The 72,089-nt window shown below is 36.0% G+C and overlaps 1 protein-coding gene across 6 annotated transcripts; it reads right to left on the reverse strand.

Moving 5' to 3' along the window:
• Positions 1-17,163: 17,163 nt before the first annotated feature.
• Positions 17,164-57,712, reverse strand: LOC147386445 (influenza virus NS1A-binding protein). 6 transcript variants are annotated; one of them, XM_086424340.1, is made up of 18 exons: positions 57,561-57,712; positions 57,256-57,356; positions 56,081-56,476; positions 42,628-42,675; positions 40,865-40,945; positions 40,627-40,704; positions 40,477-40,506; positions 40,300-40,354; positions 29,252-29,448; positions 28,073-28,254; positions 27,116-27,955; positions 26,130-26,207; positions 24,834-25,179; positions 24,545-24,744; positions 20,919-20,995; positions 19,579-19,680; positions 17,559-17,745; positions 17,164-17,469 (listed from the first exon to the last, which is right to left on the reverse strand). In XM_086424340.1, exons 9-18 carry the CDS (start codon positions 29,445-29,447, stop codon positions 17,380-17,382), a joined length of 2,298 nt encoding a protein of 765 aa, XP_086280466.1. In that variant the 5' UTR covers position 29,448; positions 40,300-40,354; positions 40,477-40,506; positions 40,627-40,704; positions 40,865-40,945; positions 42,628-42,675; positions 56,081-56,476; positions 57,256-57,356; positions 57,561-57,712; the 3' UTR covers positions 17,164-17,379. The 6 variants fall into 6 exon arrangements, with proteins under 6 accessions (XP_086280466.1, XP_086280467.1, XP_086280468.1 ...); XM_086424341.1 differs by lacking the exons at positions 40,477-40,506; positions 40,627-40,704; XM_086424342.1 differs by lacking the exons at positions 40,300-40,354; positions 40,477-40,506; positions 40,627-40,704; positions 40,865-40,945.
• Between the last annotated feature and the right edge of the window lie 14,377 nt (positions 57,713-72,089).

A 72,089-nucleotide genomic window follows, 5' to 3' on the forward strand; every position in this document is an offset into this window, starting at 1 on the left:
ATAATAATTAAAAAAATAATAATTTTTTGGGGTTTTATTCAAGGTTCGAAATATGGATGGAACTCTCCCAAAATTTCAAAATTAAAATTTTGAAGATGAAAAATAATCCATTTTTCCTCAAAAAAATAAAATTAAAAATTTTTCGTCCTCTACAAGTCTGTGGAATTGAATCATTATTTATTTAGAGAGTTATAATTGTCACCAATTCTTTGATGATTTATATAAGAGTTGATGTGGCATTAGTAAGAGTTGTTGTGGCGATAGTAACTCTTTTTATTTATTTGCTTGTTTGATTTTTAAAGGGACAAGATAACTTAATGACTTTAAGATTTAAAATCTGGCTAAATTTGTGAGGTTAGTCTGACTAAAACAATTTCTCCCATCCTATTCCCACCTTGGATGACAGATGACATGGCACTCCATTCGAGACATCAATTTCCAATTGGTCAAAGTTGAGAACAATTGAAACCTAACATATCAAGCTAACTTCTTAACCATCGGTGTCTTCATACTTTGACTAATTAAAATGATCAACGAATCATGAGAATCACATTACCTGATTCTGGAGTTAGTGCATGCTACCAAGTCCAAGGATGATCATGAGAATCACATTATCTGGATTCTGGAGTTGGTGCATGCTACCAAGGAACTAAAATCACCATGCTTGATTTTTGATGTGATGTCAAAGACTACAATGCCTTTCAATCTTGATTGAGAGAGAGAGAGAGAGACATGTTGTGACTTGTGAGCGTGGAGTGCGGATCCTATGCACCCCAAGTTGGAGGATTGAAGCCCTCCTCCCACCCCTCAATACACGTAATGTAAATTTTAATCCAATGAAATTTTTAAAGAGTGCCAATTTTTTAACTCAACATATGACTGGATAAATCAAAAACTCACCGACGTGGAACATGCAAAAATTGTAGATTTTTTTTCCCTCGTTAATTGAGTTTTTGTGTTACCCTATCAGTTTGAGTTCCAAATTCATTACACATTTTTTTTAGCAAGCGGAAATTGCTCGGAATTATTATCTGACTCTGAAAGTTTTCACTTGATCTGTACTCAGTTGATGTGGCAAGGGCACAAGATCCTTGATCTTTTCCTTGTGTATCCCAAAGAAAAATATTTTATGATTTTGTGCCCTTCCCACGTTAGCCGCATATAGGCTAAGTGAAAAAAATTTAGTAACAAAATCACGACCATTCTTGGATTATGGCTTACATGGTGTATATTGGGGCATGGGAGGAGTTAAGAGGTGAGTATTGGGGTGTGGGAGGAGGGTTTCAATCCTCCACTCTGGGGAGTGCAATTTTGGAGAGCTGCGTCTTGGAGACCCAAGAACACCCTCCCCCCTTGGCCACCCATCTTATTGGATCACGTTGCACCCTCTTTTTCTCTCTTTCCTTCCCTCGCACATTTATTTTTTTATTTCCAAAAATACCCTCTCACATTTGGTATTTTTTCCATTGAAATCAGTGTTCATGAGTTTTTTTTTTTTTAAATAATTTCCATAATAAAATAATGAAAAACACTTAAATTACTAACGTAATATGGTCCTTGAGCTCGAAAGGATTACCAGATTCACAATCCAACACCACAACCCTTAGATATAATGGAAAAAATCCTATTAAAGATATAGTAATTTTTTGGGCAGGCGTGATCCAATCTTTTGAAAATGGATGGCAATCAAACGTCCACCCAACTCCATAATTTAAAATTAAAATTCAACGGTATAGAATTTTTTCCTCTTCAACCCTGTAGCATCGGATCATTAGTAGGATTTGAAATCTTAATAAGTTGATAAGATTAATTGTACTCTAATAAGAATATACAAAACAAATCTATGCAAATTATTAATATATATATTGAAAAAAACAGTTTTTAATGTTGATTTTTAATTTTTTATTTGGAAGTTCGTTGAGTGTATATTTTAAATGGGTCCCGTTCGGCACCCTAAGTTTTACCACACACTTTAACAAATGCGTTTTGTCCTACATGGGTTAGAAGTTTCGGAATGGGCTGATTTTTGGTGAGGATGATATCTATGGTGAGGAGATCATCCTCACCAAAAATCAACTCATTCCAAAACTTCTAACCTCATCAAAAATGATTTACAAAAAATGGACGGTCCACGATTTTTCAACTTGTAAACATGGGGCTAAACATTTCGGAATGGGATGATATTTGGGGAGGATGATCTTCTAATCATAGAGACCATCCTCACCAAAAATCAGCCCATTCCAAAACTTCTAACCCATGTAGGACAAAAAACGTTTGTTAAAGTGTGGTAAAACTTAGGGTGCTGAACATTTCCCATTTTAAATACCTTGAATCAAGCCTAAAAATATATATATATATTTTTTTAATATGAGTTTTTTCATGAAATTTAGTGCAGTACTGGTGGTTGATTGCCAATGTGTTAATACACATGTTGGGTCCATCACCTTGTGGCATCCAAAAACATGATCCAATGCCAAGGTTGTAGACAAAGAAATTCCAAGAACTTTGAAAAAAAAATATTTTAGAAAAAGATTATTTTTAATCGTTAAATTTTAATTTTAAATTCGGGTGTCTTTATTAGTCCCATCCATTTCAAAACCTCGGATCAAGTCCAAAAACTATATTATTATTATTTTTAATCTGAGTTTTTACAATGAAACCCGAAGGACTGTGTTGTTGGATTGACAATGTAGTGATATATTTTGACTGAACGACCCTTGTAAGATGTGAAATCTTCTAAAGTTAGTGAGGCTAGTTTGACTCTTTACAAACGTGTAAGAGAGGGTCTAACTCACACAGCCATGAGACACGAAGAGGGAAGGTTCTTTTTTTAAAACAAAAAAAAACAAACGTGCGAGGGAAGGAAAGAGAGAGAGAGAAAGAGTGTGCAACATTGTCAAATAGAATTGTGGGGTTTTTGTAGGTCTCCAAAGCACGAGTCTCTAAATGAGATTGGATGGTGGGGAATATTATTTCTGTAGATGCACGAAATGGCTCTACACTTTCCCTCTCTTTAAGCTCGGGGGACCTGCAAAACAGCCCACTCCGACGATCAAGTTAGCCAAATTGATCAGTGTAGTGTGTTTAGAGAAGGAGCATTCGAACCTCTTTTACTCGAAGTTTTCTTCCTTATATAGGCGTTTATCTGGTTCGATTTCTGTGCCATCCTTTGAAGTGACCTTGGGCAGTTAACCCACTCCCTGACATGTCAGCTGCAGGAGTTGTTGCAACTGCCCCATCACTTCTGAGAAAGTCAGAGTTGGCCTGACATGACGTGGGTTGTTAGGGCTGGCTGTCTATTGCTGGCACGCCTGTCAGGCTTGTCATACCGATCTAAGAGGCAGTTGCCCGGACCGCTTCACTGGCTGATGGCCTAGCTCCGAGCTTCGAATACAAGCATTCGTCGGGGTTAATAAACCGAGCCACAACCTCAAAATCATTAATCTTGGTCCCTGATCGAGCCACGTGTCCGTGCTCAAGAATTTTCCCCCACAATACCCCCTCCCGAGGGCTCGAGCATAATGATCGGGTACTCGGGAATACTAATAATTAATTAGGAAACCGACACGTGGGTGTCTGTCATTGGGTCTCAGCTAAGATTAATGATATCTTTATGGCGAATCGTTACTTAGCTTTCTCACTTTTCGAGGGCGGCGGTCGGTTGGGCTATTATCGCAGTTCGCGCCTTGTCTGTTGGTTTAAACGGCGCAATTATTACAGAGTACACGTGGCGCCCGGTTAATGGCTCGATCCATGTGCGGATTTCGAACGGTCATATCGGATCTTCCAGCAATTAATGTCTCATCATTATGGCTTAAGAGGCCCCAGCCGTTGATTTCGATCGCGCATCTCTAGGCTTCTCAGGCCTATAAATGCCCAATCCATTCCTCATTTTCATTTTCACTCTCACTTGCCTTGCCGTTACTCCGCCCAATCGTTCTCTCGCAGCCCTTCAGCCTTTTCGTACGTTTCTGATAGTGCCTCCGCTGCGCCATCGCTGTGCCATTCCGCCAATCGCTGTCCAGGGACCAGGAGTTACTAACCTTCCTCTCAGAAAGACGCAGCGTAGAGGTAACCCGGTCAAGGTCCCTCCTCTCTCCTCTGCCCCTTCACCTTCTCTCTTCTAAATGGCCAAGGGGAAAACCTATTCCCCTGCTCGCCCTCCACTGGACACCGTCCGGGATACTTTCGGTATCCCTAGCGGCGTGAGTCTGTCCTATGTGGACGAGACTTCTGTCCAGCGCGAATGCCCCCCAGATACCTTGGTGGTATACTGGGGGCAGTTGAAGGCTGGCCTCCGAGTTCCCCTTAGTAGGTTAACTCGAGAGGTCCTGAACTTCTTTAGGAGGGCTCCAGGCCAGATGAGCGGGAACTTCTTCCGCCTCATCCATGCCTTCGAGCTAATGAATGAGAGGCTGGATGAAGGTCTGCAACTCGGCCTAGCGGATATTAGGGCCCAGTTTGCCCTTAAAAAATGCCCGAGTAGGCCGGGCTTCTTCTACCTTTCCAAGAGGAGAGGGAAGCCGTCCTTGATCGAGCTTCCCGACTCAGATAAGGAATGGTTTTTATTCCCCATTAAGCTGTCCGGGCAGTGGGAGAGCGCTCCCGGGGATGAGCTCCCTCCCTTGACGCACCATTCCTTCAATCCTCATGGTGAGTCTCGTTCTGTTCCCATTATCCAGCTTTTTATAATCTGTATTTATTAGGCTCCCGGAACTAACTTCTCTTCGCTATGTCCGCAGGTCCTAGCAAGGACAAGTTTCCTGGGGAATCGGTGGTGATAACGCACTTGTTATCGAACCCCGACCTTTTCAGCTACGTTGCCGAGCTTCTACCACCACCACTCCGCCCTTCGTCCATGGCTCTTCAGTCCAAGCGTCCTCCACCAGTCCTGGGATCCGATTCCGAGGATGAGGTTGCGGAAGTGGCGCCCACCCTACCTACCGAGGCCCCGAGGGTGGGTGGCTTTGCTTTCGAAGAAGAAGAAGATCACCGGCCTCTTCTCAAGAGGCTGAGGAGGGGGCCTCATCCTTCTAGGTCCCCAGCGCCAGCGCCGGTGCTGCAACTTCCTCCACCTCCCGCCGCCGATGAAGCAGGCCATCCAGCCGAGCCATCGCACACGTCCTCGGCTGGATCGGCCCGAAGAGAGAATCAGCCTCTTCCTACCCCCTGGATGGTACGTCCATCAGTCAGGGGAAGGCCGGTGTCGGATAGGGACTCGGTCTTATCCGACCCGGCCGTAGCTAGGGCTATTTTTGATGCCTCCGCGCTTCCGCGGGACGTTGAAAAAGTACGCCGCAGTTTTGTTGGTGACTCGGCAAAATTCTGCAACGAAGCGTTCCGAGCTTTGGCTATGGTAAGCCTCTTACTTTACCTTGATATTACTTTTTTGTGTTCGTACGCCTCTAACGCTCCTCTTTTTCTTCCTGTTAGGCCCAACATGCCATGGCCAAACTTGTCGAGGCTAGCGACACCTCCGCGCAAGACCTCAAATCTGCGGAGGGCCGCACAACTCAGCTCCAGGCTGAGAGGGACATGGTTGCGGCCAGCTCCCAAAAACTCCAACAAAACTTGGATAGCGCACTATCCGAGCTGGAGCAGAATAAGGATCGCCTGGCTTTGGCTGAGGGGAAGATTTCATCATTAGAGGAACTAATCAAAGCGAAGGAGGCGGAGCAAGAGAGAGCTCTTCAGGACCAGCTCAACTCCCTCCAGGCCCAGCTTGACTCCTCGGAGGAGGCCTGGGAAGCGGCCTACAACAAACTGAAGGCAAAGCTGAGGAGAACCGAGGCGGCTGCAAAAAAGCCGGAGGTGATCCCAGAGGTGGCAGTGGCCGCGGTCCCCGACCTTCCCGCCAATCATTCGACTGCTCCTGCCGAGAGTCAAGCCCCCGATGAAACCGAAGTCGCGCCCGAAGTAGATACCTAGCTTTTCTCTTGTAGTCGTTCGTTTTTTTTTGTTAGCACAATTTTGTAACAGTGTGTAATTCCGACATATATATATATATATATTTTCCGTTGACTCTTGTGCTTCCCTTCTTGCTTTCTCTTCTTTCTTTCCTTTTTCTTTTATGTTAAGGCATATTGCTTAAAAAAAAACAAACGAAATAGCTTAGTATACCTAAGTCCTTAGGTTCGATCATAAGATTTTTCCATGGATTTGATGCTAGCAAAGAACCGGGGCTCCGATTCCGAACTAGACTCCATAGTTTATCTTGGCTCCCGTATAGGAGCTAAAGCTTTTCCTTCAGACCAACTCCCCAATTGGACTTGGTCCCCGTGGTGGGACCAAGGCTTTTCCTTCAATCCAACTCCTCAGTTGGGCTCGGCTCCTATGGAGGGGCCGAGGCTTTTCCTTAGACCAACTCCCCAGTTGGGCTTGGTCCCCGTGGTGGGACCAAGGCTTTTCCTTCAAACCAACTCCTCAGTTGGGCTCGGCTCCTATGGAGGGGCCGAGACTTTTCCTTAGACCAACTCCCCAGTTGGGCTTGGTCCCCGTGGTGGGACCAAGGCTTTTCCTTCAAACCAACTCCTCAGTTGGGCTCGGCTCCTATGGAGGGACCGAGGCTTTTCCTTAGACCAACTCCCCAGTTGGGCTTGGTCCCCATGGTGGGACCAAGGCTTTTCCTTCAAACCAACTCCTCAGTTGGGCTCGGCTCCTATGGAGGGGCCGAGGCTTTTCCTTAGATAGCAGGGCTGTTGAGCAAAGATGACTTTATTGATAGTATTTCTTTAAATTGAATACATTCCATGGTGATTGAATTTCATCACCGGTCGGAGTCTCCAAGTAGTAAGCGCCGTTTTCCCCGACTTTTCGCACCATATACGGTCCTTCCCAGTTGCAGCCGAGCTTCCCACTATTAATTTCCTTGGTATTAGAAAATACTTTTCGTAACACCATATCGCCGACTCTGAATTCCCTACGATGTACCTTCCGGTCATAAGACCTCTTTAACACCTGCTGGTACCGTGCCAATCTCTCTAAGACTCTCTCCCGGGTTTCATCCAACCAATCCAAATTCCGAGCTACCATTTCGTCGTTGAATTCTGTCTCGGCCACTAGCGTCCTTGTAGTAGGAACCTGTATCTCGGTTGGAATTGCAGCTTCTGTTCCATAGGTTAGTGCGAACGGACTGAAACCTGTCGCCCTTCTTGCCGTGGTCCGGTACGCCCATAGGACGCTGTGCAACTCGTCCACCCATCTTCCCTTATGTTCTGCCAGCTTCTTCTTTAAGTTCCCGAGGATTGTCTTGTTGGATGCCTCAGCTTGGCCATTTCCTTGTGGATATCTCGGCGATGATTGCAGCGACCGGATCCCGTATTCCTTGAAGTACGACTGCACGCGATTGCCTTTGAACTGCGTTCCGTTGTCTGAGATCAGTGCATAAGGGATCCCAAAGCGCGTTATGATGTGTTCCCATGTGAACTTAATAACTTCCTCCTCCCGAATCCGCGTAAGGGGAACAGCTTCCACCCATTTAGTAAAATAATCCGTGGCTACTAGGATGAATAGCTTGCCCCCCTTTCCCCGAGGCAGAGGTCCCACAATGTCCATTCCCCATATCGAGAACGGCCAGGGTGATTTCATAGGATGGAGTTCACTGGCTGGCTGCAGATGCATGGGGGCATGTTTTTGGCATTGATCACAGGTCCTCACATACCTCTTACAGTCTTCCTGCATCCTTGGCCAGAAGTAGCCCTGAGTGATAATCTTGTTGGCGAGCGACCGTCCTCCCGAATGATTACCGCAGATTCCCTCGTGGATTTCCGCCATTATGAGCTCAGACTCTTCCTTAGAAAGGCACTTAAGAAGTGGTCCCCCGAAAGACATTCTATACAGCTCCTCCCCAACGAGAGTGTACTTTCCGACCTGCCGAAGCAATTTTTTGGCCTCCCCTCTGTCTGCTGGCAGAACCTTTGAGCGCAGATACTGAGTGAATTCTTCTATCCATCCCGACGTTCTTTCGGCCTGTGCGCACTCCCTCTCTTCATGTTCGATGCTTGCTCTAGGCAGGTATTCCACCGGTAAAGATCGTCCCTCCGTCTCTCCTAGCATTGAGGCGATGTAAGCCAACGAGTCCGCATGCCTGTTCTCATCCCTGGGTATCTGGCATATCTCCACTTGGTCGAACTTCTCAATCTCCCGTTTAACTGAGATCAGGTATTTCGCCATGCGTTCGTCCTTTGCTTCAAATTTCCCGTTGCACTGGTTTGCTATAAGTTGGGAGTCGGTACATAGCTTTACCCGGCCGATTTTCAACTCGCTTGCCATCCTCAACCCGTGGATAACTGCCTCGTACTCAGCTTCATTATTTGATGCCCCATACCCGAGTTTGATGACTTTTTCCAATCTATCATTGCTCGGTGTTACAATTACTATTCCCACCCCCGAGCCTGAGTAGTTTGACGATCCATCGACAAAAATTCTCCATCCTGCCTGCTTGTCCCATAGCTCCACTTCTTCCGTCCCTTCGTCTTCATTTTCCAACTCTTCCCAGTTCGGATCCTCAATCGGGAAATCCGCAAGGAAATCTGCCAATACCTGCCCCTTTATTGCTGTCCGGGACTCAAATTGTAAGTCGTACTCTCCGAGGATTACAGCCCACCTCGCCATCCTCCTTGACTTTTCGGATCTGTGCATCATCTCTTTCAGCGGGGTGTCCGTCACAACTCGGATGCGGTGGGAAAGGAAGTAGGGCCTGAGCTTGTGTGCCGAGTAAACGAGCGACAATCCCACCTTCTCCGTCCTGGTGTACTTAACCTCCGATACGCCCAATGTTTTGCTAACGTAATAAATAGGATATTCCCGTCCCATTTCAACTTTGAAAAGAACTGAGCTTACCGATGATGGACTGGTCGCCAGATAAATCCCCAGCTCCTCTCCTTCTTCCGGAGAGCTAAGGATCGGTGGCTGCCCCAAATACCTCTTTAGGTCGCTAAAGGCTACCTCGCACTCCGTACTCCATGCAAAATTCTTCTCCTTCTGCAATAACGCGAAGAGCGGGCGGCATCGATCGGATACCCTGGAGATAAACCTGTTCAGCGCAGCTATTCTCCCTGCCAACTTCTGCACCTGCTTTTGGTTAGCGGGGCTCGGCATTTCTACCAACGCCCGGATCTGGTCTGGATTTGCCTCGATACCTCTCCTGGTGATAATGTGCCCGAGGAATTTCCCAGAGGAAACGGCGAAGACACACTTCTTCGGATTCAACTTCATTTTGAAACTCCTCAGCCGGTCAAATGTTTGCTTAAGGTCTGCCAGATGGTCTCCCGCTCTCTTGCTTTTTACCAACAGATCGTCGATATATACCTCCACAATCTTCCCGATCAATCCTTCGAACATTTTTGTCACGAGTCTCTGGTAGGTTGCCCCGGCATTTCTCAAACCGAACGGCATAACTTTAAAACAGAACAGCCCTTGCTCGGTGATGAACGATGTTCGTTCCTGGTCTTCCTCTGCTAGGGGGATCTGGTTATACCCCGAATATCCGTCCATAAACGACATTCTCTCATGTCCAGCAGTGGCATCGACCAACCTATCAATCCGTGGAAGCGGGAAGCTATCCTTTGGGCACGCCTTATTCAGGTTCGTGAAGTCAATGCACACTCTCACCCTTCCATCCTTCTTCGGCACTGCTACTATGTTCGCTATCCATTCTGGGTACTCTACTTCCCTGATAAACCCGGCCTTCAAAAGCTTTTCGATTTCCTCATTCACCCCCTGCCTGAGGCGCGGCGACAGCCTCCGTGGCTTCTGCCTAATAGGTCGGAAGCTTTCATCAACATTTAATCTATGACACGCCACCGACGGGTCTATCCCAGGCATGTCCTCCAATGACCATGCGAATACATCCTTGTTTGCCCTTAGAAGTTGGAGTAGTGCTGCCCTCTCCTCCTGCAACATCGTGGTACCAACGCTAACTATCTGTCCTCCATCGCCCCCGAGATCCACGGCTTCGACTTCCTCAACTGTTACTCGCTGCTCGCGCAGCGGCTGCTTCTGTAATTGCTACGAAGATTCATTAACAGTTGGAGTTACCTTTCTCTTCTTCGGTGGGACGGCCTCAGGGCCTCGGTCTTGCTTCAAAGCCAGGTGAAAACACCTCTGCGCCATCTCCTGATCTCCCCTGATTTCCATTATTCCTTCCTTACCCGGGAAACGAATAACTTGATGATAGGTAGACGGGACTGCTTCCATCTCGTGTATCCATCTCCGGCCCAAGATCGCGTTATAAGCCGAGTCTGCATCTATTACCACAAATCTTGTCATTACCACTTTAGACCCTGCTGAGATCGGGAGTGTGATTTCTCCTACCGAACTGCTAGCGGCACCGTTGAACCCATAGACGAGGGTCGGCGTTGGCTCCAAACTACCTGAAACCCCCATTCTCTTAGCCGCGCTTAGGAAGAGAATGTCCACCGCGCTCCCCGAATCCACAAGTATTCTTCGGAGCTCGACGTTTCCCACTGGGAGCGCGATTACTAACGCGTCCTGATGGGGCCCTGCCGTCCCCCTTAGGTCACTCTCTGTGAATACGATTGCCCGGGGATCTGCTCCGTGGTTTGTCGTTCCAACTACCCGTACTCCCGACGCCACACTGTTAACCCCGACCATATGCTGGATCTTTTTTACTTTCTCTCGAATCTCCCGCCTAGACGGCACTTCGGCCCCTAATAATCCTGTGATGGTATGAACTATCCTGCGCTCTTCCGTCTCTCGACGCCCCCCTTTAGCTGGCCTTCTTTGCTCGGGCTTTCGCTCAGCTCTCTCGGTAGTCTCCTCTCTTCTCCTTCCTCCCGCGGAAACATAACCTTTGAGCTTCCCTGCTTCGATCATATCCTGGATGATATGGCGCAGCCTGTAGCAGTCCTCAGTAGGGTGATCCTCAGCCTCATGATACTCGCAGAATGGTTTTCCGGGTTTCCCCTTATACCCCCGTGGCGGCTGAACGAAATCGGGCTCCCCCTTATGTGCCTCAGTATCACGGATAGTTTTTCGTTGAGCGGGGTATACACCCGGCCTCTTTTCCACCACGACTGCTCGTTTGAATCTCTCCGCCTTTTCTTACTTCCTTCCACTCCGGGGTGGGTCGGTACCTTTGAAGCGTCTACCCCTCCTTCGCTGTTAGCCACTGTCTGGGTGCTTCTTCTTCTGCCCTTCACAGATTCTTCCACCAGGATGTACTTTTCCACCTTCGCATACAAATCTTCTAGACGAGTAGGATCAGACTTGATCAAGGACTCATGCAACCGTGTTCCCGGGATCACCGCAGCGATGCACGCCGCGCAGCTGTGGCCTCGTCCATGCCCTCTACGTCCAGGGCTCTCGTTCGAAAACGGGTTACGAACGACCTAATACTCTCCCCGGGCTCCTGTCGAAGGTTAAATAGAGTGTTAACTCCAACCTTCTTCCTTCGCAGGTGCACGAACTGCCCAACGAACGTTTCTTCCAGCTCGGAAAAGTTCGTGATGGACCCAGCTGGTAAGGCCTGGAACCACATCATGGCCCCGAGCCTCAAGGTTGACGGAAACAGCTTGCAGAGCAACGGATCATCGTTTTGGTACAGCACCATTTGACTTCTGTAGTGCAGTATATGGTCCATGGGATCTCGCGTCCCGTCATAAGTTTCAAACTTTGGCATGTGGAACGACCTGGGTGGTTCTGACTTCATTATCGCCTGCGAGAATGGTGTCCCTTTGAGTTCCCGAATTGCGTTCCGTACCTTTTGCGCGGGATCCTTTCCTCGCGCGAATTCCTCATCCCTCCTTTTGAGCATCTCCTCCACTTCCTTCCTCGTCATGGTTTCTTTAACTTCGGAGCTTCCCTGCTGCGTTTTTACTGCTGCTGAATCTTCAGTCCAATCTACCTCCGTTCTTGCCGTTCGAACAGGATGGTCGCTACTCTGCTCTGCCCCTGGGCCTTCCTCGGTTTCCGCACGCTCGCCTAACCTTTGCCTGAGCTCTTCATTTTCCCTTCTTATTTTCACTATCTCATCATTTTGTTTCTCCAACCCCCTGCGCATTTCCTCTCTCATCTCCGTGAGTAAGTTGTACATTGCTAGCATTGGATCCGGCGCGTTTGGGGGCGAGTCTGCTGGTAGTGGGTTTGATGGCTCCCCACGATTTTCGCCTCTAGCTCTTCCCATGTTGGTCGTTTTTCTCCTTGTAAGTTTCCCACGGACGGCGCCAAATTGTAGATGCACGAAATGGCTCTACACTTTCCTTCTCTTTAAGCTCGGGGGACCTGCAAAACAGCCCACTCCGACGATCAAGTTAGCCAAATTGATCAGTGTAGTGTGTTTAGAGAAGGAGCATTCGAACCTCTTTTACTCGAAGTTTTCTTCCTTATATAGGCGTTTATCTGGTTCGATTTCTGTGCCATCCCTTTGAGGTGACCTTGGGCAGTTAACCCACTCCCTGACATGTCAGCTGCAGGAGTTGTTGCAACTGCCCCATCACTTCTGAGAAAGTCAGAGTTGGCCTGACATGACGTGGGTTGTTAGGGCTGGCTGTCTATTGCTGGCATGCCTGTCAGGCTTGTCATACCGATCTAAGAGGCAGTTGCCCGGACCGCTTCACTGGCTGATGGCCTAGCTCCGAGCTTCGAATACAAGCATTCGTCGGGGTTAATAAACCGAGCCACAACCTCAAAATCATTAATCTTGGTCCCTGATCGAGCCACGTGTCCGTGCTCAAGAATTTTCCCCCACAGTTTCCTACGGATTGATTGATGAGAATTAGGACTTCCAAGTTATTTCATGATTAGAGTGTGAGGGAGTAATGGCTGATACGGACGATCCATATCTAGAGAAAGAGAATTGGAAGAGGGGGATTTAGGAGAAAACATGGGTATTAGTTGGGGTTGTTGGAAAATAAATAAATAAGTGGGACTGCCACGTGTTTGAGCGTAAAATGTGGATTTAAAATGGGTTTTGGATCCTATAACTGGATCGGATCTAAATTGAAGGGCATTTCAGTAATTTGACAAATTTTCAAGGGTATTTTAGTAAAAATTGAGTTTTGGAGGAGTTTTTATAGTGATTCCTAGGATTTTTCGATATTTTGAATCTTTTTTTGAAGTTGTTTCTGTCAAAAGTAATTACTTGAAGTCGATTTGAAATGCTTCAAGGTATATTTTCGTAATTTTGTGAATTTTAAGGATTTTTCATAAAATTCTTTAATTTTAGCGATTTTGGTATCATTTGACTTGAAAGCTCATTTTCACAGCAGGGGTAGCGTTTTCAAACTATTTTGAATTTTCTTTGTTTCATCTACGGGAATAGAACGGAGATGTGGGCCCCATTGGGGGTATTTTCAAAATTTTCTATTTTGGGTGTGATACCTGAGTTTTTGAATTTTACATGTCAAAATGTGATAATTTGTCAAGTTTCGTTGAAAACAGAGGTCGTTTGATGTGTGTTCACTGGCAAATTATCATTTTTTTAACCAAATTTCGATAATTTATACAAATCTTATGAATTTTTTAGGATGATCACATCATTTTCTCTAATATGACTATTTTTACCCTAAGTGACAAGTTTCTAGGTAACGGGGTGCAAATCAAGGTTTTTTGGAGTGTCTTTTGTTTGGGCAAGGTCTTAGGGGTATTTTCATAATTTTACTTATGGTGTAGTTTCTTGGGCATGTCGTTTGAGTTTTGATTTCTATGTCCCATTACATGTTAGTACGTCGAGCTTCGTGGAAAATGGTGTTCATTTGTTAAGGGCTCATTTGCAATTATCGTTTCCTTCTCTTCTCTCTCTTCCCGGATTACATATAATTTTAGTTCATTTCGGGGAATGAGGCAATTTATATTCATCTTAGAGTATACACTAATTTACAACTCATCTTCAAGCATTTGCAATAGTTTACAATTCATTTCAAAGTTCTTATTTTCTTTGGGCTGTAAGTTTATAGTATTTTTGGCTTTGGAGCTTAGAATGTTGAAACATCGTTTTCATTGGGTTAAATTGATGGAGTCGTGATGCCTTTAGACTTTCAGGGTCTGTTATTTACAGAAGCCAACTCCAGCTCCAAAAGCTATTTTCTGGAAGAAGTAGAAGTCCAGAACTTGAAAAGCCACATCCAGTAGAAACTTGTTCGTTACAAAAACAAATAAGTCAGAAATTGATGTTCGTTTAACAGTTTTTTATTGTTGAATTCTGATAAAATAATCAGAGTACCCTTAATGTTGATAATATACATAGAATGCACCAAAAATTAGCATAATACCTTAATAAATATATAATTATACTAAATATATATAAATATAATAAATTTATATTAAAAAATTATAAAAATAATTACTTTCAATTTAAATAAATTTATTTATTTATAATTCTGTCGAAATTTCGATAACATCTCCTATTAAAAATGAACATATGATAAAGAAAATACTTGCATGATACACAATCCAATATTCACATATAGATGAAGGGTGTTTTGGTAATAAAGTAGTGATGATGAATTACTTTTGATCTTGGTAGTAAACATGAAGGGTATTTTGGTATTTTCCTTTTATTTTTTAAGGTTAAGTTTGATTGAAAATTTCATTAAAGATGAAAGGTATTTTGGTAAAAATGAAGGGTATTTTTGTAATTTTTTATTTTTTAAAGTTAAGTTTGATTGAAAATTTGATTAAAGATGAAAGGTATTTTGGTAATTTTTTTTTTATTTTTTATGGTTAAGTTTGGTTGAAAATTTGATTAAAGATCAAATGTATTTTGGTAACTACACTTGAGTCATTTTACATTTTTTACTTCTCGCAAAAATCATTTAAAAAACTCCTCTTGAGCGATAAGCTATTTTTGGATTTCAATTGAAATCCACAAGAGTCAAAAAAGTCCAAACAAACATTATTTATCTGATTTTTTTGACTTAAAAATAAAAAAAACAAAAAAACTGCCTCCTAAAGCCCAAAAGAACAGGGCCTAAGCTACTAAAACCTCATTTTCTGTGAGTTGAAACAACCATTAATTGGAACATGCCTCATAACGTTTAGTTTTTTGCAAATAAAACCCACGATCCAACAAGTCCAAGTGATCCACATTAAGTATCGAGTTCATACATCCAACAAACGGCTTGACTCATCGTTAGGTCCAAAACCCATTGAAATTGGTTGAACCAATAAACAAATAGTGTTTAAACCAATTGTAGACAATCCATTTTTAAAATGGGCACAATTGACAATATCCTTCCACCCTAAACCTATAAATATCAAAATTTAAAATCATTTGAAAAAAATTCCTGAATCATAAGATAGGAGCTTTCCGAAAAGAAGAAACTCTCAAACTCTCCTCTAGAGACGAAACAAATTCTTCAAAAGAGACTTGGACTCTTATTATATAAAAAAAAAAATTAATCTTAAAAACCATTCTTAAGAAACCAAGAAATTTTTCTCAACCGATCAAGTGTGAAGCCCAAAAAAGAATCTATATCAAAATCTTACAAAAGATCAAACATAACAAAATCACCATCAAAAAAACATTTTCAATCGATCAAGTACGAAATCTAGAAAGAAGAAAGCTACACACACTATCATCGTTTTGTACTTTGACTATTAATCAGAGGGTAACACTCCATTGATCTAGTGTACTTTTATATATATATATATATATATATATATATATATATATATATATATATATATATATATATATAGGGAGCGGTTCGGCAGCCCTAAAGTTTGCCAAGTTTGGTGCCAAACATTTTTTGTAAATCACTTTTGATGGGGTTAGAAGTTACCGTAGAAATCATCCTCATAAAAAATCAACTCATTTTGAAACTTCTAACCCTAGTCTATAAGTTGAAGAATCGTGGATCGTCCAATTTTTATAAATCACTTTTGATGGGATTAGAAGTTTTGAAATAGGCTGATTTTAGTGAGGATGATCTCCTCATCATAGAGATCATCCTCACAAAAAATCAGCTCATTCTAAAGCTTCTAACCCATATTTTGAAAATGTTTGGCACAAAACTTGGCAAACTTTAGGGCTGCTGAACCGTCCCCATATATATATATATATATATAGAAATGTTCAACACCCTACACTTTATCAAACGTGTTTTGTCCTACATGGGTTAAAAATTTTGGAATGGGCTGATTTTTGGTGAAGATGATCTCTACAATTAGAAGATCGTCCTCACCAAAAATCAGCCCATTCCAAAATTTCTAGCCCCATGTTTACAAGTTGATAAATCGTGGACCGTCCATTTTTTGTAAACCATTTTTTATGGGGTTAGAAGTTTTGGAATGGACTGATTTTTGGTGAGGACGATCTCCTCACCATAGAGATCATCCTCACCAAAAATCAACCTATTCCAAAACTTCTAACTCATGTAGGACAAAACACATTTGATAAAGCGTAGGATGGTGAACGGGACCCATATATATATATATACGATCTTATTTCAAGCATGTAAAGGTAGATTATAAAATTTATTATCAAGGGGATTTTGATGGAATTGATATTGAGCAAGGCTAGGAGCGGTGGAAGACTTCTATTTCATGAACGATCGCAAGCTTTTAGAAATCATCTATGATATCTCTTGTAATTATATGAGAATATAATAGCTTTTTATTTTAATAAAGGTCTGGGGTCCCTCCAACGCCAGCTATCAATAATAATAATGAAACAAAACAAAAATACAAAAACAAAATCATTTTGATAGTTTTAATGGTGTGGATGGATTTTTCAAACTCTCATTGTAAACAAAAAATTTTATTTTTTATCAACCAATTGGTACGAAGATCAAGGATTCCTAACTTTTCTATCATGATTCTGTTTTAAGAATGATTACAATCTAAATCATGTTGTTCGAACTATTCTAAACCTAATGGCCACATCAATTTGACTTAAATATCAGCCAAACAGAAATTTGATATACCATTCAAATAACATAATTGCAGTTGATCATTCGATTTTACTACTTGATTCTCAAGAATTCTATTGCCACACCGACTTAGGCTAACACCACCCCAATTCATATGTAAATCACCAAAGAATTAGCACGCATCTTGGGGTGCCGTTAGTAAAAGTTGTAGCAATTGAAGCTCTCTTTTTGGATTGGTCTGCTGAGTGCCATACGTATAAAACGAATGTAAGATAGCAATAAACCAGACATGGAAGAATGCAAATCAAAATCAGTGGCAACAGAGAAAGTCTAACAGTGAACCTTCACTATGGATCTTATACTTGTTTTTCTCCAAAATTTCTAATGCAGACTAAGAAAACTAACAGCATTTACAGGAATCTCATGCACCTAAAAGCAGAAGAGGAAATGAAGTAGAAGACTTACAGGATTACAGATTATATAAACGGCAAAATTGGTGACCGACCATCCATGTATAATCTATATTTTCTCTGAATCCTACATGACCTTATAAAAGAGTGGCAGAGAAGAAACACCTTTTACCGATGCCTTTCAGGTTGGTTACTGACCAACCATGGCCTTCCTTGTAACACTCGACCTGTCATTTAAATATAAAAATTAAGAACTAATGGATGACATTGAGAAGAATATCAAATGTCAAAGAAAAATTGGTATGTAATCAATTACCGTGTTGGCAATGTTATTGTCTTCTTTCAGCCCGCCAATAATATAAATTGTCTTGCCAATGACCGCTGAAACAGAATAACCCCTAGACTGATTCATTTCATCACCTGCCATCCATGAGCCCATGCGAGGATCGAATACCTCTACACTTGGAACCATTTTCGTTCCATCGTAACCGCCCAATGCGTATCTGCAATGGAAAATTGTCCATCATGTAACATCCTTAGGGCATATCTGAATAGATCTAAAACAGGTACGAGAAAGTATGGTTCGTGCAGGTTTCCATCCAAGAGCCATGCATTTAATTGATTATTTTACTCCAGAAGATCAAGCATTAGCTCAAAATATTTGTTTCTTTTTTCTGTCACTAGAAAAAAATATATTTACAACAATAAAGATAAAAATGATAAATTCAAATGGAAAAACTACAGGGGCTCTTGTATTGTTTCTTTTCATTGGTCTTCTCAACCGCCTTAATGAAATGACTTTTACTGATCAAAAAAAATAAAATTGATTCTTGCTCATAATCAGATTATAGAATCCAATATATCGTTTGGTTCAGATTATCAACTTGGTTTTTTTCGCAATCAGAAACTCAGAAACATGGAGAATCAGAAACACTTCTTAGGCCATTTCTCTTGATTCTCACATATTATCCACTTACGATGATCTTGAAATACATCTTGCAATAATAATAATAATAATAATAAATTTTAATAAAAGGGGTGAGATCCCCTAAAACCCAAACTTACCGATCAAATTTTTTTGTTATTATTATTATTATTAACATTATTATTATTATAGTGTTAATAATAATAATAATAACTTAAAAATAATATCAATATAATTATAATTAACTACAACAACAACAATAATAATAATAGAGAGCTTTTATTGCCACACCAACATTTACTCCCAATACCTGTGCTAATTATTGGTGATTTGGGTACTCTTATAAAAAGTTGGTGTGCCTATAGAATCCCTATAATAATAATAATAACAATTTTGTATATAAAAATACAAAACCATCACAATTCTTTGGGTTTAATCCATCAGACACAAATTGCCTTGTCTGTCCTTATAAGCTCCCTGGGCCTCTCCACTCATTGCCAATTGATTTTGAGTTAGACCCCTAAATTTATCACAGTATCAAAGTGGACCTTGCTCTCCTCCACGTCACCTAGTTCATATCTCCATGTGCTTTGGCCTAGTCCAGCCCACATGTGCAGCGCATATTGAGTTTAGTCCCATATCGGACACTCATTGCCTTGCCTCTCTCCTTATAAGCTCCTAGGCCTCTCCACTCATTGCCAATTGGTTTTGAGTTGGACCCCCAAATTTATCATGGTATCAGAGCGGGTCTCCATGTCACCCAATTCATATCTCCACGTACTTTGGCCCAGTCCGGCCCACCTCTACGGGGGTGTGTTTAGTTTAGTCCCAAATCGGACACAAATTGCATTGTCTCTCTCCTTATAAGCTCTCGAGCCTCTCCACTCATTGCCAATTGATTTTGAGTTGGACCCCCAAATTTATCATATAATAAACTTAAAAACTAGAAGAAAATAACCAAAATGCCCTCTTTTTCAATGTCTATCAAAAACTCTTTGATTTTTCCTGTCAAAAATCCATTGTCTTCAGTCTATGGGACAAATATTTTTTTTCTTTCATTTTCAGTATTAGGTTGTGCAATTGGGTAATTTTTTCCCGCAAGATTAGCTTTTAGAAACAGCGTTAACCAAACGAGATTTTAGATTCAAGAAATCAGTTTCTACAATCTGATTTTGATAATCCCTAATCAGATCAAGAATCAGGCTCTACAATCCGAACCAAAAGTCCCCCTAAATGTCTGTTATGATGCAGCATGGCCCCAGCTGAGCAATGTGGCATATCATGTTGTATAGAGAAAACTGATTCAGGATGCCTAGCACAGGGTTCCATGTACAGGCATCAATACAGTGCCAAAAATCACACCGATGCCAACAACTCAAGCATGTTAAAAAAAAAAAAAAAGTGCACTTACATATTATGATTCAAAATTACCAAGGAGTGACATCCCCTACTTGAGTTCATGCATGGAAGCTTGGACCAGGAAGCTTCCCTGCGATCAAATCGTTCAGCTGATCTGCAATAGAAGTGAGGAGTGACTATCAAATATTTGGAAGGCGCCAAACAGGCTTTATTCATTTATTTTGTCATGGTTATTACAATAACCTAAATTACTGCATGAGAGAGATTCAAGCGGCTTGAAAACCAAATTATTTTGTTATCAGGTGCAACGTTGTTAAAAGCCTTAGATGGGGCCTAAGCGGGGCCCAGGCGAAGCTTTAGCGAGAAAAAAAAAAGGTTTTAATTTTTTTAGATATTAAAGGTCATGCAAAAAAGAGTAATAAAATAATGTAAATGTCATTACTAAAACAATACAAAGTTACCAACTACTAAGCAAACTTATAAGACAACACAACTAATATGTAAGAAAAATGAAAACAACATAACCACAATGATGAAGTACTTTGATGCCCCTCACAAATCTTGGTTGTTATAATAAGAGAAGGTTACTAGTTTTTTAATCTTAGACACGCCTCATAATTAAATACCCTTTATAACGCAATTTATACACGATTATTTTATAAAAGTATCATTTTTAACCCCAGTTTTTGAAACCCTGCTTAAAGTGGGTAAGACCTAGGCGCTTTGACAACAAAGATCAGAGTCACGCAACAGGTTAAACCTTTAAAGAATTCATGGCTAAAAGAATCCCGTTCTAAATCTCATTTCTCCCCTCCTCTCCCTCTCTCTTGTTTTTTAGAACCTACGACTTGCTTATTCCTTCTGACTTAGTCTTCTATCGGTCTTCGTTGCATAATTTTTTATCCCGTCCATCGAAGATTACTATATATATTATTTATGATGTTATTTTTCTAGGGTGATCAAAACCTTTGTTTAGATTTATAATGTAAAATAAATATTATAAAATATAAATAAGAAAAAGAAATAGTGGGCAAGCAGAACCAAAAACAGGGGATGACCAAATTATTTCAATCAACTTTCCCTTAGTTACCAAACTGCTCCTACATTTTCCCAGATGCATTCATTTCTAGGTCTTTCTTAGCCTTCAAACTTAACCATCTCATCATTCTCAACACTATTACGCTTAATGTACAAGCATGTTTCCTTGATTGCTGAACATTCATTTGTCTAAAACAGCTGTAAGAAGAATAAAAATACTTTATATATTATGCACCCTTTCATGTAATGCCCAATGCGAGGTGGTTAAAAGAAAAGTTTAAAGAAGTTTTAAACGAACTTTGACTACAAGCATAAACTATCAGGAAAAGAAAAACGGTAAAAAAGATGGCTTACTTCAAATAATCATTTCCATCAAATCCCCCGGTAACGTAAAGCACACCATTAAGCTCTACTGCAGCAGTAGCAAATCGCTGGAAAGAATAAACAAGAAACATTAGAAGGGATTCAGCATCAATCAGCACCTTAGTTTAAACAGAACATTTTTTCCCAAGGTTCCAGCCGTAACTTGAGAGGATTGAACATTCATGAGTAAAATGCACTCAAAGTCAAGGAAATAAAGAACTAAAAAAATTCTAGCTCATATGCATAAAAGAATGAAGCAATGCATTTGAATAATTTCACATTTAAGTAAATATCTAAGGAACTCCTATTTTTATAAAGCACTGTTGTTAGCTTGGATATCGGAAAAGCTTCGGGTCTCTTGATATATAAGTTTAATGTCTAACAAACTGTGTAATCAGTTTACAACATAAAGATCTACTCACACTACAAGAAATTGCAGATAGCCAGAAGCAGAAACATAATCTCATGCCCCGCCTGTAACAAATCAAAAAAATTCAAGCTCAAATCCACAAATTCTTAATTACAGACACCATCACCATTGCCAAAAATTAAATAATCTCAAATTGAAATTTGTTTCTCCTTCGATTCCACAATAATGTGAGAAAATCATCCAAAAGAATTTAATCCCATCAATTTTTTCACTATCATTTTTTTTATCAGTGCTTTATCTTAATATTATCTGCTGACGGTTATCACTCTTATTTTTTTTTTTTCAATAACCATAAATTTATGAATGAAAAAGAAATTGGAAGAGAAAGGAGTTAGGGAAAGGATCACCAGTATATAAAAAAGGATGAAACCCTCTTGTGGATCCTGGAAAAAGTTGAAAATTAAAAATGTTTTGGGCAAATGAAAATGTTCCGGGCAAAAAGACGAAACCCTTTCTTTACCTTTACAAAACATTTTCATTTGCCAAAGCTTTTGTAGAGAATATTTTAGAGACATTTGGCATCTCTTTGATCTATCAAAAATCAATGTTGGAGTTTCCAAAGGCAGGTGGTTAGGTGCTTCTAGGACAAGATGAACATTATAGTGGAGCATTCTTCCCTTTGCCTTTTGGTTGAAAAATTGAGAAAAGAACATTCGTAAAAGTTCAATATGACACATCCAAGACAACATTTTTAGGAAAGGTAAGTCCTTGAAACATAAGCTAAACTCCAAGAACTGTCCACGGTTGATACTTTCACAGTAATAAGCTAGGAGAATTACTTTGTAAGCATAATAAACTAACGTAAAAACTTTCAAGTCTTTTGGTATTCAAGCAGCTGCTTCACTAGAATCTTCAATACCTAAAAGGATTCCAAATAATTATGATAGAACTTAACAAATACATCCTAAACAAAAAATAATCCCTGACAAACCAAACTATCCCCACAAAGTTTCCGAATGAATTTCTAAAAGTACATACCTAACTGAACATTAGATTTTATTTTTTTTCATGCAATTTGCAAAAATGCACAGAACACAATAAACTAGCCTGCAATTATCAGCAATGCACCCACATTGTATACCATGGGTACAGTCAACAATGTGTAGACAGCAGACTAGCCTCCTAGCACCAAAAACCTGAATGCCTATATAGTTCCATCATTACTTGTCCTAGACTCCGTGGACTCATCCATAACTACACTAAGCCGTTCACACATACATCAGATAATATAAACAATGAAATGCAAATGATTGCTGCAGAACACAATAGTCTGACTTAATGAAGTAAACTCAATTGCAGATATCCTCAAAAACTCTCCTCACATGCTACATGCTAGAAATGTTCATAGAAATACTAATAATTGTTACCAAAAGATAAAGTCTCATATAAGTTATAACTCCTTTCTCATTCCACTCTCAATTTTAATATATGGAAAAAAGAAAATAAAATTAATGGTTAATTAGAAACAATTATCAATAAACCAGATATCCTCTAAGCCTCTCCTTATATGTAACATGTTATAAATGTTTATGGAATTACAGGTAATTGTGACCAATCACCGTCCACCTCCTTGAACTGCTAGCAGTTTGACGACACACCATTTTCTTTCCTAGTTGGGTGCCTTAAATATAAAAGCCTCATGTAACTCCTTTCTCCATCCACTCCCAATTACATTGTACCAGACATAAGAAAATATAAGTGATGGTTAGCAAGGATTAGCAATACATTTCCATTGTTTTACAAAATGGATACATTTTATCTTGCTTTGGAGGCTTCAAGCAAGAACCCGATATCCTCGGAAACTATCCTCACACGCTACATGCTACAAATATTTAAAGAAATACAAGCAATTGTTACCTATCACCAACACACTCATCTACCCAGCCTATGCAAACTTAATTTTGCTCGTTCATAGTTATCCAATGTATGGAGCCTAGACACACACACACACACACATGCAGCTGTTGACTGTCATACAATATTAGCATTCTATTAGAACCTAAGAATACTGCCTCAAAATGAAATATAGCGGAATCAGATAGGAAGAATGGAGTAAGGAACAGATAGGAGTGGTGTTTGACTCAAGTCAAAACCCCTATAACCTTTAAAAATTATGGGAGAAAACAACATTTTTCACTTTCGTTTGAGTTCTCTTATGTATGCATGTTTACAACAACAAAAACTCAATCAAGTAGAACAAAACTTGCCAAATTGTTGCATAGTAAACAAGTGTTCTTGGGTTTCAAACATTGAGAGTTACATCTGTAACTTAATCTGGGTCTCAATTAATTGGGCGTCGAGTAGCTACACTTCAGGTTCTTTCTCTAGTAACACAAAACAGTTCAATTGCAAAATTAGACCAAACAAGATAACAAATTTAGATTACATGTGTGTATCTGTGTTTCTCTATTGCATATATGGCATATGTGTGTATCTCTTTTGTGTAATAAATAGATAAATAAAATTTTCTTTAAACACAGAAAAATGCCACATCCAAATTTTAACATTAACAAATACCATTAGAGATTTGTAGGCACTACTAAAGAAATTAAAGGTTTGTCTGAAGGATCAATTTCAAGTCCATATCCTTTGAAAGGAGAAATTTGAGGCAAATACTTGAGGAAATAAGGTGTTCCAAGGGAATCACTAATACAAAATCTCTACTTTTATTCCTGCTCAACAAACCCTCCTTAAGCTTGACCTCTCAAGTAAGTGTCTTTTTCTTCCAATTATTTTAATTACTACAACTAGCAAGAAAAAAAAAATGGAGATGAGAGCGACATAACGCATCCAATTGTCAAATTAAGAAGCACTCAATGTATTTTATTACAAGAAGTCGGACTTAGTATGTTAGACAGCCCTCAATCCATAAGGGAACTAATTTTGAATCCATGAAATCGTAAACAATCATGAAACGTGCTCCATTCTATCATGCAAGTGTGAATCACGTAGATAACTATCAAACAGGATTATAATCGAATCACATAAATCTTTCCACTAATTTCAATTCAAACCAAATTATAGACTTTAAGAAGAAAATCTTATGATTTGCTATCGGGCTGATGCAAATTTATCCATCAACTGTGTATTTGGAAACTTAAGCTTTCAAAGTGCCCACACTAGGAAGTCATAGCCACATTTCTGTAAGAAAAACATAAATGTGTGACTGGAATACAAATGAAAGTACCTTTTGCAGCATTGATTGAATACGAATCCACCGTCCAAGGGCCGGGTCAAACATTTCTACATCTGAAAAGGATTCGACTCCATTGCCACCACCCATTGCAAAGATCTTGTTATCTAATGTAGCACTTGCTAAGCATCCTTTCCTCTCATTTAGTCGAGGACAAGAGATCCATTCATTACTCAACGGGTTGTAAGCTTCAACTTCATAGAAGTAAAAAATGTGTCAAAGCCTTTCAAAGAAAATAAAGAAGTTATTGAAGAGGAGCAAAGAAAAGAGTAATAACCAATACCTGTGTCATACCATGAATTGTCATTTCCACCACCGAAAACGTAGACTTTACCATGTAGTGTGACTGCTGAGGAATTTGCACGAACTGAACTCATTGGCATGAGAGATTTCATGACATCAGTAATAGGTGAATAGCATTCTAGAGTTGACAACCATGACTTGCTGTCATATCCCCCCACTATAAACAATAACTCAGCACCCAAACTGAGTTCATCAAAGGATTCATGTGGTTCTGTATCACAAAAATTGCTTGGTGGTTCATCAACACATGTCGTGGAAAGACCCAACTGAGATTCCAACAGCTTCACACGGCATTTTAATTGATGGAGTTTTGTGTCCGACTCAGCCTGAAATGATGAGCTAAATTAGTTTCAATCCATCCAAGAATGAAAAAGATGAATATAATGTATTAACATTTATAGGCATCACAATTTACAACCCTTTATCACAAACCTATCACACAAATTATCTACAAGAAGCTAAAAGCCTATTTCAAGCTCTGGTGGCAATGACAACAAAAAGAAGAAAACATAAGTGTTGGTAAGATAATAAAAACTAAAACATAATGTGCACATTTAATTTCTAAGAACAAGGATAATTAATATTATTTGAAAATCATCATGGGAAATTACCTTTTTTTTTATAGAAAAAATTACCACGCGCCAATACAAGTAACACAAATACATTGGTAAAAATTTCAAAATGACCATTTAAAAATTCAAGCACTCAAGGGCCACAATTTAGCAGCATAGGTAGTTGAAGGAAGCGAAAATTAACTAAATGTCATCAACTGCCAGCAAAGAAATTACATAGTGAAAGACTGAAAGGTACTCTGAAATTGTTGAACTGAGACCACTATCATAACAAAAGAAGTACTTTTAAGAGAAAAAAATATATAAAACAGTCATGTAAATTAATCTCTGAGCTCTCCAACACGAGGATCATTTTGTAATTCTAACCAACACATTCCAAAGCCATATATTAAAGACTGGTTTATCTTAATGCACAAGTACCAAGTATTACATATCATCACAATCTCCATGGATCAAATCATCACATCAACTTTGAAGAGGTAACATTGATACATTTGTTGAATACCTGGTTGAGTTATAGTATGTAATTTTGATAATATCTCCAGTCTCATATGTCACTACTAGTGGGGAAACCAAATAAAGAGCTACAGTTTTCAGTCCCTAATTAAAACTTAACTGATTGCCAACATCACCAAAAGATGTTTAAAACTCAGTAACATAAATGCAAAATTTGATCAAGTTTTTAGCATGTTGAGGGGAAGTACCAGCTTCTTCTCTAAGGAGCATATCTTTCGGGATTGTTCCATTGAAAATGCCTTTAGCTCTCCCACCTCTTGCTTCAACTACATAAAGAGTCAAAGACATGCCACTAATGACCACAAAAACGAACAGACAAATCATAACTAAAAGAAAATCTATATAATAAAATGAAACCGAGTTGCTACTATTATGAGACACTAACCTTTGTGTGGGACCCAATTTAACAACTTTATTGTTTTTTCTCTTTACTCCTCACGTTTATTTTCACTCCTCTAACTTTATTATTATATTTTCTCTTTTACCTCTTTTAACCTATTTTATTATTTTTCATTTTGTACCCCTTCCAACTTTATTTTTTTCACTTTTATGCCCTTAACCCTCCCATCAAGCTATAGTATTGTGGGCCCCACTTTATTTTTTTTACACTTCACCCCCATAACTTTACTATATTTTATCTTTTACCCATTTAACCCACTTTATTGTTTTCATCCTTTTAACATTAAAAAATTTCAATAATACCCCAAAACCAATTAGGCTTGACCCAAACCCACCGATTCCACGTCTTTTTTTTGTCGTGTTAAAATTGCCACCACCTACTCCCAACTTTATTTTTTTCACTTTTACCCCCTTAACCCAAGAGAGGATGCTCGTGTCGTAGGCAAGGTGAACTCTAATCTATATAATAAAACACAAAAATAGACCCCACTCCTTTGTCTCAAGAGTTATAATTCATAAACAACGTATCTCGATGGTTGTCCCTCATCCTTTGTCTTCTCTCTTTTATTGTCTTTTTTCTTCTACCCTTTTCCAAAAACACCCCTACAAATTTCTATATTGTTTTTCCTCTTCTCCTTTTCCAATAATACTCTTTCAAATTTATTGTTTTTCCTCTTTTATCCCCTAAACCACAAAGAGGATGTCCTTGCCGTAGGCACGGGTAAACTCTAGTGCAGAACTAAAGTGGGTCAAGACAACCTTCAACCTTAATTACCTGGTCAATTGTTGAATGATGATCAGATGTGTTTGTGTTGGCCTCTTCATACTTCTCTGAAGCAATAGGTTCCGTGGGAGAACACTCATCCTCGAAAGGCATGTCATTCTTCACACAAGGAAAATCAATATCTTCGTCCAAACCCTCTAGAGAAGAATTTGAATGTCCTCTGTCAAGAGCCAACTTTTTAAGCTTACAGTAAATAAGCTCCTCCTTGTTTTCTAATCTCTCTTTATCTGAGAGAGTTTCCAACGTTTGATTTTCTCCATCCAAACAAGGAGTGTTAACTAAAGGCCCGGCTTCAAAATTGAATTGATCTAAATGAGCAGAATCAGCCTCCGACGCTGATCCCATGAAACCTTGATCTTCAATTCTTGCATAAGAATCGGAGTTCACTTTGAAAGGTATGTTGCACTCAAATTCCGACACTGAACCTTTAAAACCTTGATCTTCAATTCTCGCATAAGAATCGGGGTTCACTTTGAAAGGGATGTTCCACGTGGATGCAATCTTGGCAGATCCAACTGGAAACTGGGATTCACCATTAGAATGATTAGGATGAGCCAAAACCGTTGGAACTAATGCCTGTGAAGCTGCATCTTCACATCGTGTATCGTGAATAGGAACCGCTTGAAGAGTTCTTCGGTAGGGAGCATTACGAATGAAGCCAAAAGCAGAGCTACTAGAAGGTGAAGACTCAAACAACGAAATTATTCCACCTGTCTGGGCATGGTCAAGTTCAAACCAGAAGTGGCTCGCACTGTAGTAGTTGTCATTTATAATTTTCTTGTAAGTGTCTTCCATTAATGGGTGGCATTGCATCCGGACACGGACACGGACCTAGGACAGGAAAACATCATACAATTAGAAAACATGTGTCTTCACTTCACTATGACTCGGTAAATCACAAATGTATCCTTCAAAACGGGAGAAAAAAAAGGTTAACCCAAATAATACCTGTGCAGGGTATTGGGTTTTCTCAGAACCATCTGCACTCCACCCATATGGGTTAATATTCATTTGTCCGTGACTTGCTGCCTCAAAGATTCCATACAGTTTTCTATCACTGTAGTTAAAGAGGAATAGTGGCAATCCTGGTTCAACATTCTTGATGTACGAAAAGTGAAGACTTGGCAAACCTGTACAAAAATTAGCAATTGTAAGCAGTCACCAAAATCTGCGACATATTGAAAAAGTTGTGATTACATCGTGACTTTTTCATTAAGTCTCAACTCCTACGAACTTCAAGATTAAAACACAAACTTTGTGATTAAATAGAAAAATAAAATAAAATAAAAGATGACCTTGATGCACTAGTTAAAGAAGATGACCACCGATGAAGTGTTAGATAATGAGGATGCAAATGATGATGACATTGATTTTGATCAATTGATGAATCTTAACTTATACTCATGATTGTCATCATTTTTATAATTTGAACAATATAAAACCTTGACTGTATAGAAGACCTTTGGTTACTTGTTGTAATTTAATATATGGTTTGGTGTTTTGTTATTTTAATTTAACTTGGTATTTTATTATATCATAAGAGAACAACACCTAGTAGGAACACTTACATGGTCCAAACCCTAGTTCGATTTTTTCTCGATTTTACCATGTTTTTCAATTTTTTCCCTTGCCGACTTATTTCCAATCCCCGACTTGGTGACTATGATTGTAAGACAACACTGAATAAATGTGCGAATAGCAATATTTACATGACAAAAATGTCATAAAAGAATATGTGGTTTCACAAGAAAAATGCATTCAACTCTTACTGCAATAATCCAAAATTTATATTCACAAAGTAAATCATGGTCCAAAAATATACTTCTAGTTTCGAAATATCAGTTATAATCATAGAATTTTAATTCAAAATTTTCATATGATGCAAAATGTGATATTATTCCTATGTTTTGTTTTTTGGGTCACCTACAAGCACTATATTAATCATATTTAATATCAAGAGCTTTCCCCTGTATTAAGTAATCATCATCTCAAGCAGTTGAGAAGTTGGAAATGCCTTAACAAACTGAACTCTAAATCAAAAGTCATTTATGATATAAGAAAATCAAAAAGCCACTACAAAAAAATGAATTAGCTCAACATATACAAGTTAATGGTAGAGATGCTAACCAAAGATCTGATTCGATAAGCATTCTTTCATAGTGCTGTGTCTACAACCAAATATGACCCCTCCAAGGTCACCTTTTCTCAAATTCCTGGCAGATACACTGCCGTTAACCATGCTTGTACTGCTGCTAGCATGGCTAGGAGAATATTGGGTTCTTACATCCAACATAAATGTCTGTGTTTTCCTTCCGGCTCCCATTCTGCTTTTCCAATAGTGACACAAAATACTCTTTAGTAATGACAATAACTACAATACGAATACTAACAAGGTTCAAAATCTCATCTCGAAGCAATGTTTCAGTCAAGAAAATCAATATTGTCTCAACTGATACAATCCCAAAACATTCAATAGTTCAGGGTTAATGTTTCATATTGGTATGGGTCAAGTCAAAATCGATAGTCTCAACCGATACATTCCTGAAACATTCAATATTTTGAGGTCAATGTTTTGTATCCGTCTCGGCCAATGCATTTCGTTTCAAGGTGATCTGTTGAACGATGGATACTAATATTCAGAAATCTTCATTAGTACCAATTTTGACACTAATGGGAAATATAACATACAAACATCAAACGATATGCTTAAAGTATAATACACATACATTAGAAATACACATGTATTAGATTTATCAAATATGTCATCTGAAATCATCCCATTAAGGAGAAACTTAAGAACAATAACCAAAAAAAAAAAAATCCTAAACCAGAATACAAATATATCAAGAATAAGTATTCAAATAATATTTGACAAGTTAAAAAAAGGGGAAATATAAATCATCAAAGATACTTGATAAACTCATACGACAAGATCAAAACCCTACAAAACCAGACTACTAGAAAACCTGCATTTATTTAACTCTGATGATTAAAAAATAACCAAAAAAAGAAAAACAATAACTTGGTTTGCTCAATCAAAACATAGAAACCCTAGAGATATAAACCTCTGCAACTAAGACAAACTTAAACTAACGCAAAAATAACCTCGCCACTCTTACATTTCTTAGCAATAACATGAAGTAAAACCCTCCTAACATTCAGAAATATCGATCAAAAGAGGACTCAAAACGAAAAGAAACAGAGAAAGAAAATGTAAGAGAAAGATCAAAACGAAGACGATTAGAGAGTGTTTTTAGAGAAGAGATGATCGAAACCAGACGATTCAACCAAACCAACAGATTCAAAAGATTTTCATTCTTGTCGTTTCGATAGAGTTTCAGAGACAAAAACAGAGAGCGAGCGAGAGAGAGAGAGAGGGTTTTGCTCACTAATGGGTTTCAGAGAAATGGCTTTTGCGTTGGGCACTTGCTGGCACGGCAGTACAGATTCCAGAGACAGAAACAGGGCGCGAAATGCCCCTGCAATCGAATAGCCAGAATTACTGAATTTTACGGTTTTGGATTTGGAGTGATTCAATGATCCAGTGCATCGGAAGAAAAATAATATGGTAGAGCATAAGTAAAGCAGACAAGAATCAACACTTTGATAATCACATCAAAGCACCAATCAATTTATATTTCCACTTTTTGTTTAAAAGTTCAACAAAAATTCGACAAATATCTCATATTACTCGGAAATGATAAGATTCCCGATATCTCTTTGGCCAAAATTTTCATTTGTGCCTCTTTATGAAGATGATTTCTTTAACTTAAAAGCAAAAGTTTGATTATTGGACGGTGTTTGATTTTAGTAATCTTAGTGAGTTTGTTGGGTGCATTTGTAATTTTGTGAGTTTAGCATTTTGTTTTGAAAACCTTTTCAATTGTTGTTATTTTTTCCCTCTTAGATGCGTTTTGGAAACCTAAGAAGCAAATTATACCCACTTCTAGGCGTGTTCAATATTATTCAAATATTGGCATATTTTGAATTTGAATTTGAAATTGAAAAAATATTTGATATCTAAAGTTGAATTCAAAATTGGATGGATATTATGAATTCATATTAAAAATTAAAATCACTTATTGGATATATGTTAACGTATGATTTGTCCGACGACTGAATTGGATTTAAATAATATTTAAAATTCAAACTAATCACATGTGCCCCTTGAACATAATCTTTTGTGGTGAATACAGAAAATGACATGAATACCTTTTATTTTAACATGTAGCTAAAAACCCTTGAATTTTTTGTTCAAAATCCATCATTTTTGCCCTTAATATTCTATCCACTTCAAACTCTGAAGAAAGATAAGGGATTTTGGAAAGTAGGAAACGATGCAATTTTTTATTTTAAAAATTAATGATTTTCTTCAAAAGGGTTAATGTAATGACTTGAAAATCCTAAAATGTATCTCAAGGAAAGAATTTTAGATCCGTGCATTAATTTAAAAGTATGGTATCTTAATTTTTAATATTTGAGGAAAATTAACTTCACCAATAAATTTAGAAGGATCGAGAAACATACTTTAGCCTGTAAGTACGCCGAAATCTAAAGTCGATTGAAAAAATTATCAAATGCTCGAGTTTCGCATTAGATATTTTTCCAATAGGTAAACGACACCTTAGAGACATAATTTGAGGAAACAGATCATACCATTAGATTCGTGTCAAAAAATCACCCGAAATAGAGTATAAGTTTATCTAATTCGGCATTCGGGAAAAATAATTCCGAAAATGACAAGTATGTCCCAACTTAAATTATATAAATATCTAAATTCTATTAGAAAAATCAGATTTTTCTTATTCTCCTCTCCAAACAAATCTCAACCATTTTCCTTCAATATTTGAAACTCAGATCTACACTGAACGAGAACGATCCGAGCTTAGGCGCAAGAAGGAAAGTTGTTCCTCTCGCCGAGGGTTACGCGTGGATGCAAAGAAATCCGATTTTCGCTGGAAGAAAATTTTGGAGATTGGCCGGAGGCGATTTTTAAGTCCATTCAACCGTTAAAAATAGCTTGAAGTAGGTTGCCTTCCCTTCTACCTTCTAGTTATGCGATAATTTCATAGAAAATTCATGTGATTGTTGATAAATCGATCGTTTCATTAAGTTTATACATATTTGAACGATTTGAATCATGTTTGCATGCTTATTTATGATAGGTTTTAATTCATTTGATGTAATATAAGCATTTTATAGTTGGTATAATATTTGGATTGATTTTGGTCGAGTTTCGACGAAAAATCAGCAATTCGAAAAAGTATCCGAATGTTGAGTTTGGTTCTAATTTTTTTTGTGTTGCTTCCATATAGTATGTATACCCATTTCCTACCTTTATTTCATTAAAAACCATTAAGTATTACTTTAAGTTCTTTAATAAATAAATAAATAAATAATTCGTTTTCAATTTTGACTTAAAAAAAATCATTTTTTAGCACTTAATTAAATTTTCACAGATTTCCAGCTTTTATGTCTTATGATTTTATCTTTATTTCCGAGTCTTTCGATTCAACCAAAATCATCGAATGGAATTGGTTGATGCTCTATGGATTTCGAATTACTTTAAAGATGAAATTACTTTGATAGATATGTAGGAAATTAGATAATAGATTGATCGATTTAATTGATGAATGGATAGAGAGAACGTATGTTCTCGACTGATTGATGGGACAATGCATCCAGTTCTACGTAGTGGCCATGCCACGTAAAACGTGATTGATAGATAGAGGGATGAGATGGTTGATGGATGGAAATGACAGATAACTATCACTGGAGGGCACTACTAGACTTTGTTTGTATTTTCGATTAAAAGAAATGATATATTATATACAAAATAAACTATTTTATTTACCAGTAAAGATTTGTAGAAAACCCATAAAGAGTGACGCATTGCTGTGTATCCGGAAGCGGCGAGTCAATCTAGGATAACACTAGATGTCATATGCTCTTCAGTAGTATGGGATACCTTAGAGCATATTACAGCTTATGAAATCTGGAAATTTCTCCTACTTATTTTCTGGGAAACGTTGTGTGTAAAGGCGGTCTCTGTATAGTGTAAAGCTAGGCGGGGTTCACATGTATTGCCTCTTTATAGGCTTCGACGCGAGGGGTCTTCTGGGCTAGTTAGTGATCACTTTTAGTTTGTAGTCGTCAAACGGTCGACCTCACCTTTAGTTGAACTCAGTATTGGTTTCTTGGTCAACGGCCAATCTGAGCCGGATAAATGGTAATCCAACCGTGGTATGCTAGACCGGTCACAAAATCAGATTTATAACGATGGGATTCCACATTGGAGGTTAAGTTTGGAATATCGTATTGCCATAGCCGAGGCAGTTATATCAGCGTGTTCCTCTGCTCTCTTATCGATTACACCGTCGTGTTCTTATTATGTATCTTTTTCTTATTTTGTAATTATTGATAGATGTTTTCATTTAAAAGATTCATATATTACTTTAAATGATTGAAAATGATAGATTGAAAGTTATTATAACTTTTTACTGAGTATACTTAGACATTTATCGTATGTTACATTATGAAAACTTGCATTATTTAATTGTTCTGATGATGACTCGTGCATGTATGACTCGCTGTTAGAACGGCGTTCATCCTGCTGAGTAACATTCCCCTGTTACTCACCCTATTCTTCCCCTTTCAGATTATTCAGCTATTGAAGAGTCGTTCTTTGAGGAGTCTTTTGAGGAGGTCCTCGAGGAAGAACAAATTGATGTCTTGCCACCACCGTGTCTTTGAGGATTAGTAGGGAATCCTAATGGTTTTTGTTTGTAGATAAGAAATATGTTAGTTTATAAATTTTTGTAACCTGATGAATTATAAGAATTAAGATCTTGACTTATATCAGTATTTGTCGATTTCTTCCGCTTACTCTAGACTCTCGTATATATGTTAGTCAAATGTTTATTCCGCTGTGTATATTTTCTTTTCATAAGTATTATTATTTGTGAATGTTCTATCAGGTTGTGTGATTGATTACCTCATACCTCAAGATTCTGACTGATGAATCATAGGGATTCGTGTTGGGATTTTGGGGCGTGACAGTTAAAGAAAATTTTGAAATGATAGATTAAAGATAAGGTGAATGGGATAAAAGAAATTTTCCATAGAAGTTGCATACATCCCAAATCGTGCTAACCAATTCAATAAAAGGATTTCGGAAACTCAATCATAGTGCAAGGTCCAAGGCCAAGAGTTAGGAAGCTTATAATCAAAATCCATGTTCAAAATCAAAGTCCACAAGTTCAAATCATACCAACTTGGCCCAAAATCTATTTTCATCAAAATAAAAAACCCAAAGTATACTTACTTGACCCAAAGTCCATGTCCAAAAGCAAAGACCAAATCACACCAACTTGGTCCATGAGCTATTTTTCCTTTCTAAAGATGTAAGTGACACCCCTTCTTTCATTCCCACAAAAGCTTTGCCATTTGGCAAATTCCTATAGAACCCAACTTTCGAAGAGATTTTCATTGGTAGATTTATACTCAAAGTCCATGGGCGGATTAATCCCTTAGTGAGAAATCTTCATTATATCCAAAATAAAATATAAAAAAAACTTAAGGAGAAAATATGCTCGAGACCTTTGTAAATATGTAGAAATCATGAGAATGAACTATTTTATCCCAAAAAAAGGTAAAAGACATCAATGTACATGTACTTGATCATTTTTATCACATGTCACACTTTAAAAGGTTTCATTTTTAATAATCTACATTTACCCATACTTTTAAAGATATTTACATGAGAATCAAAGACCACCTTTCCATATGTCTTTTTTTCATTTATCCTCCTAAAAGTCAATCTTTTACTTACCACTTACCGTTACACATGTTCATCTTCTATTCATCCTCCTAAAAAATCATTTTTTTACCTATTACTTACCTTTCCATGTGTCTCTCCTAATTCATACTCCCCAAAATCACTTTTTACCTACCACATACCTTTCCACATGTCCCTTCTCCATAATAATACGATCGTGTATGTTTTTATGGAGCTAGATATTAGATGATCAAGAAGCACTACAACATTTTTTATCTACAAAGGTGGATTTTTCTGTTGCTACAGGGTATTTTTTTCGTCGGTAAAAGCTATTGTGGAGGATGAGCAACGGATCCAAGATCCAACGTTATTACCTCAATTGCTAAATGTTGTAGCGGATAACTTGTTCCGCTGTTGCAAGTAATACCTATAGCGGCGCATATTCATATCCGTTGCAATAGGTTATTTTCTTAACAAACAGAATATAATACATATAGCAGTGGATAATAATATTCACTGCAATAGGTTACTTTTAAAAAAATAAAAATATAACACATATAGCAGTGGATATTAATATCCGCTGCAATAGCTTACTTTGAAAAAAATATATAACATATATAGCGGCGGATATCAATATCCGCTGCAATAGGTTTATTTTAAAAAATAAAATATGACACATATAACAGCAGATAATAATATCCGCTACAATAGATCATTTTTAAAAAAATAAAATATAACACATATAGTGGTGGATATTAATATTTGCTGCAATATGTCATTTTTTTAATATATATATATATTACTTTTAACCTATGGCCTCCAACCTGCATACATTGAAAATAAATATATAATAAAGAGCACCATATGGAACGTGGAAATGAATATTAGTAACGTTCTATTTCCTATGAACAGAAGTGAAAATGAAAAACATTAACATTTTGCATGAAGAAACTATTAAGTACTACATTCAAGTTGTATCTTTTATTTTTTATTTTTAATGTATAAATAAGTTATTAATATATTCAACTAATTAAAACATAGAGGATTGTAAGCATGCTTATACAGAAGTATTAATGTGCTTATTTCAAGTATTAATCATTCTCCATTGGACCTCACAGATAAGGATTTTCTTATGTAATGATCAAATCTCTGTTATAATTTTAATTTATTATAGATAATTCCCTTCAATCTGAAGCATTTGACAATAAAAAAATAAAGGTTATATTTGTTCATTGAAAGCACATAATGGGTATGACGGGTATATTCTTTGAAGAACTGAGCAAACCCCATTAGAAAGGAAATTCAGGTGGTACAAATATATCATCCATCCCATGATTGATGGTGTGAGCAATTCTCTTTCTGAATTGCTATGGTGATCGTTGGTTTTCACTTTTTCCTCGTTAAATTCAAATATATTGGTCAGAAAAATAAAATAAAAAATCGAAACCACACTCAAATGATAAAAATTATGATACAGTGAATCATTTGAAAAGTGGTAAATTGCTTTAACTTACTACTATAAAGAGATTCTCCTAGGAAGATTGACCATGAGTGTAACACCCCGTATTTTTAACTCGTATTTCGAAGAGATCAGATAGTATTAATTTGAGAAATATTCTAAAAAGAAAACTTAGAATAAAGTGCCCAGATTATACCATGTTCATTTTTGTTGAAAACCAACTTTGCCATTAGTTTCAAAACGATCGAAATATATACTTTAGCTTGTAAGCAAATTTGAATTCAAGTTCGGGTGGAAAAGTTAACAAATCCTCGAATTTCGTGTTGAGCGGAACTTAAAATAGAAAAATTTTGTTAGAGGGAGAATCAGGAAGATTCGACCACACCATTAGGATCGTAACGAAAAATTATTCGAAATGGTATACTCGTTTGTCATTTTCCAAATCCGAATAATTAAGTTACGATCGAAACTAGAAATGATGGGAAAATTACAAGTATGCCCTCAGCTTTTTATAAAAGAAAGCAAACTTTCTTTTATCCTCATTTGTTTCCCTCTTCTCTAAAGAACTCAAATATCAACAATTTTCTCAAACCTAGGGTTCTCATCTCTTCACCTCAAGATTCGTTGAGAAGGAATGACCGTTGAACCCCGACGAAGAAAATAAAGTTATCGGCTACGAAGATAGCTACAACCTTACCCTCCTTGTTAACCCATTCACGTTCGTCTTCCTCATCCTCTACCAAAAATCAACAAGTAAATTAGGGTATCATCAAACTTGGAGCTTCATCTTGTTAATAGAGACTCGTCTTCTAGTGTAGAAGTAAAGGAGAGTGCCGTCGTCGAATGAGTTGCAAACCCTCGCTCACTTTGCACCAAACTCAACCCAACATCGACTTTCTTACCACCAACCTTAATTATTGTGCGAGTTCATCACTTTCGACGTCTACAAACCAAATAGGGGACTTTCGATTCCTATTGGTAACTTTAGATTTCGAAATGTGCATTTAGGTTTTACAAAACTTGTTAGTTGTTTGTAAATAGTAGAAATATTTGTTAAATTTTCAATTCATGATTAGGATTAGAGATTTGATGTTGTTTTTATCAATTATAAATGTTGAATTCGTGGGTGGGTCGAAGGGTTTGAAGAACGGAAGAAGAATCCGAAAATTTGATCAAAAAATAACCCAAAAATCGCTAAGTGTTCAGTTCTGTCTGTAGATGTCGTTGGTCCCACCGACACCTGTCGATCAGCATTCTGTCGGTTCCACCAACAAAATCAATCTTTTGCCACCGACAAAATTCTTTTGTCGGCAAGGAACCGTCGGTTCCACCGACAGAACAACCTTCTACCGCCGACAGTATTTTTTTTAGTTAAAAATCAGACTCTGACTTTCCATTTACTTTAAGTTCTTTAATGAAATTAATGTTTTACCCCCATTTTGGAACAATGGGAATGGTTTCGAGATCTGAATCTCAAATGATCAAAATCTAAATTTTGGTTTTAAGAACAAAACGTAGATTTCGACGTTTTTGACAAATTGTCAAAATGTAATAACTTTCGCGATACCTTGAATTAGACTATGAAATTTATATGGTGTCAAATCTCGTGATTAAGGTTTTCATTTTCGAAAACTCGTTTTCAATTTCAAGAACTTTGAAAAATTGAGTTTCCAATACTTAGCCAAATTTTCACCAATTTTTTTTATTTTTAACAGCTTTGGTCCCATGCATCGTCGGGACCTCGTTTTGAGTAAACCTTAATGATTTTCGATAGAAAGACCAAAAGAATGACTTTGAAATATTGAAAATGAATGGTTTGATTTGAAAAGACGAAAAGTGTAATGTCAAGAGAATGGAAAAAGGGGATGAACGGTAAAGTGTCAGAATCACACCCAAGGGGTGATGTCTGCATTTTACATTGTATGTTGTGTGTAGGTTGGTGAAGGGATTTACAGGTTATTAATGAAAGGGTTGCATATTTATTTAAGATTATGTTAGCACGTGCGTTGAGTATTGTTATTTATTTTAGGTCGGGGGGCCACAGTTGCATAGTAGGAACTGGATATCCCTTCTCAACCTTGTTCTGTTAATTTCTCTTTTGTTTAAATAAAAATATATATATATATATATATATATATATATATATATATATATATATATATATATAGGGTCAGGTTCAAGGGCCATGTGAGAAAACATGTAAGAAAACTTTCGTTTTTCAAAATAAGGGTTAGAGGTTTTGGATTGAGCTGATTTTTTGCAAGGATGGTCACTATGATGAGAAGATCATCCTCACAAAAAATCAGCTCAATCAGAAACCTCTAAATCCATCAAAAGTGATTTACAAATTAGTGATAAAAATTGAAAAAAAATCGACGGTCCACATTCTAAATCACTTTTAATGGGGTTAGAAGTTTCAGATTGGGCTGATTTTGTTTTTGGATGATCTTCCCATCATAGAGATCATCCTCACAAAAAATCAGCTCAATCTAAAATTTCTAACCCATATTTTAAAATTTTATTTACCGCCGAAAGTTTTCTTACATGTTTTCTCACATGGCCCTTGAACCTGACCCTATATATATATATATATATGTACCTATTTTGTGAGCTATTAAAGGGTTTGTAAATGCCTGAAAAGATAGTGCGTCACATCATCTAGAGGGGTGCACTATCCTAAGATATACGATAGGGACCACCAAGCTCATACGTGGTATGGGATGCGTATGAGAGTAGAGTTACAACTGGAATCCGGGTCCATTCATTTCTTATCTTTACCAGTGAACGTGTATTGTAAAGGTAGTTATATATGAGTGAAGTATTATTTTGGGAATCACATGCACGCCTGATGGGCATAGACGAAGATGATTAGTCAGTGATCACTAATAATCTAGAAGTAGTCAAATGTTTTGACACATCGAAAAGAGACCCATTGCTTACGGTCACGTCAAACGGCTTGCTTGAGCCGGATAAATGATCACCAGTGTGGTAAGCGCAGCGACCGACCACAAAATCAGAAACTAAAAGCCAGATTTACGTTGTAACATCATGTCCCGACTAGGAATGATCCAGTCGTGAATCCCAACGCTTAAATTCCATTACTCCTCCACTTGTACTATGTATCTGTTGTTATATTTTGAATTATAAACTAAAAAGCATGTCTATTATTTCAATGTTGTTAACTATATTTGCATAAAATGAAAAATGTACAATAAGTATGGATGATTGATGTTATATGTAACTTTTAAACTGTTTAGTTGCTCATCCCTGGCTATATGTACCAGTTAATCGTAGTTTCAATTGTAAAACTTGCATGTTTTGAAATGATGCAGTATGATTATTCGATCACGTTAGGTGAGGTTATTAGTAGGAATTGTTTGTGGACCTACTGGGTAACCATTGTTACTCATCCTTTCTTTCCATTTTTTTTAGTTGTAGAGCCTGTGCTTGGGGAGGCGAGTGTTGAGCCATCAGTCGAGGAGCATCTGGATGGTCAGATCGACGACCAGTTTCATTACCCCGTGAGCATTGGGATTACTTCCCTTAGGAGTTTGTTTGTCCTAGGAGGTGTACATAGTGTTTTGGGCCGAGTGATAAGGCTATGTTAGAGTGAGGATAAATTTTTGTAATTCTGTATATCTTTATTCCTTTTTGCACAACTCTGACCTCGCTTATGATATTCGTAAAATTTTTTGTCTTCCGCTTCTTATTCATTGTTGGTATGTTGCTTTATACAAGATTGTTTGGATTTGGTTTATCAGGTTTTGAGTTCCATGAAACGCTAATATAAACAGAGGAGACCATGCCGAAATTTTGAGATGCCACCTAGTGCCTTGAGGTGGCCTTGGGATTTGTGTTAGCGTTTGGCGGGGCGCCACAATGAAACTATTATATTAAAAAAGAAAACAATAATACCATTCAACTAAATATCTGGCATACTTATTGGTATTTCTCCCAAAGACATGAATATTTGATCATCGTTGCCAAGAATTCCCTGAAAAGGTGAGCAAGAACAAAACAATCAACAATTTGTTTTTTGTAATTAATGTATCAACAGAAGGAAATTATGTAATTCATAAAAAACAAACTGCAGACCAATGCCATGACAGACGTTACCATTCTCCCATTTTTTTGTGTTCTTTCCGCCTACAATTGAAGACAACCATTGTGAATGGGGAAGGTGAAGATTAACAGCAAGTGAAGATTAGCGTTAGGCTTTTTTTCGATTAAGGAACAATGCAAGCTTGCTAAGGATTTTTTACTAACTTGATTTATCTCTTGTTCCCTTTGAGCTATGAGTGCCTCGTTTTTCTTTAATTTGGACATTTGATGATGATTAAACCCCTAAAGAGATGAAGCAACAAATTAAATAGAAGTGAATGACTATCTAGTATTTTCTTTACTAGGATCAAGATACCGGGCACTATTCTGGGAGGCTAATATTTGATGTGATTAAGGACTATATAAGTAAAATTAAACATTATAAGCAAGCAAAACATCATACCATGTCACTGAAGTCATCGTCGTCTTCCAGTTTAGATGCACTTCCATTCAAATTCATTTCCAAGTCAACCCCATTTGGACTCTAATGACAAAGTAGTAATCAAACGAAGTTTAGAAACAATGTAATTCTGCATTAAATTATCAATGTAATTCTGGTTTGTCTTTTGGAGAGGAAAAAAATTAGATAAATTGAACTATGCAACTCTTGGTAAAGGAAAGCAAATCCAATTACCCAAAGAAGGGGAACAGGGCCATTAAGTCAATTTTGGAGTATAGTCTACCAAACATTATTATTATTTTTTCTAAATTAATAAAATTTTATCACAAACAATACAAAAGAAGAAGTCCAACCAGATCTCTTTTTGCTGTCGGAGACGCTTCAAATAAGTCGATTGTTTCTTATGAAGCTCCAACGAAAGGTTTTGAAGATCTGTAGCAAGAGAATGCTACAGACGAAATAGTAAAATGTGATCACCGTCCATCACTAAAGGTCACATAATGACACATATTAGGTATTATTACACTATAAAACATATCTTTCAAAATGAGCAAGTGAAAGTGGCTTATATTTGTCCTTGTATGTAATGAAGACAGATAACATTTTTCCTGAAAACAAATGAATCTCTGTTTCCCACACCAAAGAACATTTGAAATCATGGCATAGTTTATCTAATAAGGAACAATACTTGTAGGATCTTTGCCACATCGAACATATATTGACATAAGGACACAATCCAATACATCCTATCATGTGCTCCAAGAAGCCTCATCATAGTTTCCCATTACCCTTGAGCATCACTGGGCCCACAACTTAGTAAAGTCTAATCAAACCGTTGAAATCCAAACCCATCTTTATATAACCAGAAATCTAATTGACTAAACAGTCATCAAATTTCATCTTCATAATCTCCATTTGAATGGCCGGACGCGTCCCATCAATGGCCCTAAAAGTGGATTCTACTTTGGCATGGAGGGGAAGGGATGACCATCTTAAGGCAACAACTTGAGAAACTTGTATCTTTTAAATCCTGAGCATTCATTGGCAACCACCATCTCTCATTGTTTTAAAATTTTCCTAAACAGGTTGGCAGGACAAAATGACTACTCTCAGTTATCTTTCATGCAAAAGTGTATATCTAGCCATTGGAGAGACTCAAGGATGATCTTAAGAAAGTCATTAGTTTTTGCTGAATTTGAAAACTAAAAGAAAGATAAAGGATACACTTTAAGTGAGAGGGATTCATTTTTGGAAACTATTAACAAAAACATCTACAACTTAACAAGAAATGGATGAACAATTGGAGGTGGGTTGGTCTCGCAAATCATGGCAGAGGGAATGGAATCATATTATGATGGTTATGAGATAGTTTTAACTCAGAATCCATCAACATCTAGATTCATTACAAGCCAATCTCACACAAGCAAAATTATATCTAGGGCGCTCAACAACAGAAACCCTATTATTATACAAGCAAAACAAGCCTAGAGATATTCCTTAAACCCAAGTACCCAACATTCTGAGCTATATACCTACTGTAAGAAGCCTAGAGAGATTCCTTAAACCCAAGTACCCAACATTCTGAGCTATATACCTCAACTATAAAAGAGAGAATGCCAGTACATGGCAGCCAATGGATTCATATTCTAGATGGGAGTTGTTGCAATGGGTTCATATTCTAGATGACTAAGGCAACCAATTATATATGAACTCTTAAATAGAGCAAGGAAAACCATCAACATAGTGATTGGAGTAGGAAAAATTACATTGTATATATGTCACTCGAACCACTGCCACCAAATAAACTCTGCCCCCTGCTCCAAAATCAGCAATGAAAATTTCATTAGAAAGTGGCATTGTCATAAACCAACGCATAAACAACGAAAATTTCATTAGAAAGTGGTTGAGATGACCAATGAGGCTTACAGACAAAGACCATCCTCCTTTATTTTCTTGAACGACTCCTCACCCTTTTTTCATCATCATCATTCCAACATTATTAACATAATTGTGTAGCTTAAAACACCTCTTGAAGCAAATCAACAATCCATAGAGTAGAACCAATAATGGAGTCGGTTCATCAACTTAGCACATAAATTTCCAAATGGCAAATCTTTGTTCCTTATTTACTAAAGGATGTATTCATCAATAACATCCATTTATAGGGTGGAGAGAAGGCAAAGAGTTTATATTCCAGTTAGGTTTCTTAACCTATCAAAGAAAAATCAAATAAATAAAAATGTTTATTTTCCATATTAACTTGTATTAGGACTTATATTATGTTGAAATTTTAGAGAGTCTAAGGTTTTGTTTTGTTTTGTTTTTTTTTTTTTTTAATTTCAATTTACATTTATTCTTATTTCAATTGGGTATGAATTATTAAAATCTGTAATGGGTTAATTTCTTGAAATCTTTGGGGCTCCTCACAAGTTCTGGGACCTACACAGGTCATTTGATTGGCTACTTTTAATAGGCAGGTTAAAGGCATATTGCATTATTTATTTCTAGATATTAGATTTGGCCATAGTTTGGGTGACATAGATGAACAACTAGAAAAGTATATGAAGGGATTCTGACAGTCCAATATACATGAAAAATTGTTTGCTAGGCATACCTTAGAAAGTATAGTAACTACAAACACTGTATAAGAGATGGTCTACTAATCCAAAATTACCCAAGCATATAAAACAGAAACCAAAGAGGAAGGTAGGGAGTTTCATAGTGTTATTATTAGTAAAATCCAACAAGGTAGGGAGTTTCATAGTGTTATTATTGGTAAAATCCAATGGAGCTAAAATCAAAATGTTAAAAACCAATTGACCAATTTACAACAAAATATGAATTACGTTTCCACTAAGCTTCCTAACAGAGATGGGTATTCAAAGCGAATTAATCAAGGTGGAATCTAGTATTCAATCAAGGTGTGCCTTATAAGAGATTATGAATTGTAATCTTGACTAATAGGGAAAAGATGGGATGTGCACAAATATCTATATATATAAATGAATTGAACTCATTTGCCGGTTCAACACTCAAAAAAGACTGCCAGAAAAACTAGGTTAGATGGCTTTGGCAAACCTCTTGTGGTGGATGTCATGGGTTCATTCCACTCTTGAGGATACATGATTATAACAACTAGTTGGTACATTGGCTAGCATGCCTCATAGCACATAAAAAAGATAACACTGAAAGCGCCCTCGATCCGCGGGGTGCGCGGATCCGCTTTCGACCTTTGAGGTTTGGGAGTCGCCACCTAGTTATTACGGTCTAGGAACCGATCAATGACTCTAAACGGATAAAGAACTAATCTAGAACAAAAAAAACTGAATTCGGGGATCATGCTACGGGGTTGGAAGGTGTTAGGCACCAACCTCGCCCGGCCATAGCCGGTCTCTACTAATTTTCCAAATAAGTTACAATGCTAAAAAAAATCTAGATAAAAAAAAGTAAGAAATTATACCTTTCCGATAGCAAAGACCTTTTTCCCTCAGATCCAACAAAAATTGCTCATTGTACCGTATTCCTTGCTTCGTTCTGTCTCCGGATTTGATTTCTGATCTCCAAGGCAAGGTATCTCCTTTTTTAATCTGGATTCTTTGAGTTTGTTATGGATTTTGAGGTGTTTTGGAAGGGCTTTTAGGTATTTTTTAGGCTAAAATCGAAGGAGGAATATTAGGTAAGGAGTTAGGACTCCAAAACTAGGATTTATGGGAGGTTAGGGGGCTTTTAGACCTACTTCTCTTAGGGTTTATGATTTGATACGAAAATAGGGTGTGAGGACCTCTATTTATAGATTTTTTTAGGGGTTGATTTAGATAGAGTTAGTATTTAATTAGAGTTCTTTTAATTAGAGTTGTGTTTTAGTTAGAATTATTTTAGGTAGAGTTGTGTTTTAATTAGAATTGTTTTAGGTGAAGTTGTGTTTTAGTTAGAACTCTATTAGATAGAGTTATTATTTAATTAGAACTCTATTATGATTGTGACTTTTGGTCTTATTTGATTGACTTTTAATGTTTTGACTTTAGTCTTAATTGATTGACTTTTAATATCTTGACTTTAGTATTGCTTAATTGACTTTAATTTTGACTTTAGTCTCACTTGATTGACTTTAATACCTTGACTTTAGTCTTGCTTGATTGACTTTAATTTTTGGAGAACCCCCCTTCTATTATATCTGTAATTCTTTGGACCCCCAAATGGAGGGGTCCTTAAAGAAATATCTCACGAACCCTCAACAATTTTGCCTGAGAGTCCGATTGATCGATTTCTTTAGTTCAAAATTTTAAATTAATTTCATTAATGTTTCTCTTTAATTATTTAATGTTTTATTTATTAATTTCAAAATTTTTAATTATGAAAATTGTGAAATTACCGTTTTGCCGTCGGAGAGGACTTTTCACGTTTTAAGTCGTTTTTAATGTTTTAGAATCGATTTTTCGTAAGGAATTCAATGGAAATATTAGTTTGTGTCATTTATGAAATTTTTTGTGTGAAATGATCATGAACTTTATGAGGGGCATTTTCGTAATTTTGTTAAATTCTGTAAAAATTGGTGAAATGATTTATTTGGTTTCGATTTGTTATTTTATGTGTTTTAATGAGTTTTCCTAATCGTAACGTAAGCTCTAGAGTTGTTTTGATGTTAGGGGTATTTTGGTCATTTTTAGTGATTTTTATTGTGAAGCTTCTTTTTGATTTGAAAAATTATGATTTCTATGTTTCTGAGGTTAAATTTTCCTAGCGTAGCGTGATTTCTTCAGTTTTGTCAGTTCGAGATACCTCTTCCGGATTTCTGAAATATTTCTAATAACAAAATAAAGTAATGGAATAAACATCCATCATTGGGAATCGTTGCGATAAGGTTGACGAGTTGATTAATCAGGCGAGTGCAAAAATGGGATGTCTACAGATGCCCCTCTTTGGCAGAGGGTTGAAGCAAAGTAGATAGCAAATCTATTTCGGTAGATAGTGCGATATCCGAATGCCAAAGCTAGTGACAGTTCATTTTGCAGCCTGATTTAGCAATTCGTCAGGGTGTTCGGATCCTTGAGCGTAAAACTTTGCCCGAACTAAAAGGTTGTCAGGTCCTCAAGCTTGAACTCTCACTGACGATGTCAGATCCTCGAATTTTAGAAAAATTCTTCCTGACTAACGCAAAAGTGCACGTGTGTGCAATGGTGTGATGCTTACTGAGTAAAAATGTGTCAGGTCCTAGAGATGTTCCCTCATTGATAATAATGATTTAAAATTGAAATGTGCTTATGCAACGAAAGCAATCATGGCAAGGTCGAATAATGAGGTAATTGGAGTCATAACATTGTAGGAACTTCTTTAAATCTTATTTGAAATTCTTTTTTAGAGTTCAAAAAAGTTTGAGTCTCGCTTATCGGACTCGAGCCTATTGTAGCCACGCTTCTCGGGCTAAGAAACTTAAGCAATCCTGTAAAATTCATTTTATGATTCAGACAAAGCTGGAGTCTCCTTTCTCAGACTCTAGCTAAGGTTTACAGGAACTTAAACAATCCTATTAAAATTGAAGTCTCGTTTCTCAGACTCGAACTAAGGTTTATAGGCACTTCAAAAAACCTATTCATTCTATGATTCCAAAAGGTGGAGTCTCGCTTCTCGGACTCGAATCTAGGTTTGTAGGCACTTCAAAAAGCCTACTCATTCTATGATTCAAAAAGTTAGAATCTCGTTTCTCTGACTTGAACTTAGGTTTATAGGCACTTCAAAAAGTCTATTCATTCTATGATTCAAAAAGTTGGAGTCTCGTTTCTCGGACTCGAACTTAGATTTGTAGGCACTTCAAAAAGCCTATTCATTCTATGATTCAAAAAGTTGGAGTCTCGTTTCTCGGACTTAAACTTAGGTTTATAGGCACTTCAAAAATCCTATTCATTCTATGATTTAAAAAGTTGGAGTCTCGTTTCTCGGACTCGAACTTAGGTTTGCAGGTACTTCAAAAAACCTATTCATTCTATGATTCAAAAAGTTGGAGTCTCATTTCTCGGACTCGAACTTAGGTTTGTAGGCACTTCAAAAAGCCTATTCATTCTATGATTCAAAAAGTTGGAGTCTCGTTTATCAGACTAGAACTTAGGTTTGTAGGCACTTCAAAAAGTCTATTCATTCTATGATTTAAAAAGTTGGAGTCTCGTTTCTCGGACTCGAACTTACTAAGCCACATTTCTCGGGTTTAGATTTATAGGAACTTAAACAATCCTATTAATTGAGCTCAAAGTTTGAAAGATCGGGCCTTTATTGGCTTATCATGCATCTGGATTCATAATTGTCATTGGACTTCATTGGACTTTTAAATAAGATTTTCCTTTTTATCATGTGATTAAGAACAAAACTTTGAAATTAAATGATTTTCAAAAAATGCCCCTAGTTTCAAGGTTGGCTTTAACTAGAATTTGACTACGAGACTGATGGAGTGGATTACACTTGAAAAACATAGACTCTGATGTATGACAGACAGAAGAACTAACATTCCTTTAAATTTAAGACTTTTAAGGTTATCATATGTGCAATAAGGGATTGATCATTATTTTTGAGAAATGCTTGAGCTGGACTTAGAAAATCTTGATAAATATTATAATAGAAGATCTTTCTCTTCAAAGTGGTTGATGATTCTACATATTCCATTAGCAAATACTTGAACAAGTAAACATACTTTTGAAGATCCTACAATGTTAAAGATGACCTCTGATTTTTTTCGACTTCAACATTATCTTCGTTGGGTGTGAGCTCTTGGCTGAAAAATGAATATTGTGGCTTGAATGGTTCTGCATTTTCTACTTTCTGCACAAGCTTCCTTCTGAATTTTTCTTCTTGATGGGATTTTTTCTCCCATTTGATGATGCCCTAATTTTTACCTAGTTCGTCTCTTCAGATTTTCGATCTAGCGGACTTTGTTTCTCTTTTTTTTGATGATGCCTTGATTTTTGCCTATGTCACCTTTTCAGGTTTTCAACCTAGCAGGCTTTCTTTTTTATGGTTATGCCCTAAATTTTGCCTAAGTCACTTTTTCGAATTTTCGACTTAGCGGGCTTCTCTTTTTTTTCTTGATGATCTTGTATAACCAACTCGACAACTTCTCAGTTCCCTGCACCTTAACCAAGTCAATTAGCATTCAGGAGGACTTAATAGGTGGGCTTAGGATATGGTTTAGAAAGAAAAGATATAAGGCTCAACTTCCCAAAATGCCCCTAGTTTGATATTCTCTCTTTTCTGTCAATTATTTTGATTTTTTTTCTAAATGCCCCTAGTTTGGCATTCTTTTCTTTTTATCAATTCTTTTGATTCTTTTTTATAATGCCCCTAGTTTGACATTCTTTTCTTTTGAATCTTTCAATATGGGATTTTCCTTTTACATGACACTTTTCTTAAGAGAATACACTTATTCTTTACGTGATCGGGCCTGAAGTAACTTCTCAAGTTGCCTACGTAACCCAAATATTTCTTTTTTATTTGGGATCAGGTCAAAACATAGTTCATACTAAGATTCCCTCCCAAGGTTGGTCGGTGTGATTTAGAAAGAAAAGGCTATTTATTTTTATTTTTTTAAAAGGTTGCGAGGGGCTAAAGAAAGTTTTTTTTGGTAAGACAGGGAAATGGTTCAACCAAATGAGGCCTCCTTTGATGAATGCTGCTCGACTTGGTCTAAGTTTCAGGAATTCGATATCTGGATTACTCTGTCGAGTAAGGTCTTCTTTTGAGAATGAATATTCTTCAGTCTTCTTTTGTGAAATCGAGTATGATTGAGTTTTCTGACTATTCAACTCTTCTAAAACTTCGAGAAAATCTTTTATTCTCTTATGAATGAAACTCTCCTATTTTGAGTGAGAAACATGGTAGATCCACTTGTAAGTCTTAGCGTCTTTGTCGATGCTTTCAGTTACATCATTTTTGACCAATAATCTTTGACTTTGAAATCACTCTTGACTTTATGTCTTGATCTATATTTTTATACGATCCATCCATATATCCTTATGAGGCAATGCAAGAAACATTGTTGAATTTCTCAAGTAAGTTTACTATTCTCATGTTCTTTTGAGGATAATGTATCACCCATTTGCACTTTTTGAGTGTACTCTTTATTTCAAATATTTATCGAGCTTGATTAGTGAGATTTGAGTCATTTCTCATGTTATGCTCAAATCGTTATTACACGTATGATAATCAGAAACTTCTTTATTTTATTGGAATTAAAAAATATAAACTAACAAACTCGTCGAAGACTCGAGAGTTGAAGAAAGACTAACGTAATTGAAAAAACTAACTGGATTTAAAGACTGACGAAAACTGGATTGAAACTCAAAGAAAAATCAGGGATAATTATGTACAAAGCGAGAAGGTCCTTCTGGGTGGATGGACTACTTGGACTTGACATTGGTACTTTGACTAGATGACTTTTTTTACGGACCCAAAATGACACAGATGAGGGTTTAGAACGTTTAGGAGTACCTAAGATTAACCATCGATTCTGAAGGTTTGACTCTTAACCACATGATTAAAATTTTGATATAAATTAGTCCTCCGGTGGGAAATATCAAATCCAAATGCACTATAAGTCTCTATTGACCAAGAATGTGAGAAAGATTAGACGCGGGTCTACCCCTGATTGGGATTGAACCTTTGATCAGACAAATTAATTTGATCCTAAGATCGAATCTTTCTATACAAAGTGGTCTGGATCTTTAAAAGTGAAATCAATTAGTCCAACTGATTTGGTATTGATCAGTTTGATCCATTTGTCAATTGGGCCAACTGGTTTAAGTGGTTCGATTTAATCGGTACATTTCACCGATTGGGTCGGACTGATATTGCAGGTTTTATTTGATTATTCTGGATCGGTTCCGCCCACTTACCTGTTGGTTGGATTGAATAAAGCAACCCGGGAACACCTATAGTCAGTTCGGGTCGTGACCTACAATGAAGGTTTTTAGACTCTAAGCATACTACGTGCAATGCATTTTATTTGGCCACCCTTACCCAAATACACCTATATACCTCTCGATACGTGGTGACTTGGTTTGATATGCCGTATAGGTGATAATCTAAAATCTCAACTCACTTCTCTGAAGTCAAAAACAGCTAGTTTGATCTCCAGTTGAGAGGTAGTGCACGATGCTGAGCAAGGGCCCACTTAAATACCTCTCGTCTAGAATAGATGTAGTCTATCCCCCTCGTACAATAGGGTACAGCGGGGCAAGATCTTGCTTAGGCACCGATTTTGACCAAGAAGTGCAATTGATATACTTAGATTATCTTTTACATACCTATGGGTATGAGTCAAGAGTTGTAGCTTTTATAAATGGTTTGGCATCTCACAAGGGGACCGATCACGTACTAGTACTACGTTGGCAATCGGGACATGTGACTGTATGGCTCACAATAGGTAAAAGGCTCAGGTCGCTCCAGCCTGAGTGCACCAATATACTTCTCAGAATCACCTGATCAGACGGTATTGATGCCCCAGTTTGATATACCCTAAGGTACATGACTGGAGTTGTGGTTTTCATGAATGACGTCGCATCTCCGAAGAGACCGAGCCACGCACTAGTGCCACGTTGGCTATATAGGACGTGTAATTGTGCAAAACAGTAAACGTGCATGTGGCGTGTGCAAAATAGGGTGGGGTGTGCCCGGGGTCTTTTCAAAATAGATGGGCCTGATTAACATATCAAAATACATAAACCATAGCATCTAAATCCAAATCAAGGCCCGTATATCAAAATTAGGATCATGGCATGTGTATGAGATATCACATAAATATTTACTATCAAATCAATAATTGGATTGATCGTCAATCAATGGCATGTGATCAAGGTATTAAAGAAGGTTGGATATGCCTTAGGCATCAAAACATGGCCTAAGGTCAATAATCAAGATATATACCAATCAAAACCAATCAACAACTTAGTTAAATCGCGATTACCCACATCTCACAACAAAATGTCGTATCACCAAAATCGAATATCACATGGTATACGAGTTTAACTAAGGAGATTTTGCCCAAAAAAATCTTAATGGTCCAATCGAGGGTCACTTTTGACAATCCGAAATAATCAGAAATTTCAAGGGACATTGAAACTAGAACAATGGTTAATGAGATAAAAAATTTCTTTTCTATTTATTTATTTATTTATTTATTTTTTTAAAATAATCTCAAAATCAAAATAATTTTATAAAAGACAAAACACAAAGATATTTAGACACATATGTTGTTGTTGGCCACACTAAAAACTTGGTTTTAAAAAAAAAATTCTTTTTTCTTTTTTTTGAAACGAAACAAGGAAAAATAAAAAATTGCTCTTTTATCAGTTTTGGGGTTTGATGGAATTATAATTCAATACAAGTTAAACCCCTTAATTGTCCGAAAATCGTAATATCTGATTCAAAACTCTTCATCGATGTTTTTCGACTAATAAACATCGACAGATCAGGAAACGGCTTGATGAAACAACATCATGTAATTGGTTCTTGAAACCAAAAGGCGATTAATAGCCATTAACCATTGCTCCTGTGAGGAAAGCATATAGGGGAAAGTCACACCTGATTATCTATTTTACCAACTCCACCTAATAAGCATTCGGCCATTAACGTTCTCAACTATCTAAAACCGAGAGCAGCGACTATAACTAACCATGTCAACAAAACTAAACAAGAGAAGAGCCGAGAAGAAAGAAAGAAAAAAAAATTAAAAACTCCAAAAATTTATGATTCTGGCAGCATTGACGAACCAAGATCCTGGTTTTTCATTCAAAATCAACCTATCCATTTCAAAATCGAAAGATTTGATTGGAGAGAAAAAAAATCGAAAATTTCTGCCATGAAACCCCTTTAAAAAAAAACGAACAACATCGGGTTTGATTCGATCATAATAGAACGATTTAGGTTCTATATTTTTTTATCGGCCTCTTGAGATCTCTGAATTTATAAATAACCCGAACTAGCAAGCTCTGGATTTCTCTTCGACAGGAGAGATCGTTCTTCCTTTGATTAAATCATTTTCTTTGAGTCGGTTTTGAAAGGAACGATTGGTTCCAAACTCTGAACCAGGAAAAAATCAGCGATTTTGATTAAGAATTACGAATGATCGGGCTGAGATTTCAGCCGATCGAACAGAGAGACATTCGGCCTCTTGGTTAAGGACGATGGACAGGAGGGTAGTGTTTTTTAAGAAGATGATGTGATAGTAGAAAAAACGTAATTTTGTTTATTACACACCAACTTAGTGTTGTTGTAAACAGAACCCTTAAAAAAATAATTAAAAAAAAAAAAAAAATTTGTTGCACACCAGCCATAAAAAATAAAACGTTGCTGTTCCTAGCAGCAATTATTTCATGAATTTTTTTTTAGTTGTTTTTTTTTTTTAACAAAAACAAATTAAAAATGTTGTCACCCACCTGCCATCAAGTAAAAAAACGTTGTTGTTCCTAGAAGCAATTATTTTATGATTATTTTTTTTTTTTAAGGAAAATTGTCAAATGCCAGATCAAGCACACACCTAAATTTTTAATTGAAATATACTTACATGTGTAAAAAAAATCATGGTCCCATAACCATTATCCCATCCTCAATAAGACTATTCCTTTGAAATCTTGCATTATTTAGGGTCATTCGGAATGACTTTCGATTGAACCATAAAAGTAATGCTCGATTGAACCATAAAAATAACATGCCGAGATATCAAATATTCAAAATCAAAACACATGCTCAATAATCGAATCAAAACACAAAGATGCAAATAAAATAATAAATAAACAAATAAACCAACAAAATAAAAAAAACATTCTAGGTAATTTTAGCAATGCTCCCATACTTGGGGTTTTTCCAGTTTGATCCTCAATGTCCCCAGCAGAGTCGCTACTGAAAGCGCCCTCGATCCGCGGGGTGTGCGGATCAGTTTTCGACCCTTGAGGTTTGGGAGTCGCCACCTAGTTATTACGGTCTAGGAACCGATCAATGACTCTAAACGGATAAAGAACTAATCTAGAACAGAACAAACTGAATTCGGGGATCATGTTACGGGGTTGGAAGGTGTTAGGCACCAACCCCGCCCGGCCATAGCCGGTCTCTACTAATTTCTCAAATAAGTTACATTGCTAAAAAAAACCTAGATAAAAAAAAGTAAGAAATTATACCTTTCCGATAACAAAGACCTTGTTCCCTCAGATCCGACAAAAATTGCTCATTGTACCGTATTCCTTTCTTCGTTCTGTCTCCGGATTTGATTTCTGATCTCCAAGGCAAGGTATCTCCTTTTTTAATCTGGATTCTTTGAGTTTGTTATGGATTTTGAGGTGTTTTGGAAGGGCTTTTAGGTATTTTTTAGGCTAAAATCGAAGGAGGAATATTAGGTAAGGAGTTAGGACTCCAAAACTAGGATTTATGGGAGGTTAGGGGGGCTTTTAGACCTACTTCTCTTAGGGTTTATGATTTGATACGAAAATAGGGTGTGAGGACCTCTATTTATAGATTTTTTTAGTGGTTGATTTAGATAGAGTTAGTGTTTAATTAGAGTTCTTTTAATTAGAGTTGTGTTTTAGTTAGAATTATTTTAGGTAGAGTTGTGTTTTAATTATAATTGTTTTAGGTGAAGTTGTGTTTTAGTTAGAGCTCTATTAGATAGAGTTATTATTTAATTAGAACTCTATTATGATTTTGACTTTTGGTCTTATTTGATTGACTTTTAATATTTTGACTTTAGTCTTAATTGATTGACTTTTAATATATTGACTTTAGTATTGCTTAATTGACTTTAATTTTGACTTTAGTCTCACTTGATTGACTTTAATACCTTGACTTTAGTCTTGCTTGATTGACTTTAATTTTTGGAGAACCCCCCTTCTATTATATCTGTAATTCTTTGGACCCCCAAATGGAGGGGTCCTTAAAGAAATATCTCACGAACCCTCAACAATTTTGCCTGAGAGTCCGATTGATCGATTTCTTTAGTTCAAAATTTTAAATTAATTTCATTAATGTTTCTCTTTAATTATTTAATATTTTATTTATTAATTTCGAAAATTTTAATTATGAAAATTGTGAAATTACCGTTTTACCGCCAGAGAGGACTTTTCACGTTTTAAGTCGGTTTTTAATGTTTTAGAATCGATTTTTCGTAAGGAATTCAATGGAAATATTAGTTTGTGTCATTTATGAAAATTTTTATGTGAAATGGTCATGAATTTTATGAGGGGTATTTTCGTAATTTTGTTAAATTCTGTGAAAATTGGCGAAATGACTTATTTGGTTTCGATTTGTTATTTTATGTGTTTTAATGAGTTTTCCTAATCGTAACGTAGGCTCTAGAGTTGTTTTGATGTTAGGGGTATTTTGATAATTTGGTCATTTTTAGTGATTTTTATCATGAAGTTTCTTTTTTATCTGAAAAATGATGATTTATATGTTTCTAAGGTCAAATTTTCCTAGCGTAGCGTGGTTTCTACAGTTTTGTCAGTTCGAGATACCTCTTCCGGATTTCTGAAACATTTTTGGTAACAAAATAAAGCAATGGAATAAACATCCATCATTGGGAATCGTTGCGATCGGATTGACGAGTTGATTAATCAGGCGAGTGCAAAAATGGGATGTCTACACATATGTTCATCACTGAAGGCTTGTACATGAAGGCATATCAAGTAAATTGAAGATAAACTACATGGTTTGTGCTTAAGTGGTGTGTGGAGGTGTACCCACATACATACCCACAAAAAGGACACTAATAACAATAGGAAATAACTTAAAATCATCATATTCATTGGAAGCTTGTCCCAAAGCATTGGAGTCAGATGAACAGATCATGCTAACAAAGCATAGCCAATCTTATGTCGTCTCATAAATTATTATTTTTAATTTGATTGGGAGATCACAGTTACATGGAACTTCAAAAGTACACCTCCACTTTTATCTTCTAGCTTTAATTTAATAGATAACATCAAGCTCTTTTTCTTTACTGTTCAATTAACGTGTGATGGATAACAAGGTACCCACTTCTCGTCAATCCATTAAGAATTCTGCATTAGATGCAAATCTTAAGCTACAAATAATCTATCCAAGATACACGAGGAATTTGTTTCCGTGCATAAGAAATAAGAAGGAAACTGAAATTTAAGTCTCATGTAATAATTGGCGCATAGAAAGCATCTCACCAATTAGAAGTCCACGATAAGAGAATCTAGGCTGATCAACAATACTACATGGGGCCAAACAAACTTCAATTATTCTAGTTGTAAAATTGAAATGGCACAATTGGCTAAATGTTTACAAGATGACATGCCAACATCTTTTTTTGTAAGATAAGATATCTGGTTCCTAAAGCAGCAAATAATAAAAGCATATATTAAAATGGTCATCTTTGTTTGATTTTTCAATGTGAGTGTCAAAAATAATTCAATTGTAATACAAGTGAAAGAAAGGAACCTGCAAACCATGCAGGGCCTCATAAACCGTCTGTGCACACCATGTTAACTAATCACAAAGCTTGATTGATCATGCAACCTATGCATCCATTGAGCTTTTAAATGAAAGTTGAGTATACAATGTATGATAAACTAGAACAAAACAAGAAAAAAATGTGGATACCATGAAGATCACTACAAAGATGAGTTGGTCTCATTAGTATTATACATTGCATTTACCAAAATCACATAAATGTACTCAATGTAACAAATTTGATAGTTCAATTCATTATATGTCCTAATATAAAATGCAAGGAACGTTGATGAAGAATTATACAAATTAGAGTGATGGGCATTGAATAACAAAAAAAAGAAAAAAAAATATACCAGATACATCTGCAATCTCGAAAATGTCACATGTTATTTAGTTCTTGTTGTTATTTAGAAATTCCAACTTTTGAAGAAAGAGTTTGTGTGGTTTTTAAAAAGATAAATTAAATTTACCAGTTTATTCTGTACTTGAGCTATAATCACTGCCAACTTTCTTTTCTACTTTATCAACAAAGTCAATAGCTGTCCTACATTTACTAAACAGAGAATCTTCATACACGGGGCCATTATACACAACTTCATAACTTGAAACAATTTTTTCCAGTGTATTTTCAACAAACTGATTTTGGGTGATGACAAAAAAAGTAGGGAAGGAATTAAAATCATTGAACTTAAATCAGGCCACACAGACAAATGCAAAAAAAAAAAAAAAAATGGAAACATGCACATCTGCCTACAGAATAAGGTTTCTCACCAGTTTGGAGCCTGAACTTTTCCCACTTTTCTTCGTATTCTCCAAGTTCCTTTCCATAAGCTCTTCCTTGAGATTTTTTCCCCTTAGAACCAAAAACTTTTCTATCTTCCCAAATATCAATCTTGGTAGAGGACATGTGAAAAATGCAACTATAAATGACACATGAATGAATGTCCTTTGGAATATACTCAATAGAAATTATTAGTATTCTAAAGATAAAAAAAGGGAACAAAGAAGGGCCTCGCAAAAGAACAAATATAAGAAATAAAAGCTTTGTTGGGGATTGCCGATGAAAGCATGCAAATGATGGATTCCCATTGGTTTCTCCCAATTGACTCACTAACGAATACTAGCTGTTGGTTCCTTAGCTTCTCCAACATTGTCTTTGCATCAAATCTATTATATAAGAATAAGAAGAGTTAAACACAAGTTTATATGGCCTTACCTATATGTAGGAACGAAGATGATAAAAATGAAAATTATAGATTTGAATCAAATCAAGTAAAACATACCAAAAACCGCATTGAATTAAACTTGCAAATTGAAAGAAAGGGGAAAAAATAGAACATCCGGTTAGAGGAACTCAATGCAAAAGGGGAAACCAATAAATACACCTTATTGGATAAACTTTCAAGCAAATTCAAAAGCTTATGTAGGCCAATAAACTACTTGACAAAAATACAAACCCACCAAACAAGGAAGTTCAATAGATAAAAATAGAAACTTTAGAGTGATTTAAAATATAATGTAAAGCAAAGTATGATTTGCAACAGAGTCCAAAAAATAGAATATTTTAATTTTGGGACATAAAGCATTAGAGAATAAATATATTCAAAACTAACACACAACAATTTCCTAATCAGAGACTCATAATCAAAATTATTTGTTTTGTTAGGAATTTGTTCTCAGTTCTCATCAACTTCCAATAAATCAAACCAATATTTTTTATCAAAATAAAAATGCCAATGATTTCAACAAAAATTGATAGAAATCTGATTCAAAGAAGCTAGAATTCATTAAAACTGAAATAGAAAAACTAGAGTTTTAAAAAAATCTATAATAATTACAGAATTTGGAGGTAAAAAACTAAAGTACCATTCACAATTCAGAAACAAAAGAGACTAAAATCAAAAGAAAAAAAATGAAACATATGAAGAAGAGATAAGATTGAAAACCTTTTCAAGTTGCAATCTTTGGGTTGCCATCTCCTTCTCCAAAAAAATCCCAGCTTTCTATCTCCACTCTCCTCATCATTAAATCCCAACCACAGAAACCTCTGAGTTTGCCCATGAAACAGAAACCCTTGTTTAACACTTATGTAATCTAAGTAAGAGAAGCAACAGAGGAAGAAAAACACCTCGACTCTTCATTTCTTTTATGACATCTTAGAAAAAAGAGCCTCGATTTAGGGTTTGTTACGGTGGTTCACAAAATTGTCATAGATTTTCACTATCAAAATCACTATGGTTTTGTTTCTTACTTATTCAAAGGCGTTTCCAACGAAACCACCTCCTTTCATCGCCTATCTTGCCGCCCCATGAAAATCACCCAAATAATATACCTCTACAAGCCCTTGATTTTGTAGTGAGAGAGGGAAAGAAAGAGACGAAGGATAAGGGGAAAAATGAAAGGGAAGAGGAATCACGGACTTTTTTTCAGTCAATTTTTTTAAGTATTTTTTTATCGGCGGATTTTTTTATCTATTGCCATTTGTAGATAAATCGGGTGAGAAATTTTTTTGCCCTATGCATGGGTCCCTATAGTGGTGGATAAAATGATCTGCTGCAAAAAATGTATCATATTGCATTCCTATAACGGCAGATAAAATGATTCACTGCAAAAATGTACCATACAATTTTTTTTATGCTATGCATGGGTCCCTATAGCGACGGATAAAATGATCTGTTGCAAAAAATGTACCATACAATTTTTTGTGCTATGCATGGGTCTTTATTGCGGTGGATAAAATGATCCATTGCAAAAAATATATCATATGGATCCCTATAGTAGCGGATAAAATGATCCGCTTCAAAAAATGTATCATATAATTTTTTTGTGCTATGCATGGGTCCCTATAATGGCGGATAAAATGATCAGCTACAAAATATGTATCATACAACGCTATACATGGGTCCCTATAGCGGCGGATAAAATGATCTGTTGCAAAAAATGTACCATACTATAGCTGAAATAGTCATCCGCTGCTATAAACCGACGCTTTAAATAAAAAATGTTGTAGTGAAGCATCGTGTTTAATAGAAATGAGTATGTAGAGATGGATGATTAGGAAATTTGAAATTAAAAATCAATACATTCATGAAATGTTATATCATATGTGAACATTTGAATCAGATTCTGATAATATGTGGAAAAAACCCCCCTAAGTGGTTGGCTCAATGGCAATTTTAGACCGATAAGCGATTAATGCTTGTAGGTCATGAATTTGATACCCAGTGTGAGCATTAATTCTTCTAGTGCCACCTGCGAGGGCGCACCCTCACTTACCTGGTGCGTGTGATGTCTGGGCATTGCCCATGTCTCGGGACTAGTCCTTGGACAAGACCATGATCTATGGATTGGGCAAAGTCCATATACAGGCCCGATCCACTATTTATAAGGGATACTCGATTATCAAAAAAATATATGTGAAGAAAATGTCAAATGTATTTAATATATATATATATATATATATATATATCATATTATAGTTTTATGTTATTTTATTAACGAGATACAAAAAGTAGTTTAGTATGAAGTATTTACCTTAAGAGTTTAAAACAATTTGAATGTTTCATAATAATGCTCCAATATTAATGTTAGAAGCATTTTGATAATTATGGAAGAATCCAACATTTTTTTTTAAATTATTGATAAACATGTTTTTAATGATTTCAATAATTCGGTGCCAGTGGGAATTAAACTCAAGTTTATGGTATCACTACCCAAATACTTTACTAACTAAGCTAGTTGGCTCTAGAAGAATCCAACTTACAAAAGCTATATTTACCAAACGATAATCCCAATTTTGTACCAAATGATTTTCTCAAATATTATTCTTCTACTTCCCACCTAGGAAAGACAAAAAAAAAAAAAAAAACCCAATGGTAATACCAAATAAGACCTGTAAATCGCATGAAAAGTTGTGTAAATTTTCACAAGTTTCACTTGTTTTATTGAGGACATTATATAACTATTTAAAATCTATTACCTATATAAAAAGGGAATCTATGGTACAACTTTTTTCTTGACAAAAATGCCCTCTTTAAAAAAATTCATTTTATATCCTATATTTGATTTATCGTGAGAAGAAACTAATCATCTTCTCATCTCTTCATCTCCTTAAATTTATCTATTATATTATACTTATATAAAAAGAGAAATTATAGCAGGACTTTTTTCTTGACAAAAATGCCCTCTTTGAAAAAAAAATTCCTTGTATATCCTATATTTGATTTATCATGAGAAGAAACTCTTCATCTTCACCTCTTCTCATCTCCTTGAATTTATGAGAAAAGACTCAACATTATTCACATTCTTGCTAGATTCATCCGTTTTCAGGGTTTATATATCTTCATCGCCTCTTCAACTTCATTGAAGAAAATAAAATCTTTTCAATGCTATAATACAATCTAACCCTTGAAGATAGATCTATGAAGATTGGGGATATTAAATCAAGCTCGACGAACTTTTCTGAAATATGAATAAACAACTATAACAGTCTCCTTTCACTTTATCAATCGATTTGAGACTGATAATCCATCAATAAGCTTTTTTTTACAGACCTTACCTCACCTTTTCTTACTATAATACAAGAACTACTACAAATTGATGCCCTATAATGCAAGAGAAACATGTGCTACCTCTCTCTCTTCGGGGACCTATCAATGGTGTTTGATTTTCAGAGTATTTTTATTGTTATTTTTTTATTGAATTTTGTGCACTTATCTAAAACATTATCCAAACAAAGGAGATTTTGTGGAAAAAAGTTGTTAAACAAAGAAGATTTGTCAATTAACAAGTTTGCTTCATTTGGTTGCCTTCATCTTATATTTCAGGGTTTATATCAATTGTATTAATAGATTTGTTAGGTTGTTTAAGCATTTTGAAGTCTTAATTGTTAGTGGATTACACAACAATTTCTTTATTTCGCAAGGATAGATATATTAAAAAAAAAAAAAACTATTATTTCTATACTATTATGATTTTTTGTTCAACACTCACTACGTGAAAATCATGAAAATTGGAGAAAAAATTTGTTGGCTTGGCCCGAAAAATTTTAGAAACTCAAATTTGACGGTCACGGACCGACAAAATTTAGAGAACATTTGCGAAAAAAAATTTCCCCCTCTCTCATCTGTGTTTTTTTTCCTTTTCTCTCACTCTTACTCTCTCTCTAGGTTGTCTGCGTTTTTTTCCTTCTCTCTCATTCTCTGGTTCGTGAGAAGCTTACCCGATTATGAGAAATTTCTGTGTTTTTTTTCCCTCTCTCTCACTCTCTCGTCTAGTTCGTGAGAAGCTCTCCTGATTGTGAAAATATCTCTCTCTATTTGTCTCCCTCGATCACATCTTTCTCTATATCTGATCGATCTCTCTCTATATCTGATCTCTTAATCTCTCAACACTGAAAATGATGGAGTGAAGATGAGATCTAGGGTAAATTAGAGCCTTAAAGTGATCTTTTGATTCTCAGGTTGGTGGATCCATGACGTTGTTCAGTTTATTGAAGATGAGATCTAGGGTTTATGATTCCACGAACTCTTTGATCTTTGAATTGGTTTTAATCATTATTTATTTTGATATGATTTTCATTTTTTCTGTGAATCTAAACAGCAAGATTAAGGTTCATGAACTTAGAGCTAAGTTGCAGCTAGATCTGTTGAACCAATACATCGTCCCTCACAATCCTACTTCTCTCCAGCGCTCTCATCTGTCTTGATCAAGGTTCAATTGTTTTTTTCATTTTTATGATGGTGATTTGTAGATCTGATCTTAAAAGTAGTTTTTTAAAGCTTGATTTGGTGTTTTAATTGTAGTATTATTGTTTTTTATTGAATGTTTTTGTTTTGGATTCCATCTTGAACGTGTAGCAGTAATTTGGGGGAAAAATTCTAGTTATATTTGGTTCAAATTATGTAATTTTCTGAAAAAATATTTATTCTTTAAAGAAATTCTTTTTTTTTAACAGAAAGGTGCTGTTAGGTTTGCATCATGTAATTTTCTAGAAAATATTCTCATGGAAAATGAAATTTAATCTAAATGTTATTTTTTCCTGAAGTAATTTTGTTGGTAATCCATTGTTCACTAAGTCTTACATTTTGGGGAAAAATATCATTTCTCATGTCTCAGATTGATATTCTGAATTTTCTAATTTATTTTTCACTTGCTTTCCAATACTATCTAGTCTCCACAATCCACATTAAGTAAGTGCTTCATCTTAAATTTATTCAAATGAAATATCTCAAAGATTTAGAATTTTAACAATGGAAAACATGATGGGAGCAATTGACATTTTTGCTTAATTGCCTATTAGATATAAATTAAAGAAAAGAATAATCAAACATTTGGGGTAGGGGTTTTTTGGGTTGGTTTGTTAGTATTTTGTTCAGATTGTTGGATTCTGATATTGGATTGTTAGAATTAGATTATGCAAATAGATATTCAGAATTCAGGATCTTATTTTCTTCTTGTATTATTTTTGAGAAACTGATTCAAGATTCTAGAATTAGAATCTCATTTTCTCAACTTGATTCTTTAGTTGTGACATATAAAAGTAGAATAAACACATTTTCACAAATGCAAGAAACAGATGCTGCATTATTTTGTAATTTTAACCAAATGTATTTCTAATTATGAGATAATTGCTTTTATAATCCAAATCAAAAGTGGCATCAGATTTTAGAATCAATTATTGGTGAAGTTGGAAACCAATATGTAGAATTACTCGAAGAATTTTAAATTCTTAGAAAGGAACTAAAGGGGGATCTGCTAAATTCTTCCAACTTGGTAATGTTCATTGAGTTTTGATCGAGAAATTTTTTTTTTTTGCTACAGTAGGTGTAACTAGGAAAATTAAAATATTTGAATGCAACATGATCTTAAGTGAAGATTGTGACATTCATTATCCTGTAGTGGAGATGGTTGGTAAATCAAAACTTAGCAGCATATGTTGGAATAGTTATATCAAGAGTCAGATAGCTTCAAGTGACTTCTAAGGTGTTGTGCAAGTAGGCCAAGTTTATATTTTGTTCCATTTTATAGCATTCTGATTAGAAAGTATTTGAGTGGCTCCTTTCAAATGTCTTCAGGTATGGGATGTTACACAAAGTCAAGTTTGCACGTCAATGAGGAAGCATGAGAGATGTGTATGGTCCGTTGATTTTTCATTAGTAGATCCAACGAAATTGGCTAGTAGAAGTGATGATGGTGCTGTTAAGCTATGGAATATCAATCAGGCAATTATATTTTTGCACTTGGTGGATGTCATATTTGAAACTAAGCCTACTGTAGTCATCTAATTATCATTACTATGTTGATTCCAAATCTAGATGTATAATAAATTATTTTCTTATGTTGTGTGCCAACTGCAAGGAGGAAGTGTGGTACAATCAAAACAAAGGCCCATATATTTTTTAAACTTGTTGAAGGTTATAGTGCCACGTATTTGTGTTTGATACTGGCGTGTTTTATATATTTTTCCCTTGGTTTCATATTTTCATTATAAATTATTATTTTTTTCATGATCCACTTTATGGTTGTTGGAACTTCTGATAATAGCTGGAAACTTGACATTACCGTAACCATTACCATACATTTTCAACTTCCTTTCCTATTTTTGCCTAGTATCTGTTATATTTTTCATCGTTTACTCATTTATATAACTTATCTGATTTTATTCAATTTCCTCATTTATTTGTTTGAATTGGCATTGTTAAATCTTTGATTTTGTAATATGGGGAACTAGGCTATTAAGCTTGTGTTTAGTTTGTCTCTAGGTGTGGAAAAATCATATATGGGTTGTGCTAGTCCTATTGATTTTTTTGTTTTGTCTAATATGTAGGATGAAGTAGCCAAATATATTAGAAAAAAGAAATAGGTTCTTGGTGAATCAAAGGGGAAAGTCACTTAACATAGGGAAGTTTTTTGATGGAATGATGATGTTCTAAAGGCTATCAAGTCCAAAAGAAGAGTAAAGTGAAGGATTAGTGGAGGTGAGAAAATTGTTTAACAATGGAATAGATTGAAGAAAACTTCAAAAAGGTGTAAAAATGCTAAAAAGGGAGGCAAAAGGAGGGGTGACGTGAAGGACTAGAGGAGGTGAGAAAGAATTAACAAAGGATTAAATTGAGAAAAACTTCAAAAGATATAAAAATGCTAAAAAGGTACGCAAAAGAGGGGTAGAGTGATGGACAATGTGTTGACACCATTGAGAATAAGGTAATCGAAAAATGATTTTGATATAAAAAAAAAATAGGAATATCAAGAAACAATATGATATTATTTTGTGTTTGGCAAGTCGGCTATTGAGGCAGTACCATGATAGTCATGATGATGAACAAAGAAAAGAGGTAGAAGCTTCATATTGTCATTTTTGACTCTGAGAATTAGAGTACCTAATATGTAGTTGGTGGGGGTATGGGAAAGGAAATAAGCCTCCTTGAAGTTAAAACTTGGTGACTAAGATGGATAGATGCTTTTGAAATGCTGTGTGATTGATATTAGATCTTTTATGCTTAATGAAGTATATGATGTTGGGCAATAAAAATCATGTTCTTAGGATGGAGTTACTTAAGTTGAGGATGTCAGATTGATAAATGGAAATACTAAGAAAGATAAATTCAAAAAGGAATATATTCATGAAAAATAAATATTATTGAGACGGTTTGGTTATGTACAATGGTGCAATTTGGTTCTGTTTGAGGCCAAATTGGAACCCGAACTGACATAAGTCATATATGAAAGTAAATTAGTTAGGTATAATATGCTTGTAGTTCATAACCTTGGTGAGGTTTGTTCTATGGTTGTAGGAGGGGTTGCACTTTGAAGGTTTTCTCAGTTGAGATAGTTGTAGTTCATAACCTTGTTGAGGTGCTAAAGTCACCACAAACCTAGGCTCAAAACATTTGCCTACACTACAAAAAAAAAAAAAAGTAGCTGAAGGATTTGGTGTGTGATTTCTTCATTGATTAATCATCCAAAACTATTTTATCAAATATTCCATTTCAAACTATTTTTGGATCTGTTTTGTATCATGCTGTGCTTTCTCTAATAATTATGAGTCTCTGGCCCGATTGATTATTAGGAGCACTTACAGTTGAAGTCCAACCCATCCACAAACTATGTTAAAACTAGGAGGAAATTACCAAAATAGTAGAGAAAAATTGTGAAATTCCTATTTCAGTGTACTATTCATTTTAATTCCTAAAAGGTTAAATTACTACTTTTGAACTTAAATTTTGTAAAATTCCATCACATACACATGCATCATTGTCCTCTTATATTACTCCAAATTGTAAGGCCTCAAAGGTCACTAAGGGGGAAATAGTGCTTTAGAGTTGCAGCTGTGGGTTCACATAATGGATGATTTATAGGTGTATAAGCCAAATATCATACTATCAAGCAATCCTATATGAAGGTTGTATGATTAGCTATCGGCTTGACCCATTTCTGTTCTAATTCAATTTTTCGCTTTAAATTGGTCTAAATTGAATAACATCTCACTATGTATTATATAATTCTTAGGCCTTAAAGAATTAATGAGTTGGGATATTGATGTAGGTGGTTCCTTGTTGTGACATGGCTGGAATTGTCGTTGGAAAAGGTGATACTGTCACAAAATTTAATGTTGGCGACAAGGTTTATGGAAACATCCAAGATTTCAATGCTAAAAGGAAGTTAAAGCAGCTTGGGACGCTAGTAGAGCACATCGTCGTGGAGGAAAACTTGGTGGCATTGAAACCCGCAAACTTGTCATTCGACGAGGCCGCAAGTTTGCCACTAGCACTACAAGTTGCCATTGAAGGCTTTGAGACCGTGTGTTTTAAAAAGGGCCAGACCATTTTTATTGTGGGTGGAGCTGGTGGTGTTAGCACGTTGGTTGTTCAGTTGGCTAAGTACTTCTATGGTGCTTCTAATGTGGTCTCCACAACAAGCACTCCAAAGGTGGAGTTTGTTAAGAGCTTGGGTGCTGACAAGGTCGTCGATTACACAAAGACAAAATACGAAGAAATTCAAGAAAAATATGATTTGGTTTACGATACCATAGGTACATTTCTCACCTACTAAACATCATTTATTTTAAAAAATGATTTTAATTTAGTTGATACATTTTTAGTTTTTAATCTTTAACATTTCTCATCCTTTTGTTGTTGCAGTTCATTAAGTTTCTCTTGAGCGACAGCAAGCTCTGTTGTTCGGATAATTCTGCACTGTAATTGAAACAAAGAGAGGTAAAGTTTACGTGTTAAGTACACCAACGATTTACTTGTTAAGTTTATGTGCTCATCGTCTCATATTTTCATCATTTTAGATTAGTTCATCATCACCATCGCAACTGTATTCATGGCATCCGATGGTCATTGAATCAGGTGAATTCTCTTTCTCTCTCTACATCTTTCATAATATTACTATATGCCTCTATTTCTCTCTCTACATCTTTCATAATTTTACTAGCAATGTAGTGTAAAGAAATACTACATAGGAAGTATGCCTTTTAGGATTGTAGACATTACAAAACAAACTTATACATGTGGATGTGTATATTGTGTTGCATGGAAAAATATAGGGAGGCCACTTTAGTAGCACAAGAGGGATATGAAAGTCGTAGATGGTAAGAAAATAAATTAGATATTTTAAGTTGCTCCTAGTAACTTATCAAAAATTTAATTTATTCAGTATTTCTTTTCTTCCTTTTTCTCCACCCATTTGGCATGTCTCTTTATGATTTGTGAATTATTCATAAAATGACCCTAAGCAATGCCATTACTTGAGCATCATGTTTAAGTGCTAATTCTTTAAAAAACTAAGGACAAATGAAAGACTACCTATGAGATAATCGTCATGAACCCATCTTCACCACATTTAGTATTCATTAAGACATTAGAGATTGATGCTTCATCCAAGTGGAAAGTTCTCTTTCAGCTAGCTTTGCTTGCTTGTTTATATATGACATATTATCTTGGTGTTATAAGGACAATACTACAGGTTTTACCATACGATAGATATACATCATCTGATCAGTGGGATTTGATTATGTGATTTCTTTTATTCTACAACTAATTTTTGTTTTTTATTTGTTTTATTATTTTCTTGTGTCCAAAATATTGCCATTGGTCAAATGTCTAATTAGGATATTTTTATCCTATATGTCTCTTGATCTGATCCATTTTTTAGACAAGTGATTAATAATCATGTCCATGGCATGTATGGTTTAGATGTTGTAACAAGCTAAGTATATTAATACAGTCGTATCCATTCTCCTCGTATATTTTATTTTACATTAACAGGATAAGCAGTCTTGTATGGTAATACAAAGTGTGAGATGATGAATAACCATGACTTCTTTTTTTCTCAAATTCTTTGTGGCATTGAATACTAGATGGAGGCATGAAGGTGCACGCAAACAACAATAAACAAGATTTTATTTAGATATTTAGTTCCATGTCTTGATTTACTACGTGAAAATCTCAAATTTGTCTAAAAAAATTTGTTGGGTCTGGCTTGTCGAATTTTAAACCCAAAACTCCGCGGCCTTTGAACCACGTTTTTCGGTCGATTACTCTCACTCTCTGCCTCTCTCTCACACTGTTTCTCTTTCTCTCTGCCTCTTCTCACTGTTTTTATCCCTGTCTCTCTCTCATAGTCGATCGATCGACCTCTCACTCTCTGCCTCTCTCTCTCACTCACTGTTGATCTCTTTCTCTCTCTCTCTCTCAATCGATCGATCTCTCCATCACTTTCTCACAATCGCTCTCTCGATCGATCGACCTTGCTTTTTCACACACTCTCTCTCTCTCTCTCTCAAATGTCTCGATTTCTCTCCCTGTCTCCCTCGATCTCATCACTAGATCAATCTCATCTCTGGATCGATGTCATCGCTCAATCGCTCTCTATTTGATTGTTCGATCTTTGATCTCTAGAAGTGATCTCTCGATCTCTCAACATTGGAAATGATGGAGTGATCTCTCGATCTCGAAGTGATCTGTTCACTGCTATTTTTTAAGCTGACTTTCTCTCTATCTCTCTTAGGTTGATGGATCCATAGCGTTGTTCAGATTGATGAGGATGAGATCTAGGGTTTTGGATTCCACAAAATATATTAATTTTGATTTTTTGTTTCCCAAATGTGTTAATTTTACATGAAACAAAACCTAAAAACAAATAAAAATTTGATTAATGATCCAAATGATTTCATAGATATGAGTGTTTTGATATGATTAGATCTGAATTTTTTCACCATTTAAGTAAAATTCATTTTTTTTCTTACTATAAAATAAATTCATTGCAACCTTCGCTAAAATTTCTGGATTATCTACAGGATTTGCTTATCAGAGAGTTCTCATTTCATCAGCTGAATGCCAACTTGCTTTGGCCGGGAACATTTGCATTTGTAGAATGGTTAGTTCAACACCAATCCTTGTTAGAAGGACGACGCATCATCGAGTTGGACATGCATGTTGCATGAATCACGATTACAATATGAGTATACTTAATTGTTGTGTGGTTATCCTTAGCTCGTACATATTTTCATTTTTGTTGCATGCAGTTTAGCCTAGCTACAATTGTAATTGTGTGCTCATGCACATGTTTATGTGACTATGTGCAAAAGAGACCTGAATCTGACATTCTTTGTTGACAGCAACAATCAAATAATTCTTAGCATCATAAATTATCTTAATCTTCTATTGGGTTAATAACCAAATGTCCCCTTTGGCTTCATTTACCACTTCTGAAAACTGAAAACTGAAAACTCTTATGCCCGTGTAAATGTAAAATAATTCATAACCCACCTGACTTCAAGGCAATCTACAAGAGAAAAGGTTATGGTTAGTTGATGAATCTTGATTAGTTTGGGCTGCAATTGTATTAGGCAGAAGTCAGATTCATTATAATATAATATAATATAATTTACCAAACTTAATTCTTAGAACATAAAATCATTTTAATTTGTGATTTTTCTTTGGGTGGAAATATTTTGTTGTTGTTGTTAATATGAGAATATTTTAAATGAGATAAACAACTAAGGTGCGGGCAGGACCTGTCACTTTACAATACAGGCCTACCCTTACAATGGTAGCCAAGGTATTTGCATAATGTTTAACAAAACTGGCAATTACCAAATTGATTGTTTCATCTTTTTTTCATTTCACAAGGGCAATCCTTGACTATTTGCAGGCAAGCTCTTGATTGGTATTGGATCGCAACCATGGGCTTCCAACCAAAATCATAGGTCTGATACCAACCTGAACGTATGTCAATAGAGATAAATGGGAACAAGGTTTTTTGGTAGGCAAGCAGGTTAGTGGTAAGTAGCTATAAGAAGGATTTGGAACGCAGATCTTGTTTCAACTCCTATAGGCTTCATCTATATAATATGCATGTAAGGTGATGGGACATGGTTTCTATTTGCATACTAAAATCCTACACATCAAGTGAACGCCTGATTTAGTTGGATTTATATTGCTGTATTTCCATCTTCGTTTGGATTTATAGATGGATTGGTTGTTTAGATTCATGGGGAGACACATTTCTGATTAGTGATCCATACTGGGAGTTATTGCTAGTGATATCCTACATAGGTGAGTACAACATATCCCACTATATGAAAGTACGTACTTCGTAAGTTCCCTTTTTTGATACTTTAACTTGGAATGTATGCCCTTGTGCGTTTTGTGCATGTATGTAAGTGTTAGTGTGCACACCTTTCCTTTTATTCTCCTCTCTTTCTTGCAGTTTTTCTTCCTTTATTTTTCACATGTTAAGTGGGGTATGGAGGTGAGTTTCGTACAACTGTCATTCTGATTGATATTGTTGAATAATATTAACACCTTCAGAGGCAAGGACATCATGGATAAAGAGGATGGGTGTGAGAAGAATAGTAGGTGGAACCACCACCACCCCACAACCAATGCAACAACAACAGCAGCAGGTCCTGCATTCGTCTTCTCACTCTTATAACACGCTGTAAAGTTAGTCCTCTTGTATTCTCTCAAAAAATCGTCTCCCATATTATTTCCATCAATATGATGTCTAGAAAGGTAATCTTTCCTTATATAGCATTTTTATTTTTGGTTTTCACTCTTATTATAATCATATCGTAAAAGAATGTGTAGTATAAGGAAATATAAAGTCAAGAGCATGTAGACCATGACTATATAACAACTTATCCAACTCGCGAGAACAAACCATTGTGGTGAATGTCTATGACACAACTAATAGTTATGCACCCATCTGCATGTATGGTCTTACTGTAACAGATATGGGTCCGGTAGGTTAGCAATGAACCTCCTAAGTGAAGCAATGAACTCTTGCTTGGTCATGTTCTTCGTGTCCTCTACCTCTTTGGCATAATTTGAAACCTAAGGAAGATAGCCAACCACCACAATTAAATCTTTGAAGGATCAATGAGAGCAACATCAGATGATCAAGCCAATATGTTTTACCTAAACAACGTGAAAATAGATCAAATCAAGTCTTTTAGAGATCACAAATGAAGTCAAAACATTTCATGGACCATAACTCAAATTGTGAACATTTTATTATTATTATTTTAAATAACCAATTATCAATGTTATTATTATTATGAGACAAGTAAATGAAGCAATTACCATCAAAACAGAGAGATTAGTGTGACTCAGAATACCAAGAAGTTGGTAGTAACAGAGGGACCCCAGTATTTTAGGGCTGCCAGATCATAAGCCCTTGCTGCTTTATCTTCTTTGTCATATTCACTTGATCAGAACCAAATAAACCAAAACCCAAACACCTATTAATAAATATTATTACATATTACTAATATTAATATACTCTCATTTGATTAGACCTTTAAGCCCTTGCTACTTTATCTTCTTTGTCCTACTTGATTTTGGAGATCCATTTCAGAGGCATGAGATGCACTGCAGGTTAGCAATTGTGCCTAATGAATAAAATGAATTAGTACTAAAGTTTTGGCACCACAAACTCTTGATGAATTGAAGTTGTTTTCTTTTCATTGCAGATTTAAGCAGAAACGTGTCCCACCTTGGATAGCAATAATGGAATCAATTGGGGTCTTTGTTATCATATTACTTGTAGGCCATATCTTCCATGGAGTTATAAACCGAATTGCAAAGGTGGAGGGTGATTATCGTGAGGCGATCAAGCTCAAAGGCCGGGATGAAGCTGCCGATGTGGCAATGGATGATTTAAAAGAGGATGCGAAGGTCATAGCTGCAAAGAAGCAATCAACAAGTGCATGTCAGTGAAGGAAATTAATCGGGCCACCAAATTTATTTTCTCCTTAGATTTTCCAGATTTTGTTCTTTAGTTTTCTCTTCTTTTTTCTTCGATTTAATGTGAAGCTGGGTCTATTTCAATTTCAAAATATTAATACATGAATATTGATTCATTTTTTTCTTTTTTGTTCTTTAGTCAATATGGATGCCCATCATATTCTTGTTTTATGATTTTTCTTTTGTTTTTTATTTTTCAAATTTTTTTTATTATTATTTCGTTCATTGTGATTGGTAAATTAAAGGACCGTGTTATTGTTTGTTAAACCTCCAAATTTGACGGTCATAATTTATAGATTTTTTTAAAGCCCGTTCTCCAATAATTTGATAGTCTAGGGCTATCAAAAAAAAAAATTCTACAAGAGAATATTTGACGGGAGCATCCATCAAATTCCTCAAAATTTGACGGACTAAGACCGTCAAATATGAGTTTTTTTTCACATAGTGACTGTTATTATTATTATATTTGGAGAGAGGGGGTTGATAGTGGTGAGAAGGGATTTTGGTTTTGTGTTTGAAGTTGTACATCTTCTTTGAAGTCCTGAGAGGCTTCTAAATGAGTTGTTCACCAAAACTCTAAGGATTCAAACTCCCTGTTTTCCTCTATGTTTCTTCTCTTTTCATGATTTTCCATCTTTGGATATGTTTATATTTGAAGAAAATGTATTCAACTGTTTTAATGTTCTTTATTTCTCTTGTACAATGATCAATATAATGTAGATTTCGAAAGGATAGATGCCATCCACACCAAGAGAAGGGTGACAATCCCAGGTATTTAGTATTTATACTTTTTTTTTTACCTTTCTTTTTACTATATATATAAAATATAAAAAATTCTTGATCTAAATTTTTATTCTCTTTTTTTTTTTATGACCACTTAAGGAAATCTATAGGACCAATCATTCACCAAAAAAAAAAAAAAAAAAAAAATCAAATCTGAGATGAAATCTCAAAATTAACACAAAAGATATAATTGGCTCTTGTTTGTATTTCTTCAATTAGTATCTCATGAGTAAAATGGTTAGTTTGGGTATCGTCATAGGTGAAAAAATAATTGAAAATGCTTTCATTGCCTTTCAACTTTTGCAACTTATTTGAAGAATAAAATGTTGACAAGTAACTTTGGTACCTTACTTTTCTCTTTCCATTCACCACATTACTCTTAATCTAGGAAAAATAGGATTGGAATCATGGAATATGTTGTTATTCTAATGAGGAGAAAGCTATGATGCAAGCATCTGAGATGTTTGCAACATAAAACATGAACATTACCTTGTGAAGCACAAGCAATAAGCTAATACTTCAAGAAAAATATACTTTGTAGATGAATACAGTAGTTTTGTATGGGCAAATTCTTTTTTTGCTAAATTTCTATGGGCATATCTGCTTAACCAAAATAGGAAATATCAATGATAATCACCTTGTTTAATGAAAGATCGTTTAAAAAATGAGGAGAAATTGTCCCGAATTTCCTCAATCATGATCAATATATGATTGCAAGTTATAAGATCCCAAAAGCTATT

Source organism: Akebia trifoliata, chromosome 14 (genome assembly GCF_017979445.1).
Source record: "Akebia trifoliata isolate Shusen 1 chromosome 14, ASM1797944v1, whole genome shotgun sequence".
In the NCBI taxonomy this organism is placed as follows: domain Eukaryota; kingdom Viridiplantae; phylum Streptophyta; class Magnoliopsida; order Ranunculales; family Lardizabalaceae; genus Akebia; species Akebia trifoliata.

Excerpts from the sequence above, each read along its gene's own strand:
- LOC147386445 (XM_086424342.1), bottom strand. The coding sequence starts at position 29,447 with ATGGGAGCCGGAAGGAAAACACAGACATTTATGTTGGATGTAAGAACC. Across the intron at positions 28,255-29,251 it reads CTTATCGAATCAGATCTTTG|GTTTGCCAAGTCTTCACTTT; the intron begins GTTAGCATCTCT and ends ATTTTTGTACAG. Across the intron at positions 17,470-17,558 it reads ACAATAACATTGCCAACACG|GTCGAGTGTTACAAGGAAGG; the intron begins GTAATTGATTAC and ends TTTAAATGACAG.